Raw genomic sequence first — 72,089 nt, 5'->3', positions numbered from 1 at the left:
TTTAAATTAATATAAATACTAGTATTTCTGTTATGCGTTGAACTTTTATTCCCCGTCCCCAAAATCTGTTAGAGTCCTAATCCCTGGAACGGTGAACGTGACCTAATTTGGAGAAAGGGTCTTTATGGATGTAATCAAGTTGAGATGATGCCACACTGGATTAGGGACAGCCCTAATGGGATACTAGTGTCCGTGTAAGAGGAGGGACATTTGGACACAGAAACAGACACACAGGGAAACATGCTACACTACAAGGAACTCCAATATTGTCTGGGAACCAGCAGAACTAGGAGGGAGGGCAGAAACAGAGTTTCCTTTGAGCCCAAAGCCAGGGCCAAGCTGCCAACACCTTGGTTTCTAGCCTCCAGAACCGCGAGAGAATCAATTCCTGCTGACGGTGCCTTCCAGGTGATGGTGCGGAGTTGCAGTGCCCTCGACACACCATCCACTGACTCGGAGTCGGCCCCCTCCAGCTCTCACACACACACACACACACACACACACACGCAGACTTGTCTCCATTCAGCCCCCGGGGGATAGTTCTGTCTGTGCCTCCCCGGGAGGCGGAGGAAGACCGCATTTCCCTCCTGTGTTGGCCTGCGGTTGGGTGTGTCCCCTAGCATCTCACTCCCCGGCCACAGAGAGTGGAGTCGTGCTCAGGAGTGCGTTTGCTGTCGGCGCACAGGTTCCGCTCAGTACTCACATTCCCGAAAGACCAGGGAGGGGTCCGGAGTGACACTCTGCTCTTGTCCCGCTCCGCCTGGAGATGGTATCCGGGTGACTCGTGTATATACGGCGACCTGAGGCTCTCATTTTCTCTGCCTTTGCTGTCTACAATTTTTGGTCAATTCATTTAAAATCTCAAATATTAATACATGTTTATTTCATAAATTCTTAAAAAACTTAAGGAAAAAACAGAAAGGAAAAGGAAAAACAACTCATTGTTCAGAATCAGGATTTTTTTAATCAATGCTAAAAAAAAATTTGATTATTTTCTCTTGTCAAAACCACCCAAACTAATTTAACACTGGCACATTGTAAAATCTATTTTCAGTATTTTTCAGCAGTGTTTTTGCCTTACTCTTTAGGTATATTTCATAGTAAATCATTTACTATTGCAAAACCTTTTGTCATAAAAATATGTCTGATTAAATTTAAATTATAACTGTCTTATTAAATTGTCACAGAAAACATCTTTAAGGCTGCATTCCCAGTGAATCTGTTTATCTCTGGTGTAAAGTTTTAAATAATTCTTAAAAATGGTATTTAGCTCAATTAATTAATTTCAGTCATGCTATGACAGAATAATAATTATAATTACAAATTTAGCAGAGTTTCCACACTTAGGATGCATTTTATTCCATGCACTTGACTTTCAATGGCTGCCTCAATTACAAAGCTGTCTGCAGCTTTAGAAATACACCAGGAGTATCTATTACGTTCCTAAAGACAGACACATAAATGTGTTCCATGCACATTCAATGGACTGTATTATGAAGATGTCTGCATGGCATAATTAGTTTTTCTATTTCTAATTTGAAATACCGTTTTATTCTCTTAGCAAAGAATCCGAGTATAAGTTATAAAGCTGTATGAATATTAACATCAGTCGTGCAGAGGAAGCTCTAGGCGTTAGAATCCCTACCTCCTTCGCTTTCTTAAATAACAACCCTGAGCATCCCGACTTAGAGCCGGAATCGAATGTGGCATAAGTATGACCCCCCAAAACAACTTTTCTGCAGGGAGCGCATCTAATGAAGACAAAGGAAAGTGCTTCAGGCTTCTAGAAATCGGACTTTTCACTCAAGAATGTCTTTTAGGCTAATGTTTCTTTTCTTTTCTGGGTCAATTTAGCCCTGTCTGTCTCAGGAGGACTTCTTAGCGATTAATTGATCCTCACAGAGCTCCTCGCTCCCTGAAAGCTCGGTGCAGTGGGTGGGGGTTGCAATTAGAGCTCAGCTGACGTTTCCCTTGAGCTTCCTTCCACGCAGGTAGTCTACCCACCTCTGTTTTTTAAATACCAGCTGGGCGAGGCAAAATTAAGATCAGCATATTGGACAATGCTACCGATTGACCTCATCTGGAAAGCAAATGGAGAATCAAGTGTTTTCAAGGGGGTTATTCCTTTTGACAATTCACCTGAGTGTGTATAGGAGATACTTTTATATTCAACACAAAATGACCTTTTGCAGAAAAGCACTCGGCGTGCTGAGTGAGTGCCCCTTTCGTTAATGGGAATCAAGCCACTAACAGATGCAATTGACCTGATAAAAGGGACTGTGTAAAAATCCGTTTCCCTTAAAAACATCAGAGTTTGTTCGAAAATCTAACCTCAAGCACTCTTCCATCTATGAAACTTCAGATCACATGGAAGATCCCACACTTTACACTTCCGGGCACATTAAGATCTTGGACAGGTGGTGGTAAAATTTTATGTGCATTTTATATAAGCAATTGATACGAATTATCTGAACCGTGGATGCCTTTATTACTTTTTAGAGCTAAATCTGATTACCTCATTCAGGCTGAAAAATCATTTTGAAGTTAGTCCTTCAGAATGTCTGTCCAGACCCTTGCTACTTTGTTTTCATTGTGTAGACACAGCCACAAATCTTTCCAATAATATCCCTTAGTTTGTCCAAGTTTACTTGTAGCTGGTGAGATGATGCCAGGAAGCTGGATAATTTCTTTTGGAAAATGTAAAAAATAATCACCCGCATATATCAAGCGTACATATAAGTGTACATATCAGATGAAGGTAATGGCACCTTAGATTAATAAAGGAACTGAAGCTATTGCCAGTCCTATCTTATTTTTCTATAGACTGGGATTCAGCAAAGTTACATAAGCAGGGTCAGTATCACCATCACAGTTACTTGATACTATGCTGTATGTCTTCTTTGTCAACTGTCCTATTGGGGCTCTTTTCCTCACTCCATGGTGTTTATTCCATATAAATACATGCATTAAAGAATAAATTGGGTATTAGAAAGCTAACAGCAAATTAGAATATTCATTTTGAAGAAATTTCTATTGTGAGCAGTTATCCAGGGGAAACAGTCTTTGATTGCATTATTTCTGCTGGGGCTACATAAATTCAGAGCCTAAAAATAATCATGGATATCTAGTATCTGTAGCCAGGTAGCCATGTGACTATAAACATCACATTTGGGTGTGTGAGATTACGTCCTGCTCCGTAAATATTGAGCTGGAAGAGAAAATAAAAGTAAGAGTTCACATTTCAAGGGGTGAATTAAGACAAAGTAGAACTTCCCAAATACCAAAGGGGGCCTAAGGTCAAACAAAATAATATGCAATCTGTGGGCTTCGGATCAGAGTAGCAACTGAGCACTTAAGGATGTCTCCACTGCCATGTGGCTTGGGACGTGCACAGCATAAGGGGATGTTCCGCGCATCTGGATTCAATGAGGGTATGAAATGTGACTGGAGTGAGGATGTGACTGTTGGCTAGAAAAGATGTCACTGTGCCTGATGTCGTGTGCTTTTTTCCTCCACTGTCTTTTCAATTCTACTGACTTATTCTACTCCATTGGCAGATCCCTTTGATACAAACATCATGCTTTTACAAAATAGTTCAAGATTTAGAGCATTGCAAAGAATCGTGAGAACTTGGGTACTAGCTCATTAAATCATTTTATATGTGGTAACTTGTTCTCAGGTAAAGAAGTTATTTCAAAATCATATGCTGGAAAGGTATTTAAATTAAAACATCCCGTGGTGCTTATATTTTTAAAAAAATCTGTGTAATACAGCTGTCATACACTATATATAATTTTCAGAGAAAGGAGATGTAAATAAGGTAATTAGTGAATAATTACCTAGATACCACTTCACAGGAGTATTTAAATATGGAATACATCCAAAAATGTTTTCGTTATGTATTGTTGATCTATATTTTGTTTTCAATTTAGAAATATTTAACCCTACCCATGATCCTGTCATGACTAAACTTACATGAAGATCACTCTGCCCCCACTGAACATCCTGTAAACTGTCATTTGCACACGTACCGTTAGCACACACAGAGATCTGAGATGGAGACATCATCTATTATGATTTACTTTTAACAAGCCAACAGTATAGTCAATTCAAACTGTCATATTTTATTTGGAAATAAACTTTGGAAATAAATTTTTGATTTTATATATAACTTGATAACTGCTAAAGAATTGGCCTTTCCTTTATATATAAGTTATATGTACATTTATTTATCTTTTAAAGATTTTATTTATTTATTTTTAGATAGAGGAGAAGGGAGGGAGAAAGTGAGGGAGAGCAACATCAATGTGTGGCTGCCTCTCGTGTGCCCCCTACTGGGAACCTGGCCTGGAACCCAGGCATGTGCAATGACTGGGAATCGAACCAGTGGCCTTTTGGTTCATAGCCCACGCTCAGTCCACTGAGCCACACCAGCCAGGCCTGCACATTTCTTCTCAAGGTCCCACTGGGTCGTTTCACACAAATGGGTCGGGAATCTAGTGGGGGCATCCTACCCCAATCGGTACATTTCTGCATTGGCCATTCCTCTCAGAAATATGGATGACTTGGTTTTCCCTTACGTTAGGGGCACACAAATATGAAGAAATCAAATCAGTATTGATTTACAACAGAGATAATTAGAGAAGAATGTGCGAGAAGGCTTTCTAATAGAATTCTGTCAATCAGCTCCAGGCCCAACTTTCTCATTATGTGTTTGCTGAAACTATACGATGGAATTTGTCTGGTGACATTTCGGGGATAGTGACTTTGATTTCAAAAGAAATGTTTCAGGTTCATTTCATTACCTTAGAAAAGTAAAAGCAAATTTGCCTTATAAAAAGCAATTACTTCTTAGCTGACCAGTGCACAATAGCAATATAAGAGAGATTTCTCATTCCACTATTCAAATCCTGAACCAGCAAACTGGTGTTTGATTTTTCTTTAAGCCAATTTTACTGTGTTTGAATTGCAAAAGCATTTAATCTTCATAAAGTAGGTTATTATAATGGGGACCTTATTGTATTGGTGTAGAATACCAGCTGAGGGACAGCGGGATAGGGTTTTTCTTTCAGTATTGAAGGCATCTTAAAAATGATATTTGGGAGAAAACACTCATGAGAATTATAAGAATAATGCTCTTTTGTAAGCAAATAAAAATGTAAAACAACAAAAATGATAAGAATAAATAGAACCTATTTTAAATTGGGAGACTGGACTGTGTTTTGCTTCTGCAATTGTCCTTATGTTTATTTAAAATTATAGTTCTATGCATTTTTAATGGGTACAAAATGCTTCTATTCTATGATAATGACTTATGAATAATATGTTAGGAAAACCTGACTGAATCTTAGTCATGCTGTTTTTATTTATTGTCAACATTTTATATTTACTCTCTCTACTAAAATAGGTATTTCATATTTTCACAGAAGTATTTTTTAATTTAAAATATATTTCGTAATGTTTAAAAACAGAAGCAGAGCTGGGGTGGGGGCTATTTGCTAATATAGATTGTTTTCCTTCAGTGTGGGGTATCACAAAGAGTTAGATACATCCCAGAAATTGTACTATGAGTGCTGCGGAATGGCGAAACTTAAAATTTGAACTTAACAAAGAGATCCAAGGGAAGGCTTACATTAAACAAGATATTTTTGATAGCCTCATCTAAACCTAATTTCCAAAATAAACCTCCCGAGTGAAAAACAGGAAAAAAGGTGTCAGCAGAACAGCTGAAATATAACAAATGTTGATCTCTACATTTAAATGACCTTTAAGTGTATGCCATTGGAATTAATAATGATCATGTATGGGAACAGATTTTAGGATTCTAAACAATAAAAATTTATATATGTATTTGCCTATTTATGTATTTGGAAGGGTGTTGCAATGTCAAGGACAGGAGATAGTCTTGTCATCACGTTATCTTCTGCTGAAGTGTGTTAGCATTTTTTAATGTGATTTGAATACAAGTCACAGTTATTTTTACAGTCGGGTGGAAGAGGTGATTTATCCATCAGTTTTAGACAAACGAACGAACGAACGAACAAACATAACCTCCACGACTAGAAGTGTTTTTGAAAGGAAGGGTTCACGGAGCCTCTGGCTGGCTGGAGGAAGGACCTGGTCTTGGGGCGTGCGGTGGGAACCAGCAAGGGTGGGGCTGAATGCACCAGGCGGATCGGTGTGCGGGTGGAGCAGAAGAAAAATGCGCTTGTTTTGAAAGAACTTACATTGGCCCAGATAAGGGGTCGGGGAAATGGGAAGCAGGGTAGCCCTGGGCCAGGCCCGGGGTCCCTGAGGAAGAAACACGGCTCCCAGTTCGGCTGCGGGCGGCAGTTCAGAACCATTACTCATCCGCGGGTGAGGTGGCACCTGGTGATGAAGAGTTGTTGTTTGTTTGTGTGTTTGTTTTTTATAACCTCCTGGAAGACGATTCAAATTTCCAACACACGTTCGGGAATGTGAGTAGTCTGCTGGATTCAGCCCACAGCTGTGAACAGATTAACTTCAGCTGTGTCTCCCACTCTCTGCCCTGCCGCAGTTTAATCTAAGACATCTTAGATTTTTTTTTTTTACTTGCTATCACTGTGTGTTCATAAATGATTTAAATTTTCAGTGCAATACTATCATTCTTAGAACCAACAATCATGACTCTTTTTTTTTATCAGAGGGACTGCAATAAATTTTTGTGCATAGAGTAAGTATTCTCGTAGAGCTATAAAAGTCTGTCATTACATCAGCAAGCCTAGAGGGTGAATTTGGGGTTTTCTCTGTACAAAACCAAAAAAGAAAATTTTGACTAAATAGGGCATGAATGTTCTCATAAATTTTAAGGAACAAAAGGAAGAAAGGAAGAAGCTTAATAAAATGCATATTTGCAGGACTGAAGAGGATGTAAACCATGTAAACAGGACACAATCGGTCCAAGTAGCACAGAGAAGAGTGGAAATAAGTCAGTGAAGTCTCAGTGGGAAAATACGATGATAATACTTGATTCAAACAGGGACCTTCATGATCAATTAGTGAAACTGGGAAAGCCGGCGTTCGGGCTGCCGGTCACTGCCGGACCCAGTAAGCAGTGGCAGGGGTTGAATCTTTAGGGGTGCTTTATTCAGATGGCGGGCGATCTGAGAAGATGGCGGGTTTGGACCCTAACAGACTGTCTTAAATTACGTTTTAAACTGACCCTTTTTATTTGGAGAAGAAACGTCTAGGTAAGGGGTTTGGAATTTAGAGGAAAAGTTAGTCAAACAAAAGCTGCAGCCTTCTTTTGTAGTCTGTGTCCCTGGGCGGTGGGCTTTATCTGTGCCCTGGGCAGTGGGCATCTCCCCCGGAGCACAAGGGCTCTGATACCATCTCAGGGCTTGCCTCCTCCTGGGGAAGAAGGTGGAACTGCCTAGGGTCCCCGGGAGTCAGGGTGGGTCACACCTTCAGTTCCCGGAACAATAGCTCTTTACCTGCATTGATTACTGAGCTGATTAGCCGTTACCTGAAACTAAAAATTTTCCAACATTTCAGTCTCCCATCTTCAGGATTAATGGGACAGGCACAGACTATGTACTTAGGTAAAAAAAAAAAAATTCTTCGTGGGTAAAACAGACATTTACAAATTCAAGCTGACATTTATCACTGTACATAGGAATACTTAATATAGTCACAAAGTTAGAAGTTTTCTTTCAGATCCAGACTTTTTGTAAACTTGAGAAAAATAGAATCAATATTTGAGGTTACTTGATAATATTTGGTGAAGCAAAAATGGTTATTTGCAAGTATCTGCAAAACAGGAATCAAATCCTATTTTCAACTTAAGTGTAGAAGAGGAAAAATAATTTTCCCTCTGTTCTGGGTCCTTGGCTGAGACACCCTTATAGGAAAAGACAGATCAAGGCCCTGGCTGGCATAGCTCAGTGGATTGAGTGTGGGCTGCGAACCAAAGTGTCGCAGGTTCAATTCCCAGTCAGGGCACATGCCTGGGTTGCAGGCCATGACCCCCAGCAACAACACGTTGATGTTTCTCTCTCTTTCTCCCTCCCTTCCCTCTCTAAAAATAAATAAATAAAATCTTAAAAAAGAAAAAAAGAAAAGACAGATCAACCAAAGGAAAACAATCAGAAGTTTGTTAACATGTAAAATTCCTGTAAACAGGAAAGATACCCGGAAAACTGAGTAACCCTCCCACATGGCCCCGGGCCTCACCTTAAATGCTGAGAAGCCAAACCCAGAAGGAGATGTTGAGGGGGTGAGTGGGGGTGGGGGGAGCCTGTTCTGGGAGGTTTTCAGGCAAAGCACAGTAAGGGCGGGGTGAGGCTCTGCCTTCTCCGTGGATAAGAGTTTCTAGAGATTTCGTCATCAGTCACCCCGTCTTCCTGGCGCAGCCAGGGAGACACCCTTCCCAGTGGAGGTTTCCCTTTCAGCGTAGCTGTGTCCTGACGAAAAGCTAGCTTCTACCTCGGTGTTCCGAGCTTCTCCCATATCTGCTGTTTCTTAAAAACAGCCAGCTCGGGGGGATGCTGGGGCAGAGGCATATCGTGGGGTGGTGACGCCTGCTCCCCTTCACAGGAGAACACGGAGTTGCCGCACTGTGCCGTGCCCTGCGCTAGGGCTCCGGTAAGGCTCCTGAGTGTCCTCGGCCCCCGTTTACTTTTCTGTAGGAAACTGGGGAATCGTGTAAAAGAACAGAGATGCATTCCTGACAAATATCCCTCTTGGGTTTTTTTTTTTTTAAGATTTTATTTATTTATTTTTAGAAAGGGAAGGGAGGGGGAAAGAGAGAGAGAGAGAGAGAGAAACATCAATGTGCAGTTGCTGGGGGCCGTGGCCTGCAACCTAGGCATGTGCCCTGACTGGGAATTGAACCTGCGACACTTTGGTTCGCAGCCCGTGCTCAATCCACTGAGCTACGCCAGCCAGGGCGGCTTTTTTTTTTTTTTAGTAAAAAGAGGAAGTAAGGTATTGTTAAAGATACTACATTTCATGCGTGTTGTGGCATTAGAAATAATGTTTGTGAAGTGTGCATAAAATTTGCAGCAGTGAAGTCTTCAGTGATTATTTCAGAAGCATTTAAAATCTCATTATTTCCTTACGGCTTAAAGGTAAATAAATCGCCTTTCCCCCGATTCAACCCCATAAGACTGGTATTCTGAACCCCGTGAGACTCAATATTGCCCCCATAGAAAGCATTCTGAAGTTCCCGGGCCTTTAAGCCTCATTCCCCGCTGGCTGTACACACTTGGGGATCGCATCAAATATCACTTTCTAGCGGAAGCAAGCGTAGTTTTAGGGAAAAGCTTCCCCTTCCTTGTGTTTTTCCCTACCTGTGCGCTATCTTTTCTGCTGTCCCCGTTGCTCTGCTTCTAAAGCAAACACACGGAAACCCATAGCGGAGATGCCGCACCACTGGGACCCCTGGCGGCAGCCAGGACGGATTTGAGTCTGGCAGCACGGCCGAGGTGCGACGTTGCAATCCCCACCCGCTGCCCGCTTCTCCGTACGGACCTACCAGCTCCCAGTCAAAGCGATATACCTCACGCTTCTTTCATAAGGTTAGCAAGTGAGTCCTGGATTTTTATTCCATTGCTATGCCAATTCATGAACCTTCAAATGCACCAGGATGAATAACTGTATTCGGGTGTCTTGGGAGAGGAAGGCCTTCTTTCTTGGTGTTCAGTCTGACAGGCATGCTTGCAGAAAAAAGCGTGACATCGTTCCAGTGGACACTGCTTGGCTTTTCCACCCAAGGTGACACTCTCAGATGTCCCCCAGTGCGGAGTGGAAAGCAGAGGAGATCAAAGCAGACAGGCTGTCCACACCCCACTGTGGTCAAGAGGGATTAACTCAAGATTCTAGCGTAAGGGGAGGAAACCCTGCAAAGCAAAATTACCAACTCTTGCCAATCACGAACGTGAAAGACACGGAAACATGGGCAAGTTGTCTCTTGGGGCTCTGTTGTGTCGCCATTCAAAACGAGGCACCGGAATATCACAGCAGTTAGCAATGGCATGCAACAGGAGGCTTATCAGATATGACAGCTTTATGGTTTCTAAAATGATGCATGTTTCAATTTTGAGATCTCCTGTTCTGGAAACGCATTGTGTTCCCTCTATTTGCCATCATTTTCAACGAAAAAAAAAATCTGATGGAAATTTCAAATAATCATTCAACGTAATTAGCCAATAAGAAGTCCTAAAAATTTACTGAACATTGTGCAGTATTACATTCATTAAAACCTGGAATGAAAGGTTAGCATCTGAAAAGAGCATTTCCAGCCAGCATTGTATTTAGAAACTAAATCCTTTCCAACAACAGGAGAAGCCAAAGGATGCAGTAGATACAAGTCAAAAAAAAATAAAATGAATTCTGACTTGCATAAAGTACTTTTAAGAGAAAATTTAGTGCATAGCGTGAACAACAAATTGAAAACACAGTCAGTAAAATTCAGCATTATTTGCTTAAAGGTATACTATGGCAGTGTCATGAGTCTTACTTTATTTTACCTGATAATTCTGACTATAGCCACAGCCCAGTTACTGTCAAACCATTCAGTCTGGTTCATTTGTATGTCTGAAAGCCAGGGTGTCTATGTTCTTGATTATTTCCATCATTTTTTTTTTATTTGGCTCATGCGTCTATTCTTGTCCATTGCAAAGGAGGCTCATTGAAGAGTTTGTATCACCTCTTCGAAAATCAAGTAACCATTTCATTGGCCCATTGCAAGACGACTCTCTTGTCTGAGGTAGGAAGTAAAGGCGTACCTACCACAAGACTGGGGGAGTGACAAAAAGAGCAGGCCGAGTGACGATGTCGGTGTCCAAGGGACAGGTAGTCAACATGCACGTGACAAGCTGGGCTCCAGAAGGCCCGAGAGAGATTTGGGCGGCGGCAGCGCCGGATGGAACACAAGCACTCCCCAGCGAGCGAGCATCCCTCACGAGGCGGCTGTACCGAGAAGCAAACGTTTGCGGGCACCAAGGCGGCGCGTTATCACTGTAAGAGGGACCACGAGGCAGACACGTCGGAATAGGGGACAAAGGTCTCGAGCTCTGCGCCTCCCCTCTTCCGTCCTGGCTGCAACATCAGAGATGTGACCTTTGCGGACCCCCTGGTCCCCAGCGTCCCCTCCCCCCATTTCCTGTAGGTAAGACAAACACCGGTCTCCCCCAGATTCAGTGACCAGCAGGGCCGTTACAACTGTATTCTAGTAAATTTGCACTGTGGTTTTGGGACCACTCCTCCCCCCAATATCCACGACAGTTGCAGGGGGACCAGAAGAGCAGTTGCCCTTTGGAGAGGGGAGACGAGGACGACCTGCGTGGGCAGTCACCCCACCAGCGTCAGATGCGGAGGACCAGCCCACCTGACCCCCCTCGCCCACACAGACCCCGGGGGCACATGCTCTCCTTGGCCCGCCCTCCCTTCTTGAGTGCCCACTTTTGCTTTAATGAATTCACTGTGCTTTGCCGAATCTCTCTGTGTTATCCTGGAAGTTTTTCTTGCATGGTGACAAGCATGTGGACCTCATTACCTGCTTGAGGCCTCCCGTGGCCTCCCTGGGGCCCTCTGGCATCGGTCAGAACCCACTTTTAAGAACCTCTGCCCTGCTGAAGCAGCACCGCTCCGTCTCAGAGACGCCAGCTTGGCCTTTCCGTTGGGGGCGTTCATTTGGCCCAGGGCAGGAAGTACCAGCCCAGCCGATCCACAGCAGGCGGCTACAGAATTCTCAGACAGACGCCCATGTGTTGTAACCACGTGTATTGAACAGATTCCCAGCATCGTCCCAGAGGGAGAGGTCACGGTAAGTCTGCCCTCTGTGACAATGGGTCCTGCTGGTTCGGAGCGCTAAAAGGGACATTGCAAACCATCTTCTCTAATGTCCTCCTGGTATACGATTGTGAAAAGATAGTCCCATCCAATTTAAATAGGCACCCAAAGGTGAACATCGAGTAGAAGCAGTAGACTGGAACTGCTTCTCTTGACCACTTCTTCCTTTCCGTTACATCACAGTGCCTTCTTGACAGCACTGGTAGTTTTTTCCTAGCCTAAAAATGAGACTATACTGCTATCACAAATAAGAATATAATAAAACGAGCTTTGGTGAAAATTAATATTTTGGCGATTTTTCCAGCTTGAGAATGTTCCACATCTAATAGAGAGCTCTAAGCAACCCCTTTCCGGCCAGCTCACATAAAAGCTCTGACAAATATTGCGTGTATACCCTGCTGATACCGTAATGGACTCTTCGCTTCCCTCTCCTAGCTCTGCTATCAAGCTTCAAAGGAACACTATCTCCTACACTAAGCTGGGAAGTCAAAATAACAATTTTCTCCAGCTCCATGATCTCTCCTGGGGAGTTGCAAAAATTTAAAAGCATATTAACATGTTTCACCCGCTAGTAAATTGCTTTTGCTTCTTTTGGAACAAAAGGTAATGAATATGCACCAAGGCATCGAGGGGTCCTGCAGTTCTAAGCCAAAGATCCTAATTTATGATCATCACGTAAGCTGTTTTAGTGTAACCGGAAAAGACACCGGTGTTCGGGCTGCCTGTCCCTACCAAATCCAATAAGCAATGACAGTGATTGAATCTTTTATAGGCGCTTTATTCAGATGGCCGGTGATCCGAGAGGATGGTGGGTTCATACCCTAACAAACCATCTTGCTCTTTCTTTCCCAGCCAGATCTTTTATAAGGGGGTTGAGGGAGGGCAAACAAGGTGTCAGTGAAAGCCTTTGAAATTCAACAGTTGCCTCCAAGGGGGAAGGGTAGTCGCTTGCTTCTTCCTGGTACAGAGGTCTCCAAGAGGTCATCTGCTTATTCTTAGGCTCCAAGATAGGCCTTATCTGTAGTTACTGAAACAAAAACTTAACATACACATTACTTGCTAGATTTATGACTATTTACCTTAAGCTAAATTTTCCAAGTCTTAAGCCCCTATCATTAGGACATAATTAGTGGTCTATAATTCTGAAACACAGCCTGAGTATGTTTTACTTGATGTACAAATTAGGGGTAGGGTTTGAATTTTATCACAGTAAGTAGAAGTTCAATAGCACGTTCAACTTCAAACTTGCCCTAGTTGATCTTACCTATCTTCACATTATGCATTGTAAGCTGCTAGGAAAGGTCTACGTTTGTATTAGAGGCAAATCCGTAATGACTAAAAAATGCAATGCAAGGGTGGCGGAACCCCGGGCGTATGTCAAGGAGAAGGACGCGTGGGAAACCTATAGGAAGCGAAACTTATCAAGAAGGCTGGTCGTGCTGTAACTGATTGAAAGAACTGATTCCACATTCAAGAAACGGCAGATGGATGTGCTTGTTCAAGTCTGACCATTAGGAAGATAACGCTGAAAGTAACAGGCTGGTGACAGTGTCAGGAAAGGAAATGGTACCAAACCCAGCCTCAGCTGCCTGCCGCTCAAAGCCAATAATCAAGAGACAAGAGTTGGTGGACGGAAAGTAAGTATATTCAAGAGTCCAGACAGACAGATGGTGGACTCAGGTTGCAAAAACCATCTTAACAACTGGATGAGGGCAGGGGTTTTTATAAAGAGAGAGAAGGAAGAAAAAAAAAAAGGAATGGGAAGGAGGGTGTTGAGACTTCTCCGTGGAGGGGACTTTTCAAATAACTGGTTGGAGGTCAGTGGGTTGCCTGAAGCCAGATGTTTGGAGGGTGGAGTCTGCTTCTTCTGAAGTTCCTAGAATGCTTAGTCTATCCACAGTCACAGATTATTGACAGGTCATCACTTACAGAAACAATGTTAAAAGAATGGTGGGGCAGGATACCAAAGTGTCCCCAGGTAACTTTGATCATGGCCACAAATGCCGAAAACCTTAATGGCATAGCAGTGACACTTTCTACCACTTGGTGTTTCTAGTCCTTTCCTTTTTCTTTTTCTAACTTGGTAAAAGCAGAAAATATGACCTCTGTTCTGGAATTTTAAATAAGACATTTTTTTCCTCCCTTCAGTGGATCTCAACTATCTAGAATTACTTTTTCTTTTAAATTTTAAACTAATGTTACTATAATGCATGTATATGTTTAAATGGTACAAGTTCAGGGGCTTTGGCATATGAATACAATTGTGAAAATATTATCACAGTCAAGAAGTGGGCATTTCCTTTCCGTCACTCTCGGAAGGTCCCAGGTGCCGCTTTGTCGTGGATCCTTCTCTGCACTCTGTCCACAGGCAGGTTGATCTGTTCTGTTGCTATAAATAATGTTTCTGTTTTTTAGAGTTTTATCTAGATGGTGCTCTGCTGTAGGTGGCTACTTTTTCTCAGTAAAGTACAGCTTCAGAGAGTCACCCTTGTTGGTTTGGGATCAATTGCTTATTCTTTTTTTGCTGCTAAAAAATATTCAATGTGTGTACCATAATTTGTTTAATTAGCTTTTGATGAACTTTAGAGATTTTTTTTTCTCCCAGGTTTTGGCTGTCACAAACAAAGCTGCTAGGGCATTTGCAATGAGCCTTTGTATGAGCATTGGCACATTTTAAAAAGCAATTTGTGTTCTCATGGATTTTCACTATAATTATTTTGTATTGTATTGATTTCTGTTTTTCTCTTTACTGTGTCTTTTTCTCCCACTTACATTGGATGTCTTTTGCTTTCCTATTTCTAGTTTCCTGTCGGTGGAGACTGGATTGATTTTTAAACTTTTCCTAATTTTCTAAAATAGTTTAATATTCTAATAGTCCCTTTAAGTAATTCTTTGGCTACATCTCGCAATATTGATAGGCTAGGTTGTGATTTTTCTTCAGCTTGAAATATTATTTAATTTCCTTGCATTTTTTCTTTAAATGTTCAGTCTCTTTTTTAAAAACACCTTTATTGAGATGTTTTTCACACACCACACAATTCCCTCATTTAAAGTATACAACTCAGTGGTTTTTACCATATTTAACCTATTAACAGGTAAGGGCAACCATCACTACAGAAACTGATTCAACATTTCATTCCCAGAAATAGGACCCCCAAGGTCTTTAGCCGTCTCTCTATCCCTCCATGTTCCCTGCCCCCAACCCCGTGCAAGCACTGATCTTTCTGCCTCTAGCTTCCTCTGTTCTGGACTTTCATTTGAATGTAATCATATACTCTGGTCTTTTGTGCTGGCACTTTAACTTAGGATGTTTTCAAGATTCATCCAAGCAGTCACACAAGGCAAAGTTTATTATTTTTTACGGCCAAATAATATTCCATTGCATAAATAAATCACATTTTCTTTATGCATTTCTCAGTTGATGGACATTTGGGTTGTTTCCAACATTGGCTATCTTGAATAGTGTTGTTATAATCGTGTGAGTGCTGCTTTATTTGTAGACATAAGTTTTTATTTTTCTTGGGTGTGTAGTGAAGAGGGGAATTGCTACGGCATATGGTAAGTCTTTGTTTAATCATGTGAGGAGCTGCCAGACTATTTTCCAAAGCAGTTGCACCATTTATATTCCCATCAACACTGTACGAGGGCTCTGATTTCTTAACATCCTGGACAACACTCACTGCTTTCTGACTTCTTGGTTCTGGTCGCCTTAGTGGACAGGAAGTAGAATATCATTGTGGTTCCGATTCGTGCTTCCTTAAGGACTAATGATGTAGAACATCTTTCCATGTGTTCATTGACCATTTGTGTATCTTCCTAGGAGTAATGTCTATTCTAATCCTTTTCCAATTTGTTCATTGGACTATTTGTCTTTTTATTTTTGGTTTGTAAGAGTTCTTTATATATTCTAAGTAGAAAGTTCCAATATTCAACCTTTGCAAATATCTTCTCCCATTCTATGGATGATCTATTCAGTATCTTGATGGTGCACTTGGACAAACAACGTATTTCCTTTTGACAAAGTCTGGTTTATGTATTTTTCCTTTTGTTTTAATCATTGCCAAAGCCAAAGTTATGAACATTTGACCTCTATTTTTCTACTAAGAGTTCCATAGTATTAGCTCTTATATTTAGGTCTTTGATTCATTACGAGGTAAATTTTGTACGTTGTGTCAGGTAAGGCTCCAACTTCACCCTTTAGCATGTGGGCATTCAGTCACACCGGCACCCTTGGCTGGAAAGTGTGCCCTGTTCTCAGTGGGTGTTCCTGAGGCCTTGGAGACCCTGGCCTCTCAGCTCCACTGCAGTGAGTGAGACGTCTCTCCTGTGCTAGCATCGCCTTGTTTTGATTACTGTTTCTTTGCAGTGAGTTTTGAAATCAAGAAGTGTGCATCATACTACTTTGTTCTTGCTTTTCAAGGTTGTTTTAATTATTCTGGGTCTCTTACAGTTCCATGTCAGCATTATAATCAGTTTGTCACTTTCAGTAAAGAAATCAGCTTTCATTCCAATAGGTATTGTCTTGAATTTGTAGATCAGGTTAGGGTGTAAAGTCTTCTGAAAATGTTAACTTGTTCAATCTAAGAACATGGGTATTTCCTGTACTTGGATTTTTAAAAAAAATTCTTCTAACAATATTTTAAAGTTTTAAGGGTACAATTTTAAACATTTGATATATTTATTTATAAGTATTTTAATCTATATTATGCTAGTGCAAAAGGATTTTTAAAATGTTCATTTTGGGAATGTTCATTGCAATATTTTAGAAATATCATTAACTTTTTTATATTGATCTTGCCTCATACAACCTTAATGAATTCATTTATTAATTGTAACAGATTGTAAGGGCATTCCTTAGAATGTTTTATATATAAAAGCATGTCATCTGCAAATATACAGATAATTTTTTTTGTTCCTTTAAAATCTGGGTGCCTTTGATTTCTTTTCGGTGTGTCCGACTGTCCAGGGTGTGACCTGAGTGCAGTGTTCACTGCAGGTGGTGGAAGCGGACACCCCGTCTTGTTCCTCATCTCGGGGGGAAGGCATTCAGTCTCTACCCCCAGAGGAATTATGGGAGCTGTGGGTTTGTCATAGATGCTTTTCACCAGGTGGAGGAGTTTTGTCTTAGTTTGTTGCATGTTTATATCATGAAAGATAATAAAATTTTGTCCAGTGATTTTTCTGAGTTTATTGAGATGAGCATGTGTTTTGCTTTTTATTCTTCTGATGTGGTGTATAACATTACTTGGTTTTTGGATATTGACTCAACTTTGTATTTCTGTGATACGTCTTACTCAGTCATGGTGCATAATTCACTTTATATGTTGCTGGATTTTCTTTTTGGGGGGTTTAAGTTACTATGTTGCTCCATTTTAAATTTGTTTAACTTGTCTCTCCAATTAAATGCTATGTTACATCCCATGTTTAAATTATGATTATTCTCTTCTTTCTTGTTCTCGTGTGGAATCCATGCTTATATAATGTACACATACAAATATCAATTAAACAGAATATTGAAGACAATAAATTTAGGAGATTGCTTTGGAATGGTGAAAGAGAAAAATTATATTGTAGGGGGTAAGTGTGGTTTTCTTTTATTCAAAGTGATTTCCTGAAATTGTGGTTATTTTTAGATAAAATTAGAATTTCCCCTAAAATATATTTGTTTGAGAATCTCAACTGTAGAACTGATGTTCCCAAAGGTTTAGTTACTTTCTTGGGAATTGTTATAAACTGTCATATGTCAGAAAAGTCAATGAATCTTATCTTTCCTTTCACCTGAATTTTCATTGTGAGTATCATTCAGCAGATGGCACTGTTTAAATAATGCATTTAATTAATTTCATTGCTATTTATGCTATTTTTAACTTATTTTAAGCATGCTCCTGGGGAACAGGGTGGTTTGTTAAGAAGCATAAGGCACACTCATTCTATATTTCATACAAAATACAATTTCTCAGTTGGCAGACCCCAGATTGATTATAAAGTTCCTGTCTTTGAACTTCATTCCAGGAATTGAATGTTTCACTTGTTATTAATGACCGGGCCATGAAATTTTACTTTTATTTCAACAGTAACTTTCCTGTATTCCTTTCCAAAAACTAAATTGCTTTATACCATAGTGCCTTCAGGCTGCCATTAAAATAGACCACACTGGGTAGCTTATAAACAACAAATCTATTTCTCATGGCCTGGGAGGCTGTGGGTCTAAGCCTGGGGTCCCAGCATGGGTGCGTGGTGGCCCTCTTCCAGGTCTCAGACGCCTCGTGTCCGCACAGGGTGGGAGGGTCAGGGGAGGGGGGAGGGCCCCCTAGCTCTCGGGAGCCTCCCCTCACAGGCACTAAGGCCATTCACCAGGTCTTCCGGCTTTGGGGTCTGACCACCTCCCGGAGGACCCACACCCTCATATCATGGTCTTGGGAGTTACGTTTCCAAAACAGACATCTGGGAGGTCACCAACATTCGGGTCATGGCACCTTAAGTGAAACTCTGTGTGATTTTTCCACGTCTCTTTGGGGCCTCCAGTTCCGCACGTGACCCGCAGTGACAGCAGCTGAGCCTCTGCTGCCTCCTTCCGTGTGTCACCACTGCGGCAAGAATGGCCTGATTTAATCCCTTGTTTCTCTTTCTGACATCACCAGAGACATCTGGAAATGAATTTTAGATAATGTCTATCTGAGCAGCTTTCGGTGGTTCTCTGTGTCTGTAGGATACACCTGTAGTGCTCCTACCACCTGCCTGTACTGCTTCTACCACCTGCTTCTAATGCTCCTACCACTTACCTACAGTGCTTTTACCACCTGCCTGTAATGCTCTCACCACCTGCCTGTAATTCTCCCACCACCTGCCTATACTGCCCTTACCACCTACCTGTAATGCTTCTACCACCTGCCTGTACTGCTTCTACCACCTGCCTATAGTGCTTCCACCACCTGCCTGAGTGTTCTCTTACAGCCCCCTGAGTTTGCCCCTCTTTAAGTCTTGTCACTGGCCTTTAGATGCCAACAATCCCTTAAATAACCCATTCTAGTTCTGAACATGTTTCTTTACTGACGAGGAAGAAATCCCTCTCACACTCAAGTAATTGGTGTTGATTTTAACCATAAGTTCTGGAAAGGAAAATCTATCCTGAATTCTAACTTAAAGGACAACTTTAAACTTTGATGGTAATTGTTGGCTCAGTACATTAGAAAATGAGCTTTTTTACACAGATGTAATTAGCACTATGTGCAATGTTGTCTGAAAATATATGGCAACGAGAACCATTTTTACCTCTCAGATGGGCAGTGATTAAAAAAAGGCTAATGAAATACAGTGATTGCAAAGATGTGGAGAAATAGTTATGTTCATTCATATATGGTAAGAAAATAAATTATGGAAAATTTTATAAAATTAATCTGGCTATTACTGTTAAAATTTTAAATGTAGCTAATCTTTTATTTCATAATTACACTTTGAAGGCTATTCCATTACAGAAATAAAAATAATAGCATATAAAGATTCATGGGCAAGGCATTTATTGTAACAGCATTTGTTTTGGCAGAACAAAGCACAAAAATTCTTAACAACTGCATGTCTATTACAGAAAAAGAATAATATGTTACACTACATTCTAATTTTTGTACATTAAACTACTATTAAAACGACTGAATTAAATCTGCATATATTATCTCAGAAAGAGATCTATGATATATCAAACTTAAAATGTTATAATCAGAATAGTATTTCGTAATATCTTCAAAAAGCAAAATCTCTGTCTCTAATTGATAATTATTTCATCCACTTAGTATTTTCATGTAATTATTGCTAATTTGTCTCAATACCTGAACTAAATGGATCAGCTTTTAACAATATTTGCTCAATCATATTTATAAAAGTACCTCTCTAAATATTAATGTAAGCAAAGTTTAAATCTTTACTCAAGACATTTATGTTTCAACTCCTAAATCCAGGATATAAATAAGTGGCTTATAGGTATCAAACTTTATGTGGCCTATATAAAAATGTATAGAGAAAGGGAATTACTGCCCTTAGTTTAAGATCCAAACAGTTTGCTCGCTGGAAGGATTTCTGTCCCAGTTTTTACCCCTGGCGCGGGGTAAGGATGTGCTCCGGATTACTTCTTGCTAGTGCCAGGATCTCATATGGAACCATCTAGAACCAGGATTCTCCTCGCTCCCTTTTATGAAATAAATAGTGGTAACAATTCTATGGGTGTTTGGATGCGGGGGGTGTGGAACTACTGTAGAAATACGTGAACTTGGTGAGTTGACCACATGGCCATGTACCCCACTCATACTTTCAGGAACTGCGCATGTCTGGTCTGGAGGAGCTGGGCGGTTTTCACGGTTCTGCCGCTCCACAGCCAGGTGCTCAGCCCGTCTCAATACCAACGTGGGGGGACTTTTCTCAACAACAGAACAGTAAGTTTCCAAGCGAGGAATAGGTAAGCTCCAAAACTCGAGGAGCGAATTTCGTGATTCTCTTTTCAGAAGTTGTTTCAGTCCCCATGGAGCACCCTGATCTGACACAGACATTTCAAGCACCATTTGATCTGTGCAAGGTCAGAACTGCTCGCTCTCTGGCCTGAGGGGCTGAAGAGACATTTTCCTCTAGGAGTTAAAAAAATACAGCCAAAAACCAGAACTCTCATGCGGGAGGTCAGTACGCACAAAGTGATATGTTTAGCCTGTAGTATTCAGTGGGGACCTCAGACACTGAGCCAGGATACATGCAAGAGCAGCAAATTCTGTCTTTCTTATTTATTCATTTTTTCACTGTAGCAGGAGGATCCTGACATGCTCAGGATTCCGGGCCTCCAAAACTGCAATTGTGTTATCGGTCTACAAATAGTTAGGACACGCCCTCCCACCCCCTAACAGGTAGAGATATCACTGAGGCTTCTAAGATGCTTGTTACTCCCTGTTCCTCAGGTCACGCCACCTAGCGGCAAGTGTGGGAAGACATGGAACTGAATTACAACAGAAGCACGCAGGTATCGTGGACTTACCGATTAGATCGCGTTCCTGTCTCTTCTGAGCTGAGCTGAGCTGAGTTGCAACAGGGAAAAACCAGTGCCGCTCAGCTCGGTGATACTGAACCGCAGGAAAGGACGGACGCCGACTCGCCCCAATGCGCAGAGACACCAGGAAGCTTTCTCCATTGCTCACGTCACCTAATGACAGTTGCGGTAATATTGTCCTTTATGCGGAATTACTGAGTCTGTTTTACTTCACGGGCCACGCATACTGGTTTAGTAGGTTTTAATACCAGGGACATTCTCTTCTGACACGTCTCAGAAGCGCGAGGATAACCGAAGAAAGGGTGAGTGTGTAGGTCATCACTCCAGAGCGTCCTGCAAGATCGACTCGAGTCCACATTCCCTTCGTTTTCTGACTTCCACGGTGCCCATTTGGAGTTGAAGGCCCACGCTGGCGTCTTACAGTATAAATATTAGCAATCGCCCAGAGCCAGAATGCGGTCTTTCCCCAGTGCTCCTCTCCTTTGGGAAGCAACCACTCCCATCTAGAAGCGCCTTTGGAGCAGGCAGGGAGGACGAATTGTAGTGAAAACTTGGGGTGGTATCACGAAAGGTGCTTTTAAAGGGGGCAAGGGTCACAGCGTGGTAGTGATTCAAGCATCTCTCGATCACATTGAGGTTCTGTTGTAGCTATGGACTTACAGATATATGCTAGAGCTTTTGTTCATGGCTTATCTGTATCTTCTATACATACCTGAAAATCAACTCAGCATCATCCAAGTTACTTAGGGGTTACTTCTCTCGTCATGCTACCTGCCATCGTAACCGTTCTCACGTGCATCCAGCCAGCAGGTTCATTGAATAGGCCACACACAGGGCTGTTCAAGTTACAAGAAACGATGACCCCCCTTGGGGTGGAAAAGGCTAGCATCCAGATTTGTCCGATGAGAAGAGTTAACCTTACTGGTACAATTAATTAAATGCATGAGTTATTTTTTTATATCAGGGATTGGCAAACTACCGATTAAGGTTCATGAGCTAAAAATGTTCATTACATTTTTAAACTATTGAGGAAAAAATGTAAAGATGACAGATATCCTACGTGACTTGCAAAGCCTAAAATATTTATTGTCTGGCCCTCTCTCCCCAAAAGTTTGATGACCCCAGTGTTAGACTGAGAACTGATAGGTCAGAGAGAACATAATTCATTAGAATTCAGTATCGATGAAGGAGCAGACTTCTGTCCGCCTTTTCTATAATCATTCTATGGTGCCTGGTGCTTGGTGCACAGCATTTAAATGTTTGTAGAATAAATGTGTAATTTTTAGCACACTTAGGAATTGTCTATGTATGTTATATTTTATTATACATACACATAAAACATTTTCACTCAAATGATGCAATAACATAAGCAAGATGTTATGCTGGATTAGCATATCAAAGTGGTTTATTGACTTGTATCCAAACACATATAAAATAAAAACTGGTTTTGATAAAAGCTTTATCATCATTTGATTCTCATCCAATTTTGATTTCTTCCTATGCTGATGAAATTTAGCTGTAATAATATATTCCCCGTCATTTAAACTGATCAATAATCCCAGCTTAATTGTTACTTATTGACACTTATGTATCCATTAAAAAAACAACAGAAACAGAAAGAAAGACAATAACAAAACTCTGTTAAGAGATAAATTTGCCTTTGTCGCACCCAAGGGCTCATGTGCAGAGTAAATTCCTCTTCCTACAGACATGAGAAATAATTACATTACATGGAAAGATAGCATGCATTGACACCAGTTTTGTCCTATTTATTTTTTTGAACACCTGACTGAACGTATGTATGTTTTTAAGAACATCTTTCTCCATATGACAATGCCACTATACTAATGCTAATATTTCAGATTTTATATTTGCAATTACGCAGTTTGCATAATACAAAAAAGACTCCCTAAATATATCTTTGAAAACGTTCAAAGTAAGACAGAAGTGTTGCCAGTGGAAGCAGGCACCTGTGTTATCTAAAGGAAAGGAATTTCCTGAGACCCACACTGCAGGATCCAGCCCCTTCTGATGATGTAGAATTAACGGGCTTCCCCTCCTGACTTCACCGCGTCCCATTTCCGTCCGTCTCGCCGTGGAAAATGTCCAGCCTTGTCCTCAGTAGCACCAGGAGGAAGGCCACACTGCCCAGAATTTATGCTCCCTATGAAGGTCCAGTTCAGTCCAGCATCCCGCTAGCGAGCTTAGCGAGAGTTTCCAGCTGTGGTCCATTTCAGGCTCCCCCCTGGAGCCCGCGCTTGGAATTACACGGCCACGGGCCACGTGGCTGCTGGGGCCACGAGGCCTCAGAGCGCGGATGCGTGAAGGCACAGGGTGAGCGCAGGCCACCAGGCAAGAGAGACCTTCCTCGTTCCTCTGTGGCTGTATTAGCTTAGATGTGGTTATGGACCAGATGCTTTCTCAAAAGGACCAATCAACTTCCCAAACTTCCAGGTGTGCTTCGGCAGGGGTCCACCTCCCAACCAATCACTTCTTCACCCGGGCTCAGCTGACAGGCCTCTAGGACCCGGCACCTCCCTTTTCCCCCTTTTGACTTCCAGTCAAGGTGCGCGGGTGCCTGCCTTCCTCTGGAGTGTGAAGCTTCTTGCTTCCTAGCTAGCAAACAGGCTCATACTTCCCAGTTCATTAAACTCAATGTCTCGTTCCCTTTGCTGCCCCGCCTTCTGTTTAGCTAACTACTGCTGATCCTAGAAGGCTATATCACAAGTTCAATCAGCAAGAGAAGCATTCTAGTATCAGAATAAGTGAGCATGACATAAAATGCAAAAATATATATATATATGGTGACGGGGGAATGCTGTCCCACACACTCTGTTGACTTTAGATATCTTGTATTGAAATCCCAAATAGAATCTACTAAGCATAACATTAGTTTCTTTCAAATATTTTGCCAATACAGAGATGTATGTAGTATTTGGGTGCCTGCTTCTAGTGAATTTTATGAAGTAATTTATCTGAGCAAAACCTTTATAGCACCAAGGTTATAACCCAAGGCAGTAGAAAAATAATATGCTTTTCATACTCAGGGAATTGGTTAATTTCTCAGGCTGAAATTCCTTTCTGATATAAATAGGAGAACTTTTTTTTAACTGAAAAATCAAACTACAGTTATAATCAACTGGCAGAGAAATTAAAATTTGTATTTTTGCTGAAGAACAACTTTGAACAATCACAATACATACTTTCTGAAAAAATCCTTTATTTTATTATACTGGTTTCTATTAACATCAGTGCCACATTCATATTTCTAAATCCAAGACATTTAAGATATTAGTATAATTTTGAAAGATGAAACTTAAGTAAAGTTTCTCAAAGTCTACCTAAAGTAGTTAAAATGCAATGTATTTAATATATTCTTACCATAGGCAAAACTATTGTATCTGAAAATATTGTTCATAGTTGATTTTTTAACTTTCTGTTCTAAGTAATTTCCTATAGATTTGCACTGCTCTTAAACATTCTGTAATCTGGTATTAGCTATTAAGATAGTCTTAGGTTTTGAGGTGTTTGTCCATGAGTCAACAACCAGTTTTCTTTTCCTAACTATCTGGGTTTCTGGAGTTTTGAAATTTTAATTTACAAGTATTGGTTCTTACTTGTAACGAATTTTACCTGTTGTCGACTTGTAGGAATAACAGCTCAGGCAACGAGATTCCCCCAGGCAAAAGCTGAAATTGGTAGCGGTTGTTTGTTGTCTTTACATAGTCTAGACCTTCACACGGAACCCTGGGGGCCCAAGTGGGCGTGTTATCTGTCACGGGCGGCGGGTCAGCGCGAACGGTGGACAAAGGGCCGTAGCCAACGTGCACAGAAGCAGAGGTTACTGGTGCGCTGACACTGACCTGCATTCTTGCTTTGGTTTCTAGAAACACAACTCAATTTGTATAAAGCTGTCTCTGATTTATTGAATTAGTCATTATTTTCCCTCCAATTGTCCTTTTGTTTGTTTGTTTTTGTCTAAAACCATCACTCAGGGGAGTGGGAAGATGAATGGACTGGCCAAATACACATGGAAAGATTGCTTGGAAATGCTAGCGGCATATTGAGGGCGATAGCAGTGGATCTCATGTGACCCCAGTGAATAATTCAAGTTCAAGGTAAGCAAATTCAATTGAGATATCTTGAAAATAAAGTGGCTGAAGAGGTGACACGTTTATTTTTGTTTCGAGTAACGGACCCAAGGTGGTTGCGCCAGGTGGCCGGGAGCTCTTCTCCCGCTCCCAAAGATCGTTAACTGACCTACTTTCTTTCCAGACTTGAGCTTGGCCTTTCTCTAGGGGCTGCTCTACCTGCAGGTTCAAATGCGGCTCACACACTTGTGCCAGGCTGTGGGAAAGAGAAGAAGATCATTTCCTCACATTTTCTCTGTAAGTGTAAATACACAAGATGGAACCATTACTTCTAGCATTCATTAGTGGAAAGTAGTCGCATGGGCACCGCCTGCCAGGTGGTATAAGATGCCGGGAAGTCCCGTGTCTACCTGGACACTCGCCTGTCACAGACAGTGGATTCCTATCACTATGTAGTGTCCTCCCTACATTGCAAATATTGAGACAGGTTTATTCTGTCCCTATTCAGGTGCGAAAGAAGAAAAAGGCTGGGTATTCCTCTGGAGGGGGCAGAGAGGGCTGTGGAGGGAATTTGAGGTCATGCACAAAGAAACAATTAGGATATTGGGCAAAGGGAAGTAGCTGTGAATATCGGAAGCGCTTGGAAAGGGTGGAGTATCTCAGATCAAGACCTCTTGAAGGTGTGCCGATAACAATGAGAAGTTCCGAGGAATAAACACAGATTGGGTGGTCAATTCATGTTGTCAGACAAGATCGCTGAAGGATTGAAGTTCTAGGAAGCGAGAGGCCGGGTTTACAGAAGCACAGAGGAATGCCTGCACTGGTGAACTCACCATCTGTGGGTCCCCTTCAACCGCCTGCCAATCCTTCGTCCTCTCCTCTTGGCGTAGGATCCTGGCCCGGCTCTTCTTTGTAAATTCTCCTCGCTTGCGCTTGCTTATGATTTTAATGATGAGTAATTTCTAATCCTCTCAAATAACCTCTCATGTGAAGGGTTTAAGAAAACAGAAAATAAGTTTCTGCATTCTTAAATCAAAGAAAAAAAAATGCAGTCCTACTCAGTAGAGTCAGATAGTGAGCCAGACAGCATACCCTCCATCTTTCTGTTCTGGCTTTGATAAAATAATTTACGCTTCTGCCTGTCAATGCCTGGGGAAGCCATAAATAGCACATTTCATTGCCTTGTGCAGGAGGGCATTTAATGCTTAAGGAGAAAGGCTTTGCTTCTGTTTAGTAGTCCGGTCAGGAAGTTATGTGTGTGTTTTAATCTTTCCTTGGCATAAATAATCCTGCCACTTTTCATTCAGATTACATTGCCTCTAATTCTGCTACCTCCTCAAGAATTCCTTTTCTCCTTGTTATTTACATCTTTCAAATATTTGCAGATCATTTTCATATTCCCTTAGCCAGGCTATAAATATTATGCTGCTTTAATCTCCCCTCATAAATCAGGCTTCCTTTCTCATTATTCAGTTGGGTTTGTTTTTTTTTCTCTTGCCAGCATTTCTATGTATACGTGGTATTGCAGTGCCTGAGAATTCACACAATATTAGCAGCTGCAGTCTCACCAATGATAAGATCAGAATGTCTCCTAATTTTATATTTACTATAATAATCCTGGCTTTTGTTGCTCCTGTTGACTGTGTTATATTACTTTTCTTAATGAAATATTTTAATTAACCTAAACATTTTATATATGTTTTCATTTCTAATATCCATGGTCTAGTCACAATATAGTCTGTAAAATCCATTATTTTATTTCCTGTTTCAGTGTGATTTTGTTTATTTTCCTTAGAAATTCTGTATTTCCAAGTCAGATAAACATCCCATTATTACACTATTCATTTCCTCAAGTAGATAATTTCTAAAAGTGTTAAATAAAGGAGAATTAAAATCTAGTTACTGAAGGAAAGCCTTTCCCCTGCAGGAAATCTCTCTGCAGTAGGGATTTATCTTTACTCTGATGACCATATTTAACTCAATATTTAAACCGGGAAAAATGTGTATATTCTCACACATTAGATGATTTAGAAGGAGCACTTAATGAAACATTTTTAACCCAAAATATGGTTCTGAATGACCTACCATAGTCTGAGGGAAATAGAAAATTTTAACACTCTGAAAAATTGTTCACAGCTCCCTGTTGATGCTATGAGTCTATGTCCCCGAGTCCCAAAAATACTACCCATATTATAGTATGTGTTCTATACGTAAAAGTGCAACACTCTGTATGTTCATGTAGAAGCCTGAATGGTAAGTTAGTAACTCTCTGTATATAAATTTTCCTAATGAATTTAACGTATTTTTGAGACATAAAGTATGATTGTGAATACATCAGGTGCATGGTGATACCACATATGTAAAACTAGTAAATATTAAACAATATAAAAAGCTAGAGAGGCCTAGGTGAATATATTATGGACGCCTCAGTTTGGGCTGGATAATAGGTTTTGGAGGATAAGAGGACGTGGCTCCACCTGAAAGCCAGGTGAATGGATGCTCTTGATTTCTACCCAGAATCCATTGCTGCCATTCATTTTGTTCAGGCACCTGCTTTTCTAATATGTGATTGCATGAAGATGGTCCCATATCAGCCTCCAGAAATTGTTTCCAATTAGTCATAGCCAATATGGCTCATCTCAATGTATGCAGGAGAAATTGAACAAAACCCCAAATCCACTTTTGATTAAAAAAAGAAAGAAAACTTTCAGTCAAGTAGGAACAAAGGGGGATTTCTTCAGCCTGAAACAAGCATCTGCATCAATTCTATAGATAGCATCATAGTTCATAGCAAATAATGAGTGTTTTCCCCTTAAAATCAGGAAAAACACAAGTATGTCTGTTGTTAAAGCTTCTATTAATACTTTGCTGAAGGTTTCAATACGCATAATAAGGTGCAAAAAAAGGTAAACAGATTAGAAAGAAAAAAGTAAAACTACCTTTATTTATAGACAACAGGATCATCTACTCAACATGTAGAAAATCTGATAGATTTTCAAAAATATTACCAGAACAAACATATGAGTATAGGAAGGCCATAGGATATATATCAGTATACAAAAATCAATTGTATTTTTATACTAGTAAGAATCATAGGAAGTTAAAATAAAAATTGAAGTAAAAACAACATTTCTAGTAGTACCAAATAATTATACTAAGACCTATATCAATTAAATCAATTAAATAATATCAACATGAATCTTAAAGAAAAGGGGTGAGATCACTCCTTTTCTGTGAGAACTAAAAGTATCTCAGGTTTCTGTCCGGCAGTTAAAGAAGACAAAAAGAGAGCAGTAAGTCGGTCACGTCTCAGAAGACTTCATGTTATGAAGAGGCCAACTATCTCTAAAATAAATGATGAGTTAATGAAATACCTATTAAAAACTCAGCAGGCTTTTTATAGAAATTGACATGTTGTTTCTAAATTCATCCAGAAACTCCAAGGACCTAAAATTGCCAAAATAACTTTCAAAACACAAGGACAAAGACAAAGGGCTAACTCGATTTCACAACTTATCATGACTCTACAGAAATATGACCGTGTGGCATTTTTGAGTGATCTGGGTTGTACTTTTGTAACAGAATGAGTGTGGAGTGTCTCTCCTCTCTAGTTTATTAGAAGAATTGGAAAAGGATCACTATTCATTCTTTTGGAAGCAATGGGTAGACTTTACGAGTGAACCCACATTTGTCTTTATGGGGAGGTTTTGAATGCACAAGTTTTCACTTGTGTAGGTAGGTCCAGATTTTCTGTTTCTCTTGAGTCAGCTTGGTGATGTTTGTTTTTCTAGGAATATGTCTGTTTCATTTAAGTTATTTAATCTGTGGTCATCAATTGACCATAGTATTCTCTTATAATCCTATTTATATGTATAAATCCACTAGCAATGTTTCTACTTCCATTCCTGATTTTAGTAATTTAAGGATCCTCTCTTAATCAATCTCCCTAAAGTTTGTCGATTTTGTTGTCTTTTCGAAGGGCTAAATTTTGATTTTTTCACTTTATGAAATCTCACCCTTTACACTTCTTCTCTTTTACTAAGCTAACCATTTGCATTTCATTGATCAAGGCCAACATTGTGAGTTTGATCTGCATAGCCACCACACACAGTGACCAATTTGTGGAGATAAAGTTTCAAAAATTTGTTTTGTTTTTATTCACTGTGCTGACTAGTTCCACATAACTTGCCATGAAATCTCCTTGAGCTAAGGGGGGGAGTGAGTTTATTTCCGGGTCACTGTTGAAGGGTGGGTAGTGCTTTGGGTTCCTGTTCTAGCTGGGAGAGCGTTTTAGGTTCTGCCCCGTGATAACAAGTCTTGGGCATTATCTTTTTTCCTGCCTCTTCCTCAGTGTTGTGAATGCATATTTCAGATTCACTGCATTTGTGAAATATCCTCAAAAACCATTTTAGTGTTTAGGTTAGTTACCATCAGGAATTTTTTATATTTTGTTCTGACAATTGTTGACTCTACTGCCAGCATTTAGATACTTTTAGAAAGGTTTGTTTTTTTTTTTGGCTTTATGTCCCCAATATTTTAAGGTGTTTTTAGTGGTGCCATCAAATCCTAGCCCATCACATGACTAGAAATAGAACTGTAGGAAAAAAACTCCATGTAAAACACACTCAAAGTGCTCTTAGAGTTTTTAATATTAATTATAACAACTTTTCCCAGAAATTCCATTTGGATTATTTTTACCAGTTCTTCTTTCCATGCCATTTATTTCTTTAAAAATAGCACATAATATTTTTTCAAACTCATTGAGCAACAAATCTTCAGCAAATCTTTACCAGTCAGTGTGCCTCGAGGACCCAAGGTTACAATGCCGAAGAAAACAGATGAAAATCCCTGTCCTGTGCAGTTCACATTCTAAGAACGGAGGTGAAAAATAACATGATAAGTAAGATCTTCGGTGTGTTTGAAAGTGATAGCAGTAAGGAGAAAAGGAAGGGTGCAAAGGGTAGTAGCAGCCGGCAGAGAGAAGGACGTCGGAGTTTTGGTCAAGTGAGTGGTCAGCAGCCGGAGAGGAGTGAGAGGAAGCAGAGGACAGGGCGTCAGAGGGGTAATCGGGGAGCAGAACCCACAGAGAGCTGGGGCCATGACAAGGATTACAGGATTTCCAACAGAGGGGCGTCGGTTATTGGACTCACATCGAACAGGAACACTCTGGATGCCAAATCAAGAGTAGACTGGAGAGGGCAAGGGCACGTGCAGACGCGGCGGTGAGGAAGTTCCTGTCGTCATCTCAGCGGGACTCACTGGTGACTTCATCCCCGGGGAGGTAGGTGTTGAGGCGAAGAGAAGTGGCTGAATAAGAAAATATTTGTGTAAGAGCTAAACATAGGAGTATACATTAGAGTCAGGGTTTCCGGAATTCCTTTCCTGCATTGGGTCACCTCCATAACTGGCCAAACTCAGCATCTATCGGTGTAGAAGCACGAATGCAATGCCCCATTAATCTACATCATGAAGGCCTTTATTCCCTCCGTTGACAGCAATACATTTGTTTTAATGATCCAGGCTTGTATCTTGACGTTTTTCCTTGTTCTCACATTGAAGGTGATTATTACTTCTGTTGACTCTGCCTTTTGAAATATTTCTGATGACAGTCTCTTATTTTACCTATCCAACCTCTATTCAAAGTTTTGGATTTATCGGGGCCTTTCCAGAAATGTCTAATCCCCAGTGTTAAACACTCAAATCCCTTCTCCTTTCTATGGCATATCAAATTCTTAAAACTCCAATTATTTGCTCCATTTCTTTGGTGCATGCTTACACCTACATCTGATCTCTTTAAAAAGTAGGTTAGGCCGGACAGTTTTAGGCTCATAATGTTAATGCCTGCTGGACTAGGTGAGCCACGACTTGTGTGGGGAGTAGGGCACACAGGGGCCCACCCCGGGTCCTTGTGGCTGTGTGTCCATAGCTAATATCTATATCCATACCTACACCTGTATCTATATCTATATCTATATCGTCCACATCTGTATCACCTATTATCTCCATCCGTATCTATATGGGCAAGTTTTCACCGTTGATTGATGATATAAATTGATCAAATTAAAATTGTCTTAGATAATCTATCTATAATTCTTTTGGCTTACTGGTCCCTGAAGCTAGAAGATTTTCTGTGCTAGCTGAAACATCTGGAAACAAGATTCCTCCTTTAAATGGTAGCTAAACTTCAACTTTCTCACGACATATTTTCTGATCTCCCGCAGAACGATGTCGATGATTAGTGTGTTAGTGGACTCACGCTATCATGTTCTATGTACTGTGATTCATACGCCTTTACTGGTTATTTCCCCAGCACTGGGAATGTTCTTGGACCGAATGGCCATTCGACAATTGATTCAACATCTGCGTTTTTCATTTATGTTGAAATAGCATTTACTGAAAACTTACTCATAAAGTCTCATAGAAATAGTAGAATATTTTCTCTGACCTCAAATATTCAAAAGATAAAATACTATGGAGCATATATGGAGCATGCATGGAGCATGCATGCATGAAATATATTTAAGATTTGAACAGGCAGACCAAAGCTCACTCCTGGTGCCTGTTTGTTGTAAGCATTGGTCCATCTTCACAGTATCACCTGGCCTTTCTCTTGTTCCCACTTATAACTATCACATTTAATCTAAATAATAATAAACATACTCTCTATTTTAATTTGCTAGGGTGGCCACACAAAATACCACAGAGTGGGTGGCGTGACCAGCACAGTTCTGCCCCCACCCTTCCGGAGGCGTGAGGCCCACCGCTGCGGTGTCGGCAGGTCGGGCGTATCCTGACTCCGCTCTCGCTGGTTTGCGGAGGAGTCCGCCTTGCGTCAGCCTCCACGCGCGCGGTCTTCCCTCTGTGCCCCGCGTCTCCAGTGGCTCTCTGTGTCCGTTGTCCTTAACAGGACACCTGTCGTATCGGTAGGGCCTGCTCTCACAGCCTCATTTTCACCGACCCACCTCTTCAAAGGCTTCATCTCCAAACAGAGTCGGATTGGGAGGGATTTGGAAATTGGGGTTTTCACAGACGGATGGTGGGGGTACACCGGCCAGTCCCTAACATGCCTCTTGTCGATGACTTCGATTTCTTGCCCTTTGCTCAGAAGTTACCATTTATAAGCGCTCTTTTAACTAGGGTTGCAAACACTTAAAACTTCTTGTTGTAGCTTAATTTATCAGCCATCTTTCAGTTATGTATGTCATGTTGTACACAGGCACTGAATCATATGGTACAAGGGGAAACAAGGGAAGGGACAATTAAAATCACCCTGGAAAATAAAGGCTGGTAGAAAGGATGTAGCTCAAATGTTCCCCATTCACTTAATTCAAGTCTTATGTCTTTAATATATTTACTCAATGAAGTCATGCACTCTTGCAGGCACGTTCTATTGTTTGTTTGTTGAGTGTAAAAGAAACCTCTGTTCTTTTCATCCTTTTAAAATTCTTCAGGGCAATTAAGCCCTAGGAGTCCCAGAAACAAGGCCAGAATATGGAGTGCTCAATTTGCATATTCAAATCCCCAATTATGTGCATGGTATTATGCAAATAAGCCTATCTTCTCTTGACTAGGAACTTTATGGTGGGAAATTGCCTACTTGTCCTTGCAGAGAAACTGGCACCAACGACCAGCCTCCCCCCAAGTGATGAGCCTGATGAGTTTCGTTGTTTGAAAACTGCGTATCTCTGAGATCCCAAGTCTTCATGTTAAACTGCAATAGAAGAAAGAAAAGCAGTGTTCTTAATGTGTGATGGTTTACACCTATACATATACATGTGTTTCTGTGCACATAGTCATGCACAAGCAAGAACACATATGTACATGGGTGTGCCTGTGTCTGTGTGTATACATTTCTATAATTTCTAGACAGCTCAGATTACAGCAAATCCTGAAAAGTAGATGGTCTACAGTTACTATGAGGGCATGAAATCAGCCCGGTATCAAATATTGCACAATATGGTACAACTACTTTTACATACATATTTTAAAGGATAGAGTTCATTTTCCCTACAGTTATCATTTCCTATATACTTCCCATCAAGCACAATGTAAGGTTAAGTTCGAATTATTAGAAATTTAATGTTTATCTGGATAATACCCATACACCCATTACCAGTATATGAAACCAGAAAACACAGAAATATACAACTAAAATGAATTAATTCTGATAGATTGTTGTAATGTTTTTCCAGCCTGAAATGAGATATAATATTCTCATTTGTAAATACCTATATTAATGCCCGGACCCGTTCCAATGTGTGTGTGGTGGTTTCCCTGCACCAAGAAGAAATTCTCAGATACCCATAGGATGTCCAAGAGTCCAACTCAGTTCAGCTCAGTTCCGACACTGTCTGCCCAGAGATACAATCAGATTCCACGAGCAAAGGGCTCAGTCCCACAGGACCACCCTCCACTCCCGATGCCCACGGCAAGCCCAGGTCGTTACCTGTGTTTCTGACCCACTAGCTACAAATTGGAGGTTCAAATAACTCATTAGAATGGCTCATGGTGTTTTTGAGAAAATGAAATATTACTTCACATCTCGGTGTCTCAGTTTTGCCATCTGTGATATGTGAAAAATAATATGCTCTAGACCCGGGGGGTCCAACCTATGGCCCAGAATGGCTGGGAACGCAGGTTGTGTCCAGTTCATTATTAACACAATAATTCATAAATAATAATACAAGAATAAACTCTTTGTTTTGCATGCTAACAGCTATCAACCTACCCTTGCCCCACCCTGTACATTTTAAAATGTAAAGCTTTTGAGTACAGTTTTCTAAATTATTTAACAGGCAAATCCTCCCCTACATGTGTTGTGACAGAGGACTCCCACTATGTAAAAGGGAAGACAGCCAAGTGCTTTGGTAGGAGAGGTATGCTGTGTTTTTCCACCCTACCACTTTATTCCATCAGGCAGCCTTAAGGTTTCACTTGGAACTTTTAAACAGAGTGAAATTTCAAAACTCCATGGAAAAGTTTGAGTAGACAAAGTTTTGAATGTACTGAGTTATGTCTTTAAAATACGCTTCCGTTGCATCAGCTTATGCACATGGGATGTAGTCAGAATTTTAGGTGATTAATATAACCTCCCCTACTTGGAGAACTTGGGGATGGGGGGAACAAAGATACCACTAAAGGTCTTGAAGTAGTTTGCTAAGTCCTGGGTAAGTAAAATCGTGCCCCAGCCTTGAAGAAGCACCATGCATAAATCTTTTCTTTTTCTTCGAACACCGTGTTTGTTGTTGCAAATGAGAACCCACATACACAATTACCTGTGATTCAGTGAGGCAGCTGCAAATGTATGACTGCAGGTACCTTTGTAGCAGAAGAGGAAGAAAAAAAGCAGATGCCATGATTTTTATTTAGATGCCTTTCAAAGGAGGGATGGGACCCAATAGGAAGAGAAGTCACTAGACGATTAATAAACATTACCTTTCATCTCACTGCTTTACTTTTATTGCCTCATCCTTTATAGTTTTATGGGTTTGTTCTTGCCACCCTAATCTTTCCCTCTTGTAATTCTGGGTTGATTTAAAATCAGCTTTCTGGTGGCTTTTTCTAGGTAAGAGCATTCTCCATTAATAGTGTGCTCACCTGGCATTTTTCCTGCACCCTTCAGAGCCCTACTTAAGAGTTAAGAAAGGAGGTGACAAACGTGAAATGTGTTAATATAAAAATGAGGAAAAGGATTTGTCTTAGTATATCAAGAAGATGAAGCAATGGTGAGAGAGTTCTAGACCATCTAGGCTTTATCTTTCGCTTGTCGAAGCGGCCGCCAGGTCCCTATAAAGACACCGGATGACAGCTCTCCTCCAAGGTCAGGCCGTTCTGCTGCTGCAGGAGAAACACAGGAAGGAGATTTATTAGCCCGCAATGTGCGTCTCTGCATCTTCCCCTCTCTCCAGGAGAAATGCCTAGGAGATGCTTGAAACTGTGTTGAAAGGGGAGCCCTAATGAATTATAAATGATGATAAATCTGACTTGATTTCAAAGTGGGGGGCGTTTTACATCGAGTCCCTCTGCTGTGTAGGCTGGCTTTTGTTACCGGCTTCTTTTAAGTTCTGACGTGGGATGCATTATGCAGAGCTGATATTTGGGGGTGCCAACTAAACAGCAAGAATGTAAGAATAAAATATAATTAGAGAACAACCTTATTGCATAAACACCGCATCCTTAGATATATAAGCATACCTATATATACATTCACTACAAGAGTTTTCTCTCTCATATAAAAACATTAATTGTTGAATCAAGGGCATATTTAATTTTGATACACTCCAAGTTACCATTTTTCTTACCTAATGAAAATCCAGATACTGCAATAAAAGTTCAAACATTTTTATATGAGAAAACTATAAATATCTTATGATCTTGTTTATGAGTTTGAACTTGGGTCTCTTAGGTGCATGAACAAAAAAAAAATCAATGTTTTATGATTTTATGGGATATGTATTCTTTTACAGATTTTTCCAGGAATGAGGAAGGGACTAGAATGTAATCAGTTTTACTATGCATATTATAAAACTGGACAGGAAAATTGAGTAACAATAAGATGTCAATTTTGGAATATGGTTAGAAGCTTATTACACCTCTTGGGGGGAAAAAAGCTTTGAAACCCCAAAATTCCGGTGCTTGTCCCCTGATCTCAGTGTCCACACCTGCACAGTCAAGGCACTGACAGCGCGCCGTTGTCTGCTGGGTGAAAGTCGGATGAGACTGTGGATGTCAAGGTGTTAATGTAACTTCTAACTGATAGCAAGTGCTTAATAAATATTTTCTACTAGATAATGGTTTATTCCTTTTCACTCTCTTCAGTAGTTGAAAAATATTAAGTGCCTTCAATGGCTCAGACATAATTTTCAACACAGAAGATAAAGCTCTGAACTAGACTGAGGCCCCCCTTTCGTAGAGGTTGCGTTCTGGTAGGGGAGGGGATGACAGGTCTTAGAGAGATGATTGAGATATATATATCTTAATGTATTACTTTTACATAACACATATATATATGTGTGTGTGTGTGTATATATACAGATACTATGATAAAGAGTAATGTATTAGGTGCTATGAAGGTTCAGAACAGTAGATTAATGAGGACACTTAGATTGATACCGTGTTAGAGTGTCAGAACGTGCTCTTATTCATAGTGACTTGACTTATTCTTTTGATCTGTACACTTCAGTGTTTCAGTAAGAAACTGTATTAACACCTCTGTTTTTGTTTAAATACCAAGCCATTAAACTATCATTCTTATCTATATCTTTTTCTGTGTCTATAAATATTTCAAATCTGATGAAAATGAATAAAACATGCTGATTTCACTTTGAGATCTTTGAGTTTGAAGAAGAAAAACCCTGCAAAGACTAAAAATATACACCAATTGAAAAAGTGTAAACAGATAAAAGCATTTCTTTTTAATGTTTCCAAATTTATCAGATTACCCATCTATAGTACTTAGAAATCTTTTTTTTGTTCATTCGGACTTTCATTTTTATTTTTTTATTTTTCCACCACAGCTGACATTCAATATTACTCAGACTTTTAAACTTGCAACAAACACGTCTCTTAAATCCTCTGACTCCTTTTCTGTTTGGCTGGCTGGCTGTTCTGCAAAGTGAATGGCACACGTGGTGCTTTTCTGAGCTGCTGTTTCCCAACCGGCAGGTTGGGACACTCTGGTGGGTCACAAAGATGTTCTTCGATTTTGTCATCTGCATCACAGGCCACGCAAACCGTGAGAGTGCAGTGGTGCTGCTAACTAGTCAAAGCTCCTCTTGGGCTAGAGGTCTAGGGTAAAGATGGCGCCTGTCAAGAGTTAAATGATGTCTCCTTGGCATACTGCTCACTTCAAATGCACTGGTTCTGTCTACGGGACTGGTGACCAAGATGTTAAAGGTGGGGTTGGGGTAACGTGGATGTCACCCAGGCCTTGTTCTCAATTCAGAAGCAAACTATTTCTAATCAGCAAAGTTTGCAATTCAGTGTAAATCTCGTCCTCCTCTAGAATCATATGTGGATGTAACTTGTGATACTTTCCCCACGCGGCGAGTCTCCAGAAGCCAGTTCCGTGTGGATCAAATTTGCAGAGATATACTTCACCATCTGTAACCTTCTAGTTCAGTTGGGAGGAATTATAGACAAACTTAAAGACTTAGTTCCTTTAAGGAAGGAGAGTGAAAGTGCAGAAGAGAAAAGCTCAGAAGAAACATGGAGCCACAGGGCTTAGTATAGAGAGTGCCAGCCAGCGATGGGTGAGAGAAGCGAGTTTGTACTCGCCGCCGTGGTGGTAACTGAATCAGTTACCAAGATGCGTTTCATTGATTGTTCTATAACTCTAAGTGTCCTCTATGAGGCTATAAATTTTATCATATGGGATTGAATAAGACTAAATAAAAAATGTGGGTGTTGACTGGAGAAATGAAATGGAATACAAATGGCCTACTCTAGTTAATGAAATGTATCAAATGGAAAGGAATTAATAAACCAATCTAAAGTTTGTTTGTATTCATGCAGTTATATTCTTTTAAAAAAACATTCTGATTAGTGTTTGACCTTGTTTTCTAAAACATTGAAGTAGTACATAGAAGATCGTTTGAATTTCTGATTTTACTTACTTATTTCTAACATTTATCAAAAGTTGTGTGAAGTATTGGACCAACCCACCGCCTGTCAAGATGTAATAATCACATGTAATTTTGTAGGACAGAAATGCAAAATGTTGCTTCATAAGTCACATGGGTGTGGGGATGACCTACTCAGTGTGTCTGGGACACTGTGATTGAAGGTATGCTACGGCCATTGAGGAAACCACAGTGACCCCATTGTCCCTTGCGTTTGGACAGCACGGCATTGGGCAAGGTGGCCTCTTCCATTGACACCAGAACCCCAGGCACCTGGATATGCCCATCACTTTGCATTTATTTCACTGGGCTTTCTCTGGGCTATTTAGTCTAGACAGCTTAAATCAGACACATTACCTGAGAGGACACATTTTTAATATAACACTCAAAGATGTAAATTAATTTTTTAAAACTTTGGCATTTTTCCTTTATTACCTGCCTGAAATAAATCAATAGTTATGGATATTTATTCCCTAATCTATTATTATGGCAATATTGTCAGAATACTAGCTACATTGTTTCATATTAGGATTTTATAAAAATATATTTCACAAAAGTATTGACAAAACTTAGTTTTTGTATAAGATAAAGGCATGATTAAATAATGTTTTACTCTTATCTGTTTTGTCGAACACTATGTGAATTTTTCAACAATAAGTTTAGAGTAACATATATTTATCATAATAACCTATTCTCATTTTTGATGATTTATAATATTGTCCATATCTATGTACTGTGTATAAGGTGTATATCTCAAATTCAATACGTATGTTGGGTTTCCATCAATGAAAAACCAATTTTAGAATATTTTGTATTGCTGTGCCTATGCATTGATTTATACTAAAAATGTGTTGCTTAGTCCTCCAAAAAGTAAATTAGCTTGTGTAGATGTTACAAGGATATACCAGCAACTCACATAGTAAGTTGAAGATGCAAAAACATGTAGTTAACATTTGTGCTTAAAAGTAATTACATAATTGATCACTCAAAGCTTTACCCGGATGCTCTATAGCCCATGGATGTGGACCAATGTATAATAACACACATCCATCACTATGGGCTCATACAGACTATTTTCACTGCCCTGAAAATCCTCTCTGCTCCCTCTCTTCACCCTTCCCCTTTGCATCTCCTGGCAACCACTGATCTTTTCACTGTCTCCACAGCTGTGCCTTTTCCAGAATGGTACAAAGTTGGAATCATATGTACACAGCATGGTGCCTTTTCAGATTGGCTTATTCCGCTTCACGATACGCATTTCTGGTTCCTAGCATCTTTTTTTTTTTTTTTTTTGGCCTGATAGCTCATTTCCTTTGAGGGCTGGATACCACTGAAACACTTTTAAACGATTGGGTTCTCAGAATGAAAGCCCAATGTAAAAGTGTCCATTTAAAAACCTTGAAGGGAATGTTTTTCAAACAAGGTTGCAGTGCTCTTGAGCAAAATCTGCTAGCTAGGAACTAGCTACACCAACTTTTTGTTCAATAATAACCTTCTCATTCAGCCAATTCTTTTGAACGTTCATTTACAATCTACCACAAACTATTACACCCTTTGTTGATAATTGAGCTTCAGTTTATGGTACCCAGAGGCAATGAAACAGGTCACTTACTCCCAACCCCATCTGCCTTTCCTTCGGAATTGTTTGTTTCTTCTTTCATAACCGCAGGTCTATAAAGAATTCAGAAGTCCTTCGTAAAGGACGGACAATAATTTTTAAACATGAGCTAGTTGATGTGTTAGCATTCAAATATAGGGAAATACAGAATCATATAAAATGTCTTTCAGAAACAGGCAAAATGTATCCAAACCGAAATCTAATTAGTGCAGTTGGATAAAATCATCCAGTCATCAGTATATGTGGACAAACTAAATATTAATTAGTTTTCCATTCTAAAGTGTTTGTATTTGTTATATTAGACAATAACATTAATGAATATTTTCAATTTACAAATCAGACAAAGGATTTGGATCCAAAACATAAAGATTTCTAAAAAGATACTTTAAAAGAACATAGAACTTCACTGAAACAGGGAAAAAGGATGGGATTGGGCACTTTCAGTAAAGAAAATCTAAATATAAGTAAACAAAAATACATTTTGTTGATAGCCACGAATTAAACACAAATTGGAGGAATCATAGCATTTTAGAACCTCTAGGTTGGCAGAGATTTTCCCAAGCCTGTCAGTCAACGTTGGAAACAGCAGGGGAGGTGCAGAATGGGAGCTCATACAGCTAGGGGGCATGTATCGACTCGCAAACATTTTTCAAAGCAAGTTTGCCGCGTCGGAGTATCTACAGTATTGAGACATTCATTGCCATTTCATGCAACCGTAGAACTCTTTTATTGAAATATAATTCACACACCATAAAATTCACCCTGTAAAATTCAGTTGTTTTCCAGTACATTAAGAATGTGTGAAACCATTACCACTAATTTCAGAATATTTTTGTTACCCCCAAATGAATTCCCCTTTTCCCTTACCCATCAGAGGTCACCATCCCTTCTCCCCTCCCCCAGCCTGGACAGCCCCTGGTTTAATTTATGTATTTGTGGGTTTGCCTATTTTAAAAATGTCACGTCAATAGAGTTGCTTTTGGCGCAGAATGTCACGTAGAATCGTAAGTGGCGTTTTGTGTCTGGCTTCTTTTATTTAAAGCAATGTTTTGTTGTGTTTTTTATTGTTGTCCAAGTACCATTGTCTCCATTTTCTCCCCACCACTCCCCTTTGCCCCAGCCATCCCTGCCGCCCACCCTCGAACCTACCCCCTTTAGCTTTGTCCATGTGTCCTTTATACCTATTCCTTGGTGACCCTTCCTCTGTCCCCCCCTTTGTCTCCCCACCTGCCCTCTGGTTACTGTCAGTGTGTTCTTAATTAAAGCAACATTTTAAACATCTTCCTACTTGTACCAATGCCCCCAATTTTACTTGTATGGATATACCACACTTTGTTAATCTGTTCATCATTTAACAGACATGAGGTGGTTTCCAGTCTCTAGCTATTACAAATAATGCGGCTTTGAACACTTACGTACAACTTTTTGTTTTAATTCTGCGGAGAGTATAACCAAGAGTATAGTTTCTGGGTTGTATGATACATCTCTGATTTCGGGAGGAACTACCACATGAAGGGTTCAGTTTCTGCACAACCTTGCTAACACTTGGTATTGTCCCTCCTTTCATCATAGTCATCCTGGGGGGAGGGGGAGTAGACTCTTATTCTATTTTGATTTGCATTTCCCAAAAAGCCAATGATGTTGAGCTACTTTATCATGAGCTTATTGGCCATTTGCTTATCTTATAGGAGATATGTTGATGTAAATCCTTTGCCCATTTTTAAGTGATTATTATTTTTTATGGTTGAGGTATGTCTTTATATATGCTGGATACCACTTTCTTATTTGATATGTTATTTGCATTTTATTTTTGCTATTTCAAAGTTGTCTTTTCACTTATTTGATGGTGGCCTTTGATACAATTCAATTTATTTCTTTTGTTAACTTGTGCTTTTGGTATCATCTCCAAGAATCTAGTGCCTAATACAAGGTTATAAAGACTTATGCCTTATATCTTGCAAGGTCTTTATAGTTTCAGGTCTTTCATTCAGGTGTGTGAATCATGTCGAGCTAATTTTTGGATAGAGTGTGAGATAGAGAGATAGATGTGTACATTTATTTACTTATTTACGGCCTGCGAAGGCCCAGACATCCCAGTACCATTGTTGAAATGACTATTCATTACCCATTGGAATACCTTGGGACTCTTTGAAAATCAGTTGGCCATATATGTGAGGGTTTAATATCCAGATTCTCAGTTACATTTCATGGATTTATATGTCTGTTCTTTCGCTGGTGTCTCCGTGGGTTGGTTACTGGAGCTCTGTATCAGTTTTGAAATTGAAGTTTTAGCCTCCTAACTTTGTTCTTTTTTGTCAAAATGGTTCATGTTATTCTGGGCCCCTGGTATTTCCATATTAGCCTGTCAATTTCTGCAAAAAATGAGATTTTGATAGAGATTGCACCGACTCTCTCCATCAGTTGAGGGAATACTGCCATTTTAGCAATTTCTGTGGTCCCAAGGTTCGTGTTCCCCCAAATTCGTGGGTTAAAACCCCACCCTCAAGTTTATAGTATTAGGAGCCGGAGCTTTAGGAAGGTGATTGGACTGTGAGGGTGAAGGCTTCCTGAAGGGCATTAGTGACCTTGTAAAGAGGTTCGATAACAGCTTGTGTGTCCTTTCTACCATGTGAGCTTCCAGTGGAAACACAGCTGGCCAGGTAGGAAACAGGCTCCCGGAAGAGACCATATCTGTTAGCAACTTGATCTTGGACTTCTCTCTCAGTCTCAAGAATTGTGAGAAATTTCTGTTGTTTGTAAGCTACTCAGCGTTTGGTGTGTTCTAGCAGCCTGAATGGACAAAGATAGCAACATTGTACCTTCACATCCGTGGACACGAGGTACATGGCCATTTATGCACGTCCTTAATTTACTCAGTGCTATATGATAGTTTTAAGTGTAAACATCTCATACGTCTTTGTTGAATTTATTCTTAACCATTATATTATTTTCAGTGCTATTATAGATGGAATTATATTCTTAATTCAGTTTTCAGATTGCTCACTGCTCCTACATACAAATACAGTTGATTTTTAAATATTAATCTTATATCCTAAATGTTTCTGAATGTTCATTGGATCTATTTTTTTGATTCCTTAGGAATTTCAACATATGAGATTATGTCATAGGCAACTAGAAAAAGTTAGTTTCTTCTGCTTCAATATGAATGCTTTTTCCTCTGTAACTACATAGTCTAGAACTTTCAGTACAATCTTAAATAGAAATGAAGAGAGTGGATCTTTTTTTCTCTTATCTTTGGGGGTAACTCTCAGCCTTCCACCATTAACAGCAATGTCAGTTGTGCAATTTTTGCCAATGACCTTTATTGGGCTGAGGAAACAGGAATGTTTTAAACATTGTTTTTTAATCTTGTTGGTGACATGTGGATAATATTTTATTCAGTTCATATTGGGCTTTCATAGTATTTATTTATTTTATTTTATGTGTATCTATCATATGGTCAGTTGGAATTTGTAAGCCATAAACTTATCTAGTAATTGTAAAATTAATCTCCACATAATAAAAAGGTTGGTTAGCTTATCTATCAAATTTTAATTAAGTCGAATTTTTTGCAACACTAAAATAACAACTTGGTGATGCATATATTAATAGAGTCAAATAATAAATTGCTATTAAATACAAAATGTAATTTTAAGTTGTGCCAGGGAGAAATATTATAAACATAGGGTTACACAATTCTTCCCTTATATCCAGTTTTGATGGGCAACAAACGAAATTAAAGGTTAATTGCTTAAAATGACTACTGTTTATTATTGCTTACACATCCACGGGTCATGGGCCCTGGCCAGCTTAGTGTGCTTCTGTTGGTCCTCGTTGGGCTTGGCTATTCACCTGTGCTCTTCTGCAGGGCAGGTTAGGGGGGTTGGTAGCCTTCGATGGTCGCATTCACAAGCCTGGTCTCATCAGAATGACTGTCAGTTGGGATGACACTCATTGGACTCTGTGTGTCTGTTTTTTTCAGCAGGTTACGTGTGGAGTCCTCGGAACAGGAAGAGGATGAGTAGCAGTGCGACAGTGATGTGAGTTTGGTGATATTCTTCTCTTTAAACATTGGGAGACATTACAGAATGTTTGTATATTGATATCACGCCAGCTTCCAAAGCATTCATGTATAAGAAAAATGCAAATGCATGGAGTTTAGGCAGCAAAGACTGTAAACTGAAAGGAAGAGGATATAAATATGAGCATTGTTTAATGTTTTACACACCAGTGTGAACAGAAGCATTATGGAGGCTGCAAAAGATTTAAATCCTTTTTTATATCACAGATCCTTGCATATAATTGCCATTCAATAAATTCTGTTAAATATGATTACATAAATGGGGTGAATGACAATTAAGCTGATAAGGAATTGTTTGATTCTGGTGATAAAAACGAATCTGGATTTCGAGGAAAGAATACAGCCATTATAGATCGTGTATGGGATGGCGGGGAATTGAGGGCTGGTAGAACACAACATGGTGAAATACTCTGGGATTGGTGAACATTGTTGAGTGAGGGCTATAGAGTTTTTACACCAGATGAGCGGATAATTTTAGGAAGACAATTTGATTCAGTCTTCTGAACTTTGAGACAATCAGGAGCACACGTGATTTTGAAATGGGTACAAACATGTTAATATCATCATGTTGGACGATATATCTGAACCATGATTTTGAAGACATTCAAGTGAACCGCATCTAAGAGCCATGGAGACCAGTGAAGAGGGTTCATTAATACAGCAGGAGATTGAGGCCCCAGGCTGCGCTGGCTTTAGAGCAAAGACAAAGTGTGGGTGTAGACATGACAAACACGGTAGACAGAACCCTTTTGTGTGGCTTCCTGATATTTCATTTTTCCTGAGCAATCCTTGCTGCCTTGTGAGCATGCTTCTTTTGCTACTTTCTTTTCTTACCTCTGACTATATCCTATCCATTTAGTTCTCAAATATCTCATTTTCTATGAAAAAAATAACAACTTTTATAGTCAATGATTAATAATCATTTGTTTTAATGCCTAGAATAATACCCTATTTGTTCTTGTTAGGGCCGTAATTTGTCTGCTTTATACTGTGGTCATTATTTTTCTTTTTAAATCTCGTTTGTCAGCTCTGTAAGTCTAGACTGATCTCTTATTGATATTAGTAACTTTTTACATTTTGTGTTTTTTTTTCTCTTAAAATGTAGGCACCCAATAATAAATGCAACCAGTTCCTAATGGCATTTCAGTTGTGGGAGGAGAGGTGACAAATTACTGAGGCTTGCAGGCTGGAAAAACTAGTAAGACGTTCATAATTACACATATATTGGTCATTTTATAGCTATAAACCTCACATCCCCTTAAAACCCCAAACAACATAATAGCAAAAAAAAAGGAGGATATGCAATAATTGGTGAAAATGCTTAATGAATTAGAAAGATGAGAGTAGCTTGAATAATTACAAGCAGCACTTATATAATAACTGTGTATATAATTTGATTTAATTTTTATACACTGCAACAGTGTTATCATCGTCCTTACTTTATAGATGAAAGAAGAGACATTCAAATTTGTCGTGCTGTGGATGTGGACTTAAAGCTGACATCTTGGCTTTCTTCTACACCCCAGTTTATTTTGTAACGGAAGTATTATTTCCTCATGTGTTTTTAAGAATTGCATTATAATTACAGTCTACTTGTCCAATTTGAATTTTAATATTCCAACAATTGAACTCCTTCTGGCACTGTTTTCAATGATGATTCCCAAGTACCACTTACTTGGTCAATACAGAATGTACCGCCCACGAAGGCTTTGCATCCCGGATTTCTAGATAACGCCGTCTCCCTTCCAACCTCAAACTCGCCTCCCTCCTGAGTGGGGGAGAAAAGCAATGCAAACTAGTGACGTAATCGTTGGTCAAATCGTACTAATCTTGAATTCGATGGCAGTGGGCAGGTGCTGGAACTTACACCTTTGATGTGAGGTGTGTCCGGAGGTCTCCCCTGTGAGAGGTCCGGGAAAGGGGCCTCCCCACCCCTCCATGGGTTCCCTGCCTTGTTGGGAACCGCCCTGACTGGTATCAGAGGCTGAAACCCCCGCCTAGCTAAAGCTAAGGGAACGCCCTTGGAACCGTGAGACAGCAAGGAGACAAAAGCTTATCTTCCTGGCAGGAATGCTGCTTCTGCTGCTTTATTCATAACTGAACACCAAAAAGCTTGGTCGGTTAGCCAAAGACGGGTAAGATTCCCCACAGGGGGAACGACCTAAGACAGGCACGATCACTTTGGGAGGCCCCCCAAAAGAAGGACTTGGGGGACTGCAGCAAAAGGGGGTGATGGACACTCGCTCCTCGGCTCTGACATAGCCTGAGTTCTCAGCGTCTGGGAGAAAATCTCCTTATCTCTTGGTTGCCTTAGTTCCCTTGCTCCACCTAAGCCTGAAACAATGACAGGGTGGTGCAGCTCGGTACTGAGAAGTGCGGGTTCCCCAGGGTGATCAGGCCTAAGAAAGAATATGTAAATTACTGTGAAACCTTCTTTGTTTAGAATGCTCTCAGTTGAATGAGAAGGGTCTTAGGAGGAAGTTAGTTTGTTCCTCAGTCTTACAGCTCTTTGACCCCCAACTCAATAGACCGGCAGAGTTCTTTGTTTTCTATAGTTCCTTACTTCCCCTAATGAGTACTGTACTTTACCTGAATTATTATGCAAAATGAGCCCAATAAAAGCAGGTATGGACTGTAAATCAGCGCGCTCCTCACTAGAAGAGTTGGCCATTTCGTCCCTACTTCTCCACAGAAACTAGTTTGTCTCTGTGCATGTTTTTTCTCGCGTGTTTATCGTCGAGCCATCCACAGCGTTCCGTGGTCACTGCTGGCCGGTGACCCACGCGCAACACTGCCTCCCGCTCCAAGTGCCCCCACAGCCAGAGAAAGGTCTGCTGGGCGTCCACAACCAGTACACGCAGGGTGTCAGGCATTGTCGCGCCAGCTGTCCTTTCTCTCCTCCAGGGGGTCCCGCTGCCCACTTTCCGCTAAACAGATAGCCACTGTATGAAGGACCAAGATAAGCTTTGTTATTTTTTTTTTTGCTATTTGTCCACCTCTCTCATTTAACAAAAGTGGATGTGATTGTCTTCGAAGGACCGTGAGTTGTAGGTCACAGAAGGATTTCCTCATTTTAATTTTCTATAAATTTCTATTGTTAAGACAAAAACTCAATGTCTATGGGTTATTTTCCACAGAATCTTAGGTATATTTTTGCCTAAGTTCCTTATACCATCAGAGAATGTGACTAATATGTCTTATTCGATTTAAAGGATAAAAACACGGAAGCTAGCACTTGGAGTGAATAAATGATTAAGAATATTTTAGAATAGTTTCTTAAAATGAATGGTTTCTGCATGTCATTTAAATTTTTTCAAATATCTTTGGTTGATAACTTTTAATGACTTCAGCAATATTATAAATCACTCCAATCAATAACAACTCAAGCAACTACTTTGCACTAAGCAGAATCATTTAAAATGGGGTGTATGTATTGATAGTTTGGTGGCAAAAAAAAAAGACTGAAAAAGGAGTTTTGATTTGGATTTAAAATGGCCATGAATGCAAAGCTAAGGATTTGGGGTCCATTTATTATTAAGAAAAAGGATGCCACTGAAGTTTTCAAGAAACAGCAACATGACTATAATGTACCTATAAGAAAGTTTATATTGTAATAATATAGGAAGAGATATTCCTTTTTTCTTAAATCATTTCACTGAGGCATGGTCGAAGTGCAAAATAACTGTACATATTTAATGATGGCAACCCGATGCATTTAGAGATAAGTACACACCCCAATCTGTGCTGTAAACATCTCCGGCGTCTCTAAAGTCTCTTCCTGCCCTCTTTAATTATCATCATCATCATCATCATTATTATTGTGACAGAACTCCTTACATCGGAGTAATCCTCTTAGCAATGTTTAAAGTATGCTGTACAGTATGTTTCACTGTAGGCAGTATGCCATACACTAGGTGTCTGGGAATTAGTCATCTCGTACAACTGAAACTTGTACGCTTTGACTATCACCTCCTCGCTTTTCCCTCCCTCCAGCCTCTGTGAGTCGCACTACTTTAGATTACCCAGATAAGTGGCACCATGTATCAGGCTAAGTGAAGAAAGCTAGACACAGAGTTAAAAAATATTCTTGAGTGGAATGACCGAAGGGTAACCTAAACTCAAAGGTACCTAGTAATTAACTTTTAGAATGACAAAAATGGATGGGGATGCATTCTACTAAACTTGGTAATGATGGCATTCAGATTATTCAAAGGAAGTATAATGGTAGAAACTACAGAAATCAGTATTTCAGTCATTCATTCAAAACAACCAGCATTCTAGGTGAAGTGATAGGCACATAAGTAAAATAATTTGACCTCACAAAACTAGCTTATTAGGTCGGGTGGGATAAATGCTTATAAATCCCCCAAAATTTGGTGGCAAAAACATCAAGATACAGTTCCTTGTCACATACTTGTTCAAGTAATGGTTTTAGGTCATAGGCAATTTTATTTCACACTCCACATAATCTTTCAATAATCCAGACTGACAGATGCATTTGCCATTTTGTCACCAGCTCTGGTTTCTAAAGCCACTCTGGTCCTGGAATCCCAGCCTGCCCCGGGAAACAGAGGGGCGAGAAGGCACAGGCCCGTTCTGAGGCCCTGACGTGGAGAAGGGACCCAGGACGTGCAGTCAGGCATGCATGATTAGAAGACACAGGTGCAGGCCATGCTGAGCTACACCGGGAGCTGTGCAATGCAGTTCTGCTGGGCGTCTGCAAAAGGGAAATACGTTGCAGATCCTGCCCCTATAGGTAAGTGGGAAGCGGGGATTACACCACACACAGGCAAGAACAGATGTTGTGCCCTTAATATTATTCCAAGCAAAGAACTGGGGTCCTAGAGAATCTAACTTTTATTTATTTTTTTAAGATTTTTATTTATTTATTTTTAGAGAGGGAAGGGAGGCAGAAAGAGAGAGAGAGAGAGAAACATCAATGTGCGGTTGCTGGGGGCCGTGGCCTGCAACCCAGGCATGTGCTCTGACTGGGAATCGAACCTGCGACACTTTGGTTTGCAGCCCACGCTCAGTCCACTGAGCTACACCAGCCAGGGCTGAGAATCTAACTTTTAAATAAAACTCTAGTTGGCCATGAATACAATTAAATACCTTTACATTTATTTTAAGCATTTTAACTAACTGTCTTTTCGTTGGCATCCTTTGCTGTTGCTGTTATTTTTTTCCCAAAGATTTTTTACTTATTTATTTTTAGGGAGAGGAGAAGGGAGAGAGAAGGAGGGAGAGAAACATCGATGTGCAAGAGACAAATCAATCCATTGCCTCTCACATGCTCCTGACCAGGGGCAGGGAATCAACCTGGTGACCTTTCGGTGGCAGGACAACAGCCAACCCCTGAGCCATGACAGTTGGGGCTTTGTTATATTTTTATTACTGTGATATGTGTCCCTAGAGAAGTAAAAGTTCTGTTGAATCACCCAAGGTTTTATTGACCAAAGTTAAGTTTAAGGAAGTACGAGACAGTAAAAGTAGAGGGGGATATTGCATTCTGCATCATTTTTCCATGTACACGAATTATTAAAAATAAGTTACTGGAATGAAATTTGATTGCACAGATAAAAAGCCTTCACATGGACCTGGGAAGTTTCATGCATATTATGGATGACACTCGCATATCTCCCCCCCATGGACATCTATCACCTGTCTTTCTGTCATCTCTCCGTCTATTGTCTGTTTATCATTTGTTTTTTCTATCACCCAACTTTCCACAGCACTTTCCAACATCATTTTCTCTTAGTTGCTGTTATGTTTGCAAAAAAAGATTCACTGAGGCCCTAAAAGATTGCTCTCTTCTTGAAGCTCTTTGATATCAGCACTGGGAATAACCACTGGACCTGAAGAAAACTACCTACATGTTTCAACCGACACACACAGAACATGTAACTCCATCCTGCTACAAAGCACATGCTGTTATGAAATTACAAAACATTAACAATGAAATATCTGGTTGTTCCACATGCCAACTCTTTGTTAAATAATAGACACATTCATTTCAATTAAAGTGGACGCAGGAAACTTCAGACTGATTAAATAGAAAGTTCTGATAGCCCAAGAAATTTGAGGAAAAAAAGCACGATTTTCAAATAAGCATATTTTCTCCTATGTTAGATTATATCAGAGATCTATCTTAGTATAAATGTTCTATCATTCCAAGAAAATACATGTATTCAGGATATAATTTCAGGCCTAATACTTTACACTGTTAAAAAATTTTGGTGAGATACAATATAATTAAACTTGTATTAAAATTAGTTTTAGGACTAGACAAAAGATGCTTCATTAAGCAGGTGCATAATAATTATTTTTGTTTACTTGGAATTCCAGGTGCTTAGAAATGATAACAAATAATAACTGTGCCATTAATAGCTGTGAATACAAAACCATAACTCAAAGATATTTGATGGCATTAGATACTGTGCTTTAATATATTTGCCACTGATTTGAGGCGCTGTCACTTTTAAAAATAGAAGTTACTGTGCACAACTGATAAACAGTTTCTAGAATAAAAATGATCAAAGTTCTTTTCTTGTTACTCTAGCAAATCAAATAAAACCAGGAACCAGAAGGAAGGAAAAGTTTTCAGTTCTGCACCACCAGCTAATTTTTGGCAGATTGATCTTGCAGGGACCATAGTAAAAAGTGCATTTTAAGTAGCTGTAATTTTGTCCTAAATAGACAGATTCTAGGTCACAGTCAAAGATGCTTTGGGAATAGGAAATGGGAAGGTAATTATTTTACCTTTGAATCTCCAAATACTTTTACACTACACTTGAGTCTTTGAATTGGTGGGATTTATAATTTACATGACCTCTTACAGTCCTTAAAATATACCTGAGAAGACCAAGTTGATTTTTTATGTTGAGTTGAAGTTTTGAGTTTCAGAATTTTATAAGTATCATTTCAAACTACCTGATTAGAGGTGTGTTTCTTCAATATTGATTTTAAAAATGTTAAAGGATATGGCAATAAAAATAGTATCGATAGTTATCTGAAATCCTATTGCTAAAAGTGCCTTCAAAATTACTATTTTCTCAATATAAACCCACATATACATGTATTTATTTTAAAAGAATATTATAGCTTTAGGTATATTTTATACATATAGTATGAAATTTCAGAAGTTATATATAATTATAACTATTGAGATGTAATTAACATATAACATTGTATATGTTAAATGTGTACAAAGTAATGGTTTGATACCTTTATGTACTGCAATATGATTACCACTAAAAAGCATTACCTTGTATTAGGTGTTACTTCTATCATATTACATAATTACTGTTTCTAATTTGTGGAGATCCGGTGCCTTAGAAACTTAGAAGTATGTAATATAGTACTGTTGACAATATAATCACTGTATCTTGCACTGGATTTCAAAAGCATTTTCATCTTCTAGTTGCAAGTTTGAACACATCTCCCAAATTCCCCCTCCTCCCAGCCCCTGGCAACCACCACTCTGCTCTCTGGTATCTATGAGTTTGGCTTTCTTAGATTCCATATGTAAGTGATATCATACAGTGTTTGCTCTTCTGACTCATCTCGCTCTGCACAATGTCCCTAAGCTCTATCCATGTTGTTGCAAACGTCAGGATTTCTTTCTCATGACCAAAAATATCCAATACTCCATCATATGGATAAAGAATATATATATAGACACATATACATATATACACAAACATATATATACATATCACTTCCATTTTAATACCATTTGTGTATTTTCTGGCAACTTTCAATGACTAGAAGTTTCACTACAATGCTAATTAGAAGAGATAGTAGCAGTATCTTTGCCAGGTGATTTTTAAGGCAACCTTTCTGCCATTTCGACATTGAGAATACTACTTGTTGGATTTCTGGCACACACCATAGGGACGCCTCACATCCAGAGCTGTGCCTCAGGAAGAGCAACATTCGGAGCGAAAGATACGAGGGAGTAGACAAGGGTATCCTTTCTTATGCAAGATTCATACTTGCACCTGGGAAGGGCTTATTTATTTATTTTAATTTTTATTGAATGTTGGGGGAGCAGCATTGGCTAATAAAACTAGATCAGTTTCAGGTGTACAGTGCCATGAGACATCATTGGTACATTGTATGGATAATACTTAAAAGAACATTAACTAGATTTGTATTGACTCCCATGGAATAATGCTCATGAGAAAGACTTCCATGTTTTTCATTCTGCCCGTACTTTTGCATGTTTGATTTTACACATACATATACACATACATACACACACCTGGGTATTGGCTTCCATACGTGGGCCTTGGGGAAACTCCCGATGCACGGAAGGTCACTCTGTGCGTGGCTTTAGGTGACTGCTGCCAGCACCGGCTTTCTCCCCCCAGGAAGCTTGTCCGCAGACTGGGAAAGCTTAACTCAATGTTAGCAACTTGACAGGCTGCACCTGCAAAAGGAGTATTTTATTTCTAAATTACTGTTCCATAGACCCCATCATATTTCATCTTTCAAAGTGCACAGTGATTCCGAGTCGATAAAATTGAAATGCATGTTTTCCAGAAGACAGGGACAGAAACCTATTAAAGCAGGAAACCGAACCCATTAATTTTCCTCCAGCGTCTGTAATGGGAGGTTTGTGATAGACTTGTGACTGACCCCTGTCCTCAGAGACCACTTCCTGGCTCAGCCTGTGCTCGGCAAGATCTCATAGCATCTCCTGATCACAGGGATTTGTTACTTAGCAACAGGTTCGCTTGTATATGCTACAATTGATGGCTAATATAGCTGCACATGCTCTCAAAAAATGAATAGTTATAATGTTTTAGGTTGAAATAATACCTAAATTGAACTGAATTTTTAAACAATTCAAACAAACTCTTCTAACAGCTTTAAAAAAAAAAACCCTCACTAGGAGAACAGGCTTACTGATTTTAGAGAGAAGGGAGGAGAGAAGGAGAGAGAAAGGGAGAGAAACATCAGCTGGTTGCCTCCTTAGCGTCTAGGCGATAGGAACGAACTGCAACCCAGCCATGTGCCCTGACCAGGGTTCAAACCTGCGTCCTTTAGGTTTGAAGGATGGTGCTCCAATGAACTGAGCCACACTAGCCAGGGCTGCTAGCAGCTCTAAAAAGATTACAGAACTGTAAAATAACCTAGAGTGAAGCTAACTCTGTTGGGTAATGGGGACGGGGATCCAAGGGGTGGGCCCGGAGCCAGATGGGTATGCTCTCCTGCTCAGTTACCCATGGATTCCAAGTCAGATAACAGGCCTTTCTTTTCCATTTATTTTTACCATGTTTCTTTTTCATCTGGTTGATTTTCTCTTCTCATCCAGGAGCTGGATGGTTTGCCCCCTGTGTTTGGCTTTACAAGGACAGAATCCTGAAAGACACGCCCCGACAGGCGTAGGCTGATGTCCGTCAGCGACATGGACATCCCACACTGGGTGGGCTGCTTCCGAGTCTCCGAAATGCAGAACTCGGACTCCGCGGCAGGTCACGTGTTTCCCCGCCGGGCCTTAGAACGCCTCCTCTCAGCCTTCCCGAAATTGCTCAGCTCGCCTCCTGCAAACATCAGATGGTAAAGTAGGTGCTAAGGGGCTCCAAATGCTCCCCAAGTGGAGTGTCTTTGACAATCTGTTCTCCTCCCCACACACAAACACTGCTTCTGATTACTCATGGCAGACATTGGGTGTCCGGCGTTCAGTTGTCTACCAGTTTTTCTATCCATAATCAACTGACCTATTTTCTTTTTTACTTGGCGTTTACTCGGTATGTGTTATTTCTATGATTCATTCAGTTACATGGGATTTGGTTCCTAACAAGAAATATATCTCGCTTTATATGCAGTGGCCTCTGATATTATTTCAATGCCAAAATTAAAGATCCTGGGCTTGTGTAATGTACTAATTAAAAAAAAATAAAGAAGAAAGCAATGAAATCTGGCAGCTGTGTGGATGCAGGCACCGCGGCACCACAGCAAGACACAATTTCCAGTTTAACAATCAGAAGCTGGTTCAGATCATCAGAAATCGAAACCAAAAGAATTTGTTTCATTTGACATTGACAGATTGAAATTGCGATCTAAAGGAATTAGAAATGTTATAGATAATTAGTTTTCAAGACTCCGTGTAGATGTCAGATGTGGAGTGCAAATTTCATGTCAAATATTATCTCCTTCCTTTCCATGACAAACAGATGGTCCCCACTCAGAGAGAGGGAACAAGAAACCTCCCTTGTACCTTTTTAAAAACAGGTTTGAGCCAATTTTAAATACCTTTTAGCCATCAATTTGAATAAATGATAGGACCACATCAATTAAACATGGCTGGCTCCCAAGCCATGATGGCCCAGCCGTGCCTCGGGTGCCGTCAGGAACTTGAATGGCAGTCTGAATTAGAGGATCTCAAACATATTTTAGATAAAATGACTGCTTGAATTAAGACTTTTGACAGTGACTCAAGATACTATAATTATCTAGTTATCTTCAAATATTCACAGAGTGAATCAGCAAATTGAAAATGCTCAGTTAATGTTGTAGCCATTTGTAAATGGTATGAAATATATTTTTAAGTAGGTGACTGCATGCTCTAATGCTTCTGCATCCAGATCGCTGTAGATCAGCCCTGGCTGGAGGGGCTCAGTGGGTTAGGCATCTCTTGCAAAGTCCAAGGTCACTGGGTTCAATTCCTGGTCAGGGCACATGGCTGGGTGGCGGGTTTGGTCACAGGTCAGGGTGGAGATATACCCAACTGATGTTTTTCTCACTCTCTTTCTCCCTCCCTTTCCCTCTCTCTTAGAAAAGAATGCTACAAAACAGCTTTATTATTTATATCAATATGATGAAAGCAAACAAGAGGGTTAGAGTCAGCCATCGTCTTCCCTTTGGACTGTATTAAATCTCCATGAGCATCAAAGCAGGAGTGTATGTACGGGTTTGCTTAGGAATGTTTTTGCGTAATTATATATTCACAGAACACTGGTCTTCAGTTTCGTATTGGAAGCTTTGAAAAGTAGATGAATGGCTATTATCACAAAATTCTGATTCATCTATTCTTTGTTTAGTGCTTTTGGGTGCATTTTTCTAAATCACAGGTTATTCTAATGAATTAATAGAATTGAGAATCACTTTTATGTTTCATTATATTTAAATATATTCTCTCTTCTCCATTTAGTCTGTCAAGATAGAGCTAAAAAAATAAACCTTCCTTCAAAATAACCTTGTTAGAAGAAGTGAGACGAAGTTCTTTGGGCAAAAGCAATAATAAATCAAAAGGGGGAATTTCTTTAAAAAATTGAAATTGATTGTATCTAACAAAGTAATACATAAAGAAAATAAGTTATAGTTAAATATGGTGGATAGTTTTATTTGCATTTATTTTTATTCCTTCCTGAACCCCAGTAGGATCATAGTACAGAGCATAAAATGGAAGAAACGTCCACACAGATTGTGATGTTAAAAATTAGGTAAGAAATCCTAATTTGGTTAAATATCCTCAAAGGAGAAACTGGCAAAAAGCAGAGAAATTTACAATACAGTTTCCCAGAAATATTCCGGATTTGGTGACATCGGCGATCTCAGAAAGCCAAGGTTTCAGGGGAGCCGAAAACAGAATTGATTTAGTAAAGCCTAAAAAATACAGACCAAGACTCCTTGATTTCATTTTTCTACCCACATCAGCCAGTCCGTCTCTCCTGCCTCAGTGGAGGACGAACTTTTCTATTTGGAAAGGTGAATACAGATGATCTGCGAGATCAGCTGAAGGGGGATGTGACCCATCGTCTCCTTGTTGTGATCCGATGCTAATGTTTGTTTTCTTCTATCTGATACCAACCTCCCCACAGCAAGGGTATCTTCCAAGATGCGGTCCGCTGATACGGTCCTTCCCTTTTATTCCGCAGTGATGTTGATTTATTTTTTTCACCTTCATGTTTCTTTGAAATTTTTAGTGTGCTTCTTAAAATGCCGTAGACATAATATGACTAAAATGTCACGAGAGAAAAATATTTAAAGGGGACACTAGGGAGACATTTTGGTAATTGGCTCTAATGTGGTTATGATCTCTTCCTGACAAAGTTATGTCTTTTACCAGTGCTTAGCATACCTTATTCTGTCTTCAGCTTTACATTTATATTTAAATTGCATTTAATCTCAGATTAAAATTTTCTATAAGTGATTTCGGGTTTCCTTTTATCTGATATGTCAGATAAAATGAAATATACACACACATACACACACATACATACGCATATAGGGTCCTGTTTTGGGAAGTGTTTTTACCATCAGCTTATAACTAAATTTTATTTTATTTTTTCCTGAAACTGATGATGTTATTGTTCTATTTATAAGTTGTGATAGATGGATGCAAGGTTTCTGAACAGATGGGGATATAGGAAGTCTTCTCCCATACCTTTGTAAGGCATCTGATGACTCCGCGAGGCGGGACACGTGGCATGGTATAACTAAAGCTAATACGTGCATATGTAAGACTTCCAGCTGGGGCCAGAAATGGGTATTACCTCTGTTTGGGGGCTCAGTGTGATCAAGGTGACACCAATACTTCTTCTGGGCAAAATATTTCTGTTCTCCTTTACATTACTCTGGGTCTCCGAGGAGACATCACTTTGGATGAGATTCTACATTTTAACCTCTTTTTTTGTTGTTCGGGTTTCTCCTCATCAGTATCACCTTGTGATTTTGTTGTTTGTTTACTCTTCCTGGGATCAGAAAAATGTCCAAGTCTGCCTGATACTGGCTGATCAACGGAATGAGTGGGTTTTCTCTTATTCTCATTTTTTACTTTGGTCATTCTTGATCATTTTCATTCATCTCCTCTCAAATGCATAATTCTCAGCCCAAGGCTGTAAATTGACATTAATATACACACCGATATGCCAGAGGAGGGTGGTGGGATGGAGCCAGCTCTTGGGCGGGCTGCTCCATTCACCCCCAAGGCTTCCCATCGCCAGCATTTCGAATGTGACTGATTCCTAGTCGTAACAGGGCGTGCAAGTGAGTGGGTTTTTTCCTTAAAATGTCCCAAATGTCCTCATCAGCACACCTGATTTTCTATATTAAGGATATTACTTGCCTTTTTATGGCATTTTCTCCTTTTACCGTCTAGTAACCTTACTGCTTCTCAGAGGGGGGAAATTATAAATCTAGTACTCATACCTTCCACCAAATTCGTCCTACCTACATTTTACATTAACTTTCCCTAATTTTTAGTAATGTTGGGGGGTGCCATCTTATTTGTCATCTGATGCGTGTCCTAGGACACCCAGGGCAAGAGAGAGAGAACAGGCAGAGAGAGCCGGGGTAATCCCACTTGTACTTACTTTACGATGTTACCTGAAAATCTTTAAGATAGTAAATATTTATTAATCTGCCTCTTGAGAAAACCACAGAATACCCTCAATAACTGGCTTACTCAGGTCTTCATGGGCTACCCAATATATTTCGCAACCTAGAAATAATGAAACTAATTTAAATTCCCCCCACCCCGTATCCAATGTCAGTTTGAGACTTTATGAAGAGTTTAGGTTTTCTTTCTTAGGACTCTAGTCTAATCTAGACTCCGGATATTACCCAGGGAAATTAATTGTGTATATTTTTTTCTGGAAGAGAATACAGCACACAGCCTTTCAAACTTAAAATGATTATAGCATGGGACATAATATAACGATAAGTATTTTCAACAACACTCTCCTCTAGGCTGGATGATCATTAAGGATTATTTTTGGTGAGGTATTGTGATTGAACAAAAATATTAATTTCCTTTTCTCTAATCTGTTCTATTTTAAACCATCTTAGATACATCACACATAGGAATATTTTGAGGCAAATTATAGAAAAGCATAAGATAATCTGACCGTTACAATGAGATGACGTTGTGAACAACAGAGGACCATATTTAATGTGGTCTTGTAATGGGTCAGCTGTCATCTTCAGAACTATACACACAACTTGTAAAACACGATGGGGTATATAACTCAGAAAAAAAGTCGTATGTTGTCACAGACTGAGGAAAATAGTAAATCCCACAGTCCACTACCTATAAGTGGGAGAAAGCCCCAGCTGCATAAACACGGCCCCTTTCAACCAAACGCCGTGTTTTAATTGAGTTGCCCGCGGAGCCACACAAAGACTAAATCTCCCCCAGAATCAGATTCTGCCGGTCCTGCGCTTTCAGCGAAGCCACGCAAAAAGCCTCCCCGCACCTGCAGAGAGGGCTGTGGCTTTCACGGGGCTCCGGAGAGCTTTCCCACGGGGCTTCTCATAATTGCGTTTTCCCTAGGTGAAAAGAAATCTCGGATCGCAGCGCCCGCTCCACTCCCCCAGGTACCCCCGACCGGTGGTACAGGAGGCACCCCCGGGACTCTCAGGAGGAGCCCTCTTTGCCAGATTCAAACTAATCTCATACAAACCTCATGGAAGCTTTCGCTGATTGAATTTTTTAAGTCATGCAACTACTTTCTCAGAACTTTTCTAATTAAGGTTCGGTACTCTGCGATGTCCTACATCTTTTCTATCCGGCACAGCAGAATGTGCGCTGTAGATCATAAATACGTTTTAGTCATACATATATCATCCTATAGCAGATGTCATACACAAAGACAATAGATAAGTACAGAGACTAGTGTATATAAAGTGTATGTATACATTCATATATATATATGTGTGTATATATATATATATATATATATATATATATATATATATATGTATTTCAGATTGTGGCATGTGTTAACACAATAATAGCTAAAATCATAGCCCCCAAAACTGCATACTCACCATTCGCTTTACCTTTCAGCAGCATCCCTGATTTCTTCGTCTGTAAGAAAGGGTGCTCCTGTCTACCGTGCCAGCACAGTTACAGGTGAAATAACATCCGTGAAACACCTGTAGAACAGCCTCAACGGCAGATAACAGGCATTAAACTCATGTTCAGTCTGACATTTTAAGGGACGAGGGAGTGAGATTCCAGTAAGGTTAAGTGACGTGCCCATGTACACCAGAGTAAAAAGAGAAACGAGAACTCAGATCTCATCTCCTTAGAAAAGCATGACCTTCCTTCCGCTACGTTTTTGCTGTTGGCTCGTTTATCTCAAGGACCACATTCCGCTGTGCATACTAGTGTCCAGTGAGATAAGTAAGATCAAAGCGAAAATATTCCAAGGGAAAGACTTTGCCTAAATCTGTCACGCTGTGATCCCTTGAAAGATGGGAAAGTAGGAATCCACAAGTGCGTGCCTAATTAATTTAAAATTAGCCACGGCTCTTTGTTTTTTCTTTTCTGATTCTCTATCTTTACATTTCATAACCGTTTAATTAAAAAAGACATTGTCAGAACTTAATATCTCTCACTGTCTTGCAGCCATAAAAGAAATCAGGCATAAAAATGGAATATTTTTGAATAGTTTTCAGCTGACTTTGACACATGATGGAATTTATCATTAACTCGGGCATTTTTCTTTTTTGCTTCTGAGCAAACACATGTGATATATAGTTCCAGGTCCTATTTGGAATTCAACAGGCTACACCATACACGGCAGTAAAAGATGCATTCACGTCATGAATGTCTGTGAAAGAGCAAATTTGAAAAACAAAACGGGCAATGATGTCACCATAAAATTATACGACACATTACTCTGGGTTTTAGGGCCATCGCTACTGCCCGGACTTCGGCCGGCTGTGGAGGAGGCCGCGGCAGTGTCAGCGACTTTTCACTGGGGTTGATCCGTCTTTCTTACCAACACACACACTAGAGAAATGAATATAGATTATGGTTTGATACTTAATAAGTCCTTATTATCAGCACCAATGTTATGCAGGGTGGCATCTTCTTTTTATTTTTAGACAGTTCTTTGCAATAGTCACCCTTATGTTGAATTGTGTCCACCACCCTAAGTCGAGTCTTTCTTGTATCACAATTTACCCTCCCTTTACCTTCTTCTACTTCCTCCACCCTCTTTCCCTCTGGCGTTTGCACTGTTTTTGTCTGTGTCTATGAGGGGTTTTTTCTTTGCTTAATCCCTTCAGCTTTTTCACCCAGCCCCCCATTCTCCACCCCTCTGCCTGCTGCCAGCCTGTTCTTTGTATCTGAGTCTGTCTCTATTTTGTTCGTTTATTTTGGTTGTTCAATTCCACATGGTATTTGTCTTTCTCTGACTGGTGTATTTCACTTAGTGTAATAATCCCCAGGTCCATCCACGCTGTTGCAAAAGGTAAGATTTCTTTCTTTTGTATAGCCAAGTGGTATTCCATTGTGTAAAGGTACCACAGTTTTGTTTTTTTTATCCACTCAGCTACTGATGGGCACTTGGGCTGCTTCCAAATCTGTGTGCATTGCAGCGCTATTATAAATAACACTGCAATGAACATAGGGGTGTTTATATTCTTTCAAATTAGTGTTTCGGGTTTCTTCAGATATGTTCTCAGAAGTGGGGTCACTGGGTCATAAGGCAGTTCCATTGTTAAATTCTTTAGGTAACTCCATACCGCTTTCCACAGTGGCTGCAGTGGTCTGCACTCCCACCAGCACTGAAGAATCAATAGCACATCTTGGTTGGAATATTTTGAATTTTAGGTGACTGTTATGTTGTCAGTGAAAAAGCTTTGAGGATGTCAATCTGTCTGTAGACAAGGATTTATACACTTATCTTTAATATATCCCAGTGTTAGAAAGAAACAAAATTGTACATTACTTGTTTTCTAGTATATTTTTGCTGCTTAGAATCAAGTGTGGTATATTCCTGGTAGTCATTCCTTCATTAATCTTTTTAAATTTCATTCACCAATTCATTAAACAAATACCCAGGTACGCAAAAGCAGGTTTACAGTTGTAAGTACACAAAACAGAGTTTATTCTTCTATTACTATTTATTATATTGCATTGTTTATTTGTATTACAACTATAAACTTGCTTTTGCCCACTCCTTATCATGAATCTAAATGACCACTCTTTTTTTGTACTGAGAGTAGAAATAAATCATACATCTTCCCTCATGGAGCTTAAAAAGTAGTGGGAGGAAACAGACAATACATATTTTTATTAAAAAAATGAAAATATATAGAATGTAAGATGGTGATATATATTACAGAGAAAAATCAATTAGTAAAATGTCAGGTTCAATTCTAGACATGATGGTCAGTGTTAGTGCTGAATTGTACCCACCAAGGAAAGTTGTCTTCAAGTCTCATCTTCAGTACCACAGGATGTGACCTTATTTGGGAAAAGGGTTGTTGCAGATTAATTTATTAAAACGAGGTCATTTGGGAATAGAATGGACCCTTAATCCAATCTGACTGGTGTCCGTATAAGAAAAGAGACGCACAGGGAATGGACTCTGCACGGAAACAGAGACACAGGGAGCTTGCATGTGAAGGTGGAGGCAGAGACTGGACTGATGCGTCTACAGGCCGAGGATCGACCAGGGTTGCTGGCTGCCGCCGGAAATCAAGGGACTAACCCTGGACTGGTTCCTTGGTTTCAGACTCCTGGCCTCCGGAACTGGAAGGAAGTCATTTCTGTTCTTGTAAGTCACCCACGTTAACTTCGTTATGGCAGTGACAGAAGATAGAGTCAGGGAAAACCACACGGGGTAGGTGACATGGCAGCACACACGTGAAAGAGGCAAGGGACAGATTCCTGTGAAAATCAATGGGAGAAGTCCTTCAATCCCGGTCAGGGCACGTGCCTGGGTGGCAGGTTCAGTCCCTGGTCGGGCGGGTGTGAGAAGCGCCCAATTGGTGTTTCTCTCCTTCTCTTTCTCCCTTCCTTCCCTGTCTCTAAAAATAAATAAATTTTTTTGAGAAAAAAAAGGTTATTGAGATGAAAGTCGACTCCTGTGTAGCTGCAGCAAACAGATTAGAAGAAGTTAATGGGAGTTACGTTTAGAGAACCGAGAGGCTGGAGAATCATTCAGGTCCTTCAAGGTTCAAGCTTCTACTTTGTTTCCTGTCCTGGGTGGGAAGGGGAGCCCGTGCAGGGTTTGAGCAGAGGAGTGACTTGGTCAGACTGTGCTAAGTGAAATAGGCCAGTCAGGGAAGGGCAAACACCATATGATTCCACTCATGTGTGCAAGCTCATGAGCAAACCGAACCGACACACAAGGTGGAAACAGACTCGTAGACACAGAACAGACTGATAGCTGTTAGAGCAGAGGGGGGTGGGGGCGGAGTTTAAAGGGTGAAGGGATTAAGCCAAAAAAAAATTATAGACACAGACAACAGTATGGCAATTACCAGAGGGGAAGGGGGTGGGGGAGGTAGAAGAAGGAAAAGGGGGGATACACGGTGATGGAGGAAGACTTGGGGTGATGAACACACAATGCAATATACAGGTGATGTATTATTGATTTGTATGCCTGAAACCTATATAACGTTATTAACCAGTCACCCAAAAGATTTAATAAAAAATAGTTTAATTAAGCCCTGGCTGGCATAGCTCAGTGGATTGAGTGCGGGCTGCGAACCAAAGTGTCACAGGTTCGATTCCCAGTCAGGGCACATGCCTGGGTTGCAGGCCACGGCCCCCAGCAACCACACATTGATGTTTCTCTCTCTCTCTCTCTCTCCCTCCTTTCCCTCTCTAAAAATGAATAAGTAAAATCTTAAAAAAAAACCTGTAAAAAATAGTTTAATTAAACAAAGGGCTGTGTTTTAACTGGGTCAATCTGGACATCATATCTTGGACTGACTGAGGAAAGCACGGGGTTTGAAGCAGAGGCTGCATTTAGGAGGGGACCGCAGTGATTCAGCCGAGAGGCAGAGCCGCCTTCCCCAGCGCGACAGCAGGAGCTGCTGTGGAGATGGGTTCATCTAAATGCATTCTGAAGACAGAGCTTATAATATTTGCCGTGGGATCAAACAGAAGATGTGAAAGAAGCAAGTCAGCAATGCTTATAATTGCTGTGTTCTAAAAAGCTAGCAGGATGGTGTGATCATCCATTCTGATACTGAAAAGAAAGGTGGGAGTCGACTACTGGGAATTAGACAATCAAGTGGCAGTATTACGTAAGCTGTCCCTGTGAGCCTGGAGTCGAAATAGTCAGAAGGCAAATTTGAGGTAGATTAGTACAATTATATTATTTATAAACCATGAAAATGAATGAACTCACTGAATAAGTGTGTGTAAGTGGAAGAGATAGGCAAGAACTGGGCCCCAGCAAACCCCGTGGTGGGGGATGGGATGAGGAGGAGGAGCCGGAGAAGGAGGCTGGGAAGAAACAGGCAGAGAGAGCAGGCCCCTGAGCACCGCGGGTCCTCAGACACCACTGTGTCCTTGGGGTGTTGCTGCAATGCCATGCGAACTCCTTACTCTCGTGGATATCACTCACCCGATGGTAATTTCTTTTTCTGTTACATGTCCTTTTGCTTAAAGTCACAGAGCCTGTCAATGGCCATCAGGAGGGCGCATACTGTTGCGTGTTTGGGAAGGGAGGTGCAGGCGTGTTTCAGGAGGGAAAGCCTGTGCATCTGGGCCGTGCGCTGCTGGCCGGAAAAATAAAATCAAGACTACCTTCAGCCATTGGTTTAGCAAGACAAGGATTCTTCATCATTTGATTAGGGGCAGTTTTAGTATTCCGAAGGGGTCAAAGGGCTGGAGGAAGCAGGTTGGAGAGAGGATGAGGGCAGAGGTATTGGGGAAAATCTAAGAAACTTTGCATAAAGACAAGGAAATAGGGTAGTAACTAGAAAGGACACGTGCTCACGTGTTTTTGGTTAATGTGTTTATAGGAGGAGACAAAAATTCCAGTCAAGAGGAAAATATCAACTGATTCAGAATGAACAAGAGAATTGGTGTCTAGTCATCTTCATCTTTGATTAGATGGACGTGGGTGTGTGGGGCTGTAATTACTGATCCAGTGTCTCAGCGGAGAAGTTGGCTCTTGCTGCAGAAAAGCATCGGCCACCTACAGTAACAAGAGTAACGAGACAATATGAGCACTGAAGTAGACACGGCTGGAGCATGTACAGAGTTTGCCTGTCGGCTCAGTTTTCTCAGTGGAACACAGGCAAGGTCAGGAGCTGGAGACAGAATAGGGGAGGAGGCGCTGGGGATCGGGCAAGATAAAAGGCTATGAAATTAATGGCCAGGAGAGTGAAAAAGTGAATGGCCTGGGGTGATAGTGTGAGAATGGCGGGCAGCATTTGGGGCACCTTCAAGGTTAATGGTAATGACTTTGAAGAGAGGCAGTCAGCGATGCTATGGATTTTTGCTGGATATCTAAAGTTGCAAGGTCGCAGGCGTAAAGTGGAGAGAAAGTTGGATTTAACCACCAGGGTATAATTTAGCCTGATTGCCTCTCAGTAATCGCCTATCTCTCTCAATTCCTCACTGTGTTGTAACTACAGGTTATCTGGCCTGTTCCAGCTACAGGTTACCCTGCTATTCCTCACCCAGTGTTGCTACGACTTTTGGCATTAGTGCTCGCTAGTTTCTTTCTGGTTCTTCCTGTTACCTGAGTATTTTGTCAGTCCACAGGTCTTAAGGAAGATCTTTCCTGCCCATTCTATATAAATAATTTTTTATCTCCATCACATGGCTCCTATTTCCATATATTCTGTATTTCTCTACATGGCACTTACTACTACTTGCCTGTATTTTAAGATATTGTAGAATTATACCCTGGCTGGCATAGGTGAGTGGATTGAGCATGGGCTGCGAACCAAAGTGTCACAGGTTTGATTCCCAGCCAGGGTACATGCCTGGGTTGCAGGCCATGACCCCCAGCAACTGCACATTGACGTTTCTTTCTCTCTCTCTCTCTCTCTCTCTCTCTCTCTCTCTCTCTCTCTCTCTCTCTCTCTCTCTCTCTCTCTCTCTCCCCTCCCTCTCTTCCCTCTCTAAAAATAAATAAATAAAATCTTTAAAAAAACAGTCATTAAAAAAAGATAATGTAGAATTATTTACATGTTTAATACCTGCCTCACCTCTTCTCTTTAGAATGGGTGTGAAGGGAATCCATTTTACATAGAGCATAGAATTCTTTGTAATGATTTCAGATTTCATTGTGAATGATAGGGAGGACCGTCAATGGTTTTGCGCGTAGGTGTGCTCTTTCCTGACTGATGTGTCTGAGGTTGCCACTGAGTGCGGAAGTGGAGGCACCCCAGTGGGGAAAGGACAGCGCAAAGCCACGGAGATCAGTTCCAAAGCTATTCAAACATTCCTGATGATGAAGTTGTCTCGGATTAAAGATGTATGAGCATTGATAGGAAGACTTAGAAGTAGAGAAGAAAAAACGTGGTGATAAGGAAGATGAGAAAAAGAAAGGAATTAGAGAATTCTAAGTTCATGGCTTGAGAAATTGAATATATCATGTCCATATTTACTGAAGTGTTCACGTCGGTAGATTTTCCCATTTCACTGAAAATGAGGATGTTGAAAATGGGAATCTAGCCCTGGCTGGCGTAGCTCAGTGGATTGAGCATGGGCTGGGAACCAAAGTGTCCCAGGTTCGATTTCCAGCCAGGGTACATTCCTGGGTTGCAGGCCATAACCCCCAGCAACCGCACATTGATGTTTCTCTCTCTCTCTCTCCCTCCCTCTCTCTCTCCCTCCCTCTCTCTCTCTCCCCCTTCTCTCTCTAAAAATAAATAAATAAAATCTTTAAAAAAACAATTAAAAGAAAAGAAAATGGGAATCTAGAATTCTGCTCTTAATCAGAGAAAGACTAAACTTTGAGATTACAAAGCATTGACAAAAATGATTCCAATACAGGCGATATTTTTGTCCCTGGGAATGATGGACACTGTACTATTCACTTAGTGTAAATTAATATATGGTTCTCATGAACACATCTGAAGTGTGCATTAGTCACCTCAATTTAGAGATAAGGAATCTGAGCAACCGGAGAATTAAGAAGCTGCTTGTTCTTAGCATTAAAATAGCACTGACCTTTTAGATGTCCATGAAAGTGCTTATTAGTTTCAGATTTTACCTTGCCATAATTCTGAGAAATGAGCCGTTCTAAAACTCAGAGGCTGAATATTGATATAACCGTGAGATATTTTATGGATCAGGAGTCGACTCGGGTTCACTCAGCTCATCTGGGCGTGGCTCGGGGGTTCTCTCTGCCTCAGACTGTGCAGTCGACGTGGCTCTGATGGTGACAGCAGGCCCGTGTGTCACCGAGTCAGCTCTGCTTCTGGCATCTGGTACCGGGAGGTTCATCCATGGTGCGTTCTTAGGGCAGACAGCAAGGGCACGAGAGGGAGTCAGGAGCAGGCTCAGCACCGGTACGTCGTCACTTTCATCCCTTCGCACCCACCGAAGGAAGACGCACAGCCAGGCCCAGAGTTCAGAAGTGCAGAGCTTCCGTGTGTCAATCACAAGGCCACAGCAAGTGCGTGGTGGGTACCGGAGCTGCAACACTGGGGGAAAATTACAGCTGATCATTACATCTTCAATGATAAATAGTCTACCTGAGTCTCTCTGGGGTTCAGTGGGGATGTTGTCTGGAGTGGAGTCTGTGGTCACCTGTAGCTTCTCATCCGTGGAATGGCACGAGGTAAGCAAGAAAGGAAGTATAGACAGAGGAGAGGGTGTGCACAAAGGGTTACCAGGAACTCAGCAAGCTGAGGGGGTTCCCACGCTCGTATTTCAAAGAAAAGCACTGGCCTTGACCAGCTGGACTCACCCTCTGGGAACTTGGTACGTCTTGCATAGTGTGAGTGCCCTTGTGTGTGTGCGGGGGTCATTTCTACTGTGCCGTGCTGTGTCAGCATGCGCTCTGGAGAGCCTGCAGGCCGAGGGACCGAGGCCAGTTGCACCCACAGGCCACACCTACAGGACTACCCCTGGCCGAAAACCCTGGACGCCAAGGCTCAGAAGAGCTTCTTCCTGGCTGGCAGTACGATCACCCGGTGTTGCTGGGAGAATTCAACACTGTCTCCATCACAATAGCGTACAACATCTTTGAGGCTGGTTCCAGATGCACTGAGCTATGTCCACACAAACAAACAAACAAACAAACAAACACACACAGGCTAATCTTTCATTACTCTCCTGTTCAGTTCCCACAACACATTTTTCACACAAGGGGGTGTATTTTCTTAAAGGTTGCTTGCTGGTTTTTGGAAATCCCTTTCTTTCGTAAATATGAATCACATGCAAAGCACTTAGAACAACACCTAAAACATAGTAAGTGATCGAGTGAGCAATGCGGCCGTGGCCATGACTGCGACCAGCCCTGTCCTGTTGCACATGGAGGAGGAATCAAGGTGTGAGGTCACTTTTGTCTAACACTAAAACCCAGTCACACAATAATAACATACTAAAAATGTCTGATGTGTTCATTGTTTTATCTGTTGCTATTTTTGGGCAAAATGCTATGCATCGATTTAGCAGCACACTATGGCGACTCCTCTGGGGATGTCCCTCGATCTTTAGTTAGTAGCCTACGAGGGGGGACCCCCAAAATAGAATTTATTTGTAAAAATTGTGTATTGATGCTTACATGTCTGAATTTCAGTCACCTTCTAAGTAATTTCCATTTGATGCAATCCACCTACCAAGACGTTTCTTCTACTGCTCAAAACGGTTTTTGAACTCACCCATTTTGATGCCTTTTAGTTTGGGTTCATCTCTTCCACACATTGGCAAAACATTTCCCTTTGAGGACTTTTTCACCCAGGGAAACAAACAAAAAAGTGACTTGGGGGGGGCAAGTGGGTGAATAGGGAGCATGGGGCACGGGGGTCACGCTGTTTTTGGTCAAAAACTGCTGAACACTCAGCGTGCTGTGGGCAGTAGGCTTTTAAATCAGCCATCATGAAATGGGCAAATGTGATGAAAGAATCTTTAAAAAAATTCACTGGAGCTGGACACAGCCTCTCACAACAACGCCAGCTGGTCCACTGAACACAGATGGGTTCCCAAAACACTCGGCCAGCAGGGAAGCCTGCACTGCAAGGGACTTGCTCTGCAGAAGATGATTCTGGTTTTCTTGGTTCCCACCCCCCCTTGTATTTTGGAGGCGATTGTTCTATCCTAAAGGATTTGCTGTGCTTTAGCCCATTTTAATTTACGTATATCAATTCACCAATATAAATGAGCACAAACAATCTTAATGAAATTAGTTCTATCTAGTTTTTTTTTTCAGATAAAAGAATTTAGCAATTAATCAAGCCTGAGAATTTCTTCCTTAGATCACCCAGCGTTTGCATATTTGATTCTCTAAAACCTATAAGTGTTGTAACAAAATGGAAATCCATACTAGTTAGTGACTACTTGAGATAATTTGCATACATTTTAATATATTAACACTTCAAAACTAACATCTAATTTTCGGGAAGAAGCCTTATAATGTGAATGTTGCACCGTTACTGTGGCAGGTGGAATTAATTCGCTCCTGTAGAATTTCCCTAGAGCTTTTTCCTTCACACCTTTCAGAAGGAGTTACGCTTTTTTGATTCCCAGTTGCACAGGGATGGGAGTAACGCCCAGAACTTTCTGATCGTGTTTCCAGTGTACCAGTTCTCGATAGGTGCTGTGTTGACGAGTTGAATAAAGTACAGAAATGATGCACAGGCAGAGAAGGTTTAGGAGGGTTTTAGAATTCACTCATTTTTGGTTTTTATTTAAAAAAAGGCCAGAGAAAGTTCATGATTAAAAAATATAGTAATTCAAACTTATCTTGCAATTTGGGAATGCTTCACCAAATTTTTGATGAAGTCGTTTGTGAAGTATCTCCTTGGTAAAAAGGCATTACCTGTTATATTTGAAGATGCATTATAGAATTGGATTTTTCAAAACACTGACTTGATGAAATCATGCCTTCCATGAACTTTTCACCAAAACATTCAACCCGCCAGTGAGATACAGTGGTTGCGGTTAAGAAGGTACTGGTGGTGGTGAGCAGTTCTGCTCTGTGAGTGCTCAGGAGATAGAATGTATAGACTTAATGATCACATGTGTTAAAGAAAGATTTAAGAATTAAAAAATTCTGGTTTTACCCTTTGGAGACTCACAAGGCCATCACAGTGTACCTTTCAACAAAATATTTTTGTTTTTATATCTGCAGATAGCATGGACTTTATCTTTGAATTGCTCTGTATAAAAAACTTTAGAACCGATATTTAAATACTGGTGAGACTCTAAATGTTCATGAGATATTATTTTAGTAAAGCAGGCAGTGACAACCATGTACTGCCTATCACTACCAATTAATAAATATCATCAACAAATAAATATTCTTCCAGAATACTGGTGGGATTTGATGTTAACTCAATAAAACAGAAACTTTGTAATCCATAATTCACACTTAATTAGTCTTTAATCTTTTTTCAATTCTATGATTTAATTACAAATGTTTAGTTCTTCAAAATGAACATTTTTTTAATCACTGTTGTTCAGCTAAGATCAACAAGGTTCCCCAATAGATATAGATTGCCAATACAGGTTTATCTTTTCATAATTACTCTAAAGATCAGTGTAGCAAACAGGAATCATTAGATCTTGTCCAAGAACTGTGACAAAAGGTTTTTAAAATTTATCACTTTTGTTAGCCTGCCCATCAGAAATCAAACTTTATTTAAGTTTCATAAGTATGGTTTTCAATTCCCTTGAGAAGTAGAAGTTTATTGAATTAAATATGCTATAGTATTAATGCATATATTTAATAAAGTGTGAAGGATTTGACCTATAGTTATCCAACGTCTATACATACTTGAGAAAACTGCCAAAATTAAATCTTCAAAGTTTCAAATTCTTATAGTGTTTATTATTTTAATTCAAAATATAAAGGTCTGAAAGTGATAATAGTGATGTTGACCAATAGTAATATTTCCATGATTTCTTTTTCATAATAAAGTACACTCCTGAAATTATATGAATTGATCAAGAAACAAAATACATATATTTTACACATTTATCCAAAAAGAAAATGAGCTTATTGAAATTTTGAAATTGAGCATATTTAGATTAAAATTGGCATAACTGACTAAAAAGTTCAAATAATAGAAATTTTAAAAAGGAACAGGAACCAAAAGAAATAGCAGGTCTTTAGACAAGGCACTAGGTGTGTTCAGGTGAGCTGGAGTGCAGTCGTATTTTAGACACAGTGGTAACACGTAGTCCCTGACTGGATGACACACAGGCCCAAACACTTCCATGCATTCCAGTTTAAACAGCCCCTCCGAGTTAGGAACTGTCTCAAACTGATTTCCTATTTGGGTACTTCCCCCACCCCTTTTCTTTTTGGTTCTTCAGGTTATTCCGGTCCACTGAAACTTGATACAAAGAGTTGTGTTTTTTGTTTTACTTTGTTTTGTTTTCTTTCTTTTTTACCACCCAAGCCTGGACTATTCTTTTTCCTTTCATTTCTATTTTTATTGATATGTCTCTCCTCTACCGTTCTCTCTCTCTCTTTCTCTTTCTCTCCCCACATTCATATTTCATCTTTTTCTGTTTTAAAAGTAACAACTCACCATTTATTTTTCTTGGCATGCAGTTTTAAAATGCTGGAGGCCTCTGAGAAAAACTGCATCCTACTTCCAGTCGGACCCGTGGGTCCCTGGTATATGAATCGGTAAATCGGCATTTCATGGTGTCTACTCCGGTGTTACAGCGCTTTGCATACGCACATAGAGAGCAGAAGTCAACCCACAGAAGTTACCTGAGGATCACCTGGAAGTTTTGAAATGATATTCGTAAGTGATTGTGTTAAAATTATCTTCCAGGGGAAAAAGTGAATTAGAACATTCATTTTCTGGTTATTTCCTGCACTTTCAAGCCTGGCAGTGTGAAATCGCTCCAGTAGGATTGGTTTTTCCGTGTGTTCCAGGTTTACTTCATTGGAGACATGCTGAATGTAAAGTATTAGGTAGCAGCAACAGTAAAGGACTGAGTTTATCTAGCTTGCTAATACCGACGCGAGGTTTTACTAGACAGATGTGGAGACAAGATGAGATTCATTTGCCTGAGTGAAACGTGTAAGTAAAGCTGTAATGGTTCCAAAACAAGAAAAAAAAGTTCACTTTTTTTCAGTCTAGATCCACATTTAATCAACTAAATATATTAGAACATTTAAATGAATTTGATTATTGAATTCAAGGATGACTTCTTTAGCATAGTTGAGAGATTTTCTTTTTTTCCTAATGAAAATGATTGGACTCCAATCTCTTCCCCAGCAGAAGTACAGGAGCTTAGATCCAGAAGAAATATTTGATGGTATTGGGTAGGACAATTATTCACTTTCCAAATGAGGTCCCTGAAGTTCATGAGAGTTCATTTCCTAGGGATTCATGACTGAATGGTCACATAGCTACAACAACCACCTATGTGCTGCTGTTTCTGGAACTTGGAGATTTGTTCTTAAGATTTTAAATTCAAGAAAAATCCCTATGATGAAACAACAATGAGATGACACCTTAAATTGCCTTCCATACCATAAGACACAATAGTATGTAATTATTATTGCTATAAATTACATTAATCCCACATGGAATAAAAAGGTTTATTTTAAGTATTAAAGAAAATAGAAGATTTCGCCATTTTTCACAGAAAAAATTGCAATAAAAATAAAAACAAACTGGCAATCTGACACAAAGCTGGAGTTGTAAGCCTAACACAGAGACTTACAAGTTTGCAAAAAATAATGCAGATCTCACTTAAACAATGGACAGAAAAAGGAGATGGATGTACGAGATTTTAAGAAATTAGAATCTCAGTCCCTAGCTACATTTAAATACTATGGTTAAATAGAAAGTCATAGATAGTTTTCGATAAAGGAGCCAGGATGGGGGAAGAAATCCTCTTTTGAAGGATTTTGGAAGACAACCCAATGACCAAATTCAACCAACTGATTTTGATGTGCTCGGGGAGTATCCACCTGATGCCCCTGTTTGGGTACCACGGCAGAGAGATGATTTGGGCTGATGCATAACCTTTGCTGTGATCACTGTTTAACAAGCATTGAAGTGTCACAGGTTCGATTCCCAGTCAGGATACATGCCTGGGTTGCAGGCCATGGCCCCCAGCAACTGCACATTGATGTTTCTCTCCCTCTCCCTCTCTCTTTCTCCCTCCCTTCCCTCTCTAAAAATAAATAAATAAAATCTTTTTAAAAAAGCATTGATATACAGGGAGTTTACACAATCATGTGAAGAAAACAGAATTTGGTATAAACCTATCACATGACCCAAAGAATGCCATTCTCAAGTATTTAACCAAGAGAACCATGTATACATATAAATACATGTTTTACTGTATGTAGCTTCAGAAAATACACTATCTAGAACTAAAATCCTGAGAGGGTAGATATTATTGTCTGGTATACAGTTTTAAATATTAAAACGTAAATTGACGAGGAAACTTTTCTCTTAATCAGACTGAATGGGGACAATTTCCCAGTGGAGGAGGAGAAAAAATGAAATAGACAAAGACCAAGTGAACTAAAAGCCAAACACCTGAGGGAGGGAAATACATTTTTAAAATGAAACAATGCTTTGCCATGGCAAGACTCATGGCCACCGCTTCGGTGTCAAAAAGAAGTATGGGAAAGAATGAAAAATACATGAAGCATGAACATAAACTGCCTAGAACACATGTTCAGTGAGAGGCTAAACGGAACATGAAACACCCTGTCCCGAGCCGCAGAGATGGAACAGTAATTGAGAAGATTATGCTTTGCGACCCACTGTGATAAATCCTACCGACAGATGCAATAGGGTTGGCAGGGAGCAGAAACAAAACTTCTACTGCTCCAAGGATGATGAGAACTTGAACTGTGGCATTTTAAATTGAAGAGCCAATTTGAACCTTAAAAGCAGCTAGGTGTGCTTGAATTTATAGGATATAAGGCTGAAAAATTGGAAAGCATGGCCACACAAAATACTCCTCAGGAGGATG

The sequence above is a fragment of the Phyllostomus hastatus genome, unplaced genomic scaffold (genome assembly GCF_019186645.2).
Source record: "Phyllostomus hastatus isolate PE091 unplaced genomic scaffold, TTU_PhHast_1.1 phas_scaffold_216, whole genome shotgun sequence".
In the NCBI taxonomy this organism is placed as follows: Eukaryota; Metazoa; Chordata; class Mammalia; order Chiroptera; family Phyllostomidae; genus Phyllostomus; species Phyllostomus hastatus.
The sequence above is the reverse complement of the archived record's forward strand: the minus strand, read 5'-3'. Positions refer to the sequence as shown.